This window comes from Gossypium hirsutum, chromosome A03 (assembly GCF_007990345.1).
Source record: "Gossypium hirsutum isolate 1008001.06 chromosome A03, Gossypium_hirsutum_v2.1, whole genome shotgun sequence".
Lineage (NCBI taxonomy): Eukaryota > Viridiplantae > Streptophyta > Magnoliopsida > Malvales > Malvaceae > Gossypium > Gossypium hirsutum.
The window spans coordinates 56097697-56169785 of NC_053426.1; the positions used below are offsets into that span (position 1 = coordinate 56097697).

Genomic DNA, 72089 nt, shown 5'->3' on the forward strand with positions numbered 1-72089 from the left:
AACTTTTGTAATTTAGTCCTAAATATCAAATTGGACCCTCTATCGATAAAATTTCTAAACAAAATTTTCACACAGTCATGAAATCATGCCATAGACCTTAAAATGATAATAAAACTATTATTTCTATCTCAAATTTGTGGTTTCAAAACCACTATTCCATTTTGGCCCTAAATCGAGCTGTTACAACTCTCCCCCCTTTAGGGATATTCGTCCCTGAAAATCTTACCGGTAAAGAGGTTTGGGTACTGTTTTCTCATGGCTTCCTCCGGTTCCCATGTAGCTTCTTCTACTCCATGTCTTTGCCATAACACTTTCACTAAAGCTATGCTTTTCTTTCTCAACTGTTTCACTTCTCGAGCCAAAATCTTAATATGTTCTTCATCATAGGTCAAGTCAGATCGAATCTCAATTTCTGTTGGAGAAATTATATGTGAAGGATCAGAACGATAACGTCGCAACATTGATACATGAAACAGATTATGAATTCTTTCTAACTCTACCGGTAAAGCCAACCGATATGCAACTGGTCCAATCCTTTCAATAATCTCGTACGGCCCAATAAAACCCAGACTCAACTTGCCTTTTCGGCCAAATCTCAGAATCTTTTTCCATGGTGACACCTTCAAGAACACTTTATCACCCACCTAAAATTCAATCTCTTTTCTTTTTAAATCTGCATATGACTTTTGTCGATTTGAAGCAGCTTTCAAGCAATCCCGAATTACTTTTACTTTCTCTTCGGTTTCTTTAACTAGATCAACTCCGTGAATCTATTTCTCACTAAGTTCGGTCCAATATAAAGGAGTCCGACACTTGCGACCATACAAGGCTTCGTATGGTGCCATCTGTACACTCGACTGAAAACTATTATTGTAGGCAAATTCAACCAAAGGTAGATATTTCTCCCAACTGCCTTCAAATTCCAAAACACAACATCTAAGCATATCTTCGAGTACTTGGATTACTCTTTCTGACTGACCATCTGTTTGTGGATGAAACGCGATACTAAAGTTCAATTTTGTGCCCAAAGCTTCTTGTAACTTTTTCCAGAATCTCGAGGTAAACCTCGGATCTCTATCTAATATTATAGACATAGGTACCCCGTGCAACCTTACAATTTCAACAATATATAATTCAGCTAATTTATCAAGTGAGTAATCGGTACGTACCGGTATAAAGTGAGCCGACTTTCTTAACCTATCAACCATTACCTGGACAGCATCTTTCTTTCTAGGAGTTAGAGGCAAACCAGTTACAAAATCCATGGTAATCCTATCCCATTTCCACTCAGGCACCATTACCGGTTGGAGTACTCCTGAAGGCACTTGATGCTCAGCTTTTACTTGTTGACAGATCAAACACTTGGTTACAAATTCAAAAATGTCCCTTTTCATGCCTGGCCACCAATATAATTTCTTTAAATCATTATACATTTTTGTGCTACCTGGGTGAACTGACAAACAGCCACTATGAGCCTCATGTAATATTTTCTGAATCAATTCATCATTTTTCGGTACACATATCCTGTCTCGAAACATCAAACAGTCATCTGGTCCAACTCGAAAATCTGAGTCGTAACCTGATTCGCACTGAGTTCTCTTGGTTTGCAACTCACTATCATTCTTTTGAGCATCACAAATTAGCTGGAGAAATAACGGTTTAGCCCTCATCTCTACTAAGATTGACCCATCATCAGACAATGTTAACCCCATATTCATGGCTCTCAAAGTAAAAAGAGATTTCCTGCTCAAGGCGTCTGCAACTACATTTGCTTTTCTCGGATGATAATCAATCACTAGCTCATAATCCTTCAATAATTCAAGCCATCTCCACTATCACAGATTTAAATCCTTTTGATTCATCAAATACTTCAAACTTTTGTGATCAGTAAAAATTCGGCATTTTTCACCATACAAATAATGTCACCAAATCTTTAAGGCAAAGACAATAGCGGCCAATTCCAAATCATGTGTAGGATAGTTCTTCTCATACGGCTTTAACTGTCTCGAGGAATAAGCTACCACTTTACCCTCTTGCATCAGTACACATCCAAGGCCTGTCAATGATGCATCACTATAAATTACAAACTCCTTCCCTGGCTCGGGCTGTACTAAAATTGGTGCTTCAGTCAATCGTGCTTTCAGCTTTTCAAAACTCTACTGACATTTATCAGTCCATTCAAACTTAACATTCTTTTGTAGCAACTTAGTCATAGGAGAGGCAATCATCGAAAATCCCTCGACAAAACGTCTATAATACCCGGCTAAGCCTAAAAAGCTTCTAACCTCGGATACATTCTTTGGCAGTTTCCAATCAACGATAGCGGAAATTTTGCTCAGATCCACCCGAATACCATCACCTGAGACTATATGCCCTAAGAATCCGACTTCACGAAGCCAGAACTCACTTTTACTAAACTTAGCAAACAGTTTCTTTTCTCTCAAGATCTGCAATATGGTTCTCAAGTGTTCGGCATGCTCAGACTCGTCCCGAGAATAAATTAGAATGTCATCTATGAACACTACTACAAACTTATCCAAATATGGCCGAAAGATTTGATTCATCAAGTCCATAAATATAGCTGGAGCATTTGTTAAGCCAAAAGGCATCACAAGAAACTCATAATGTCCATACCTTGTCCTAAAGGCAGTTTTCGGCACATCCGACTCCTTAACTCTCAACTGGTAGTAGCCGGACCTCAAATCGATCTTTGAAAACACTGTTGCCCCCTTTAACTGATCAAATAAATCATCAATCCTCGGTAATGGGTACTTGTTCTTTATAGTCACCTTATTGAGCTGACGGTAATCAATGCAAAGTCTCATTGAGCCATCCTTCTTCTTTACAAACAATACAGGAGCACCCCAGGGAGAGAAACTCAGTCTCACGAATCCTTTGTCTGTTAACTCTTGCAACTGAGCCTTCAATTCTTTTAACTCAATCGGAGCCATTCTATATGGAGTAATCAAGATCGGTACAATCCCCGGCAACAAATCAATGGCAAACCCTATCTCTCTGTCTGGAGGCAACCCTGGCAATTCCTCTGGGAATACATCTGGAAATTCACAGACTATCGGCACTGATTCAAGCTTCAATTCAGACATTTCAATATTCATTACATAGGCAAGATAAGCTTCACACCCTCTCCTCATGTATTTCTGAGCAGACATGCACGAAATCACCATAGGCAATTTATTTGATTCATCTGTTTCAACCCACAGAATTTCACCATTTTCACATTTCAACTCTAGTGTTTTCTGTTTACAATTTACCTTGGCGTCATGCAATGTCAACCAGTCCATTCCCAAGATAATGTCAAACTCATCAAATGGTAACAGCATCATATTAGCTAGAAAATAGTGACCTTGAATCATTAATGGGCAATTCTTGCAAACCTTATCAACTAGCACATATTGGCCTAAGGGTTTTGACACTTTAATCGTAAACTCAGTATATTCAACAGGCAACTTTTTATTAGATATTAAATTCACATAAATATAGGAATGAGTAGACCCGGGATCAATCAATGCAATAACAATAGTATCATAAAGAAAAAATGTACCAGTAATGACATCAGGAGATGATGCATCCTCTCGGGCACATATGGCATAAGCTCTAGCAAGCGCTCTAGCTTCTGATCTCGCTGCTGAATCTTTCATCACAGTTTTACTGCTAGCCCCATCTCTAGTATTTCTTGGTGGTCTACCTCTGCTAGCGGTAGTACTCTGTCTAGCACTCTAAAATTTTTCTTCTTTAACTTTCTCCGGACAGTCTCTGATAAAATGTTCGCGAGAACCACACCTGAAACAAGCTCGCTCGTTTCCCCAACACTCACCAAAATGTTGCCTGCCACATTGCTGACATTCGGGCTTTCTAAGCCGCACATTACCCATACTTGCCACTGAAGTAGCTTGAGCTTTAGACCCCGAATATGCCTTACCATGATCTCTATGTGAGTCCCCAGCTGAGACTGTCATTCGAGGGTTTGTCTCTTTGGACCTCTTTGATTGAGATTGAAATGACTTGCTTATCGGCCTCTTTTTGGCATCTCGAGCCTCAATAGTAGCTTTTCTTCTTTCTTTGTTCAATTCTTCGGCTTTAAGAGCTCGATCAACCAATACTACAAATTCTTTTAGCTCCAAAATTCCCACAAGCACTTTAATGTCCTCATTTAGCCCATCTTCAAATCTCTTGCACATAATAGCTTCGGTAGACACACATTCCTGGGTATACTTGCTGAGTCTTACAAATTCGCGTTCATACTCTGCCATAGACATCTTGCCCTACTTCAATTCAAGGAACTCCTTCCGTTTTTGGTCAATAAATCGTTGACTTATGTATTTCTTTCTGAATTCTTCCTGGAAGAAATCCCAAGTAACCTTTTCTTTTGGCACCACTGCTACCAAAGTCTTCCACCAATGGTAGGTCGAATCTCTCAAAAGTGATACAGCACACTTTAAGCACTCCTCGGGTGTACATGAAAGCTCATCAAATACACGGATAGAATTTTCAAGTCAGAACTCCGCCTTCTCGGGATTACCATCGATCTTTGCTCTAAACTCTTCGGCCCCTTGTTTTCGAATCTTGTCAACCGGAGGCTTGTTCATTCTTACCAAATCTATGCCTTGAGCAGCTACAGGAACTGTTTGAGGTATGGGAAGGGGTGGAGGAGGTTGAGCATTTGGGTTTGCTCGAATAAACTCAATATACCAATTGTTCATCATTTGGAGAAAGGCATCCCAAGCCTCAACTCCCTGTCTCAATGTCTCAGATCTACTTTCTATAGGCGCGGTCCCTTCTGCGGGAGCCGGAGCATTACTCGCAGCATCATCAGCCGCAGTTCCGTCAGGATCCATTACTATATTAAAACAAAACTCAGTTTAGAATAATCAGGAGTCATCACACTATCACAATATATTTATGGCATGTATAGTTAGACTTTTACACACACTTTATTAGTCTGAGAACCGACTAAACCATGGCTCTGATACCACTAAATGTAACACCCCTTACCCGTATCTGTCACCTGAACAGGGTACGAGGTATTACCGAATCATAGTACATACCATTAAATAAAACCAAGACAAAAATATGGCATACAATTAGATCATGAATCATTATAACATATGCCTTTAATAATATTAGCCAAATTCAAAGGCTTCGTACAAAATAATCGGTCAAATACTATAATTAATATTTTAAAACCTAGACAATTATGACACGTAACAAAATAACTAAGTCTACTATACATGCCATAATTCAAAATGTTTAGTTCAAATACCCAAAAATATTGATAGTGCAGGCAGATCTTCAACGATCCTTGACTCCTGTGCAAGCTGGACGACACTATAAGACAAAAGAGAGAAAAGAAGGTAAGCTTATAGCTTATTACCAAGTATGTAAATAATGAATAAAGAATCTAATATTTTTACACAATAACTCAAGTGTATCTACTTTTAATTTCACCATTTACTCCACTTTGGTCAAGCTGTCTCAATTGCGTCATACTCACTAAATAAATCATAACTCGAGTTACAAAACTCAAAATTTAAATCCGTAAAATTTTCCTAAAACTAGACTCATATTAATTCTTACTAAATTTTTTCTAGGATTTTTTTTTCAGCCAATTAGTACAGTTTCTAAGTTAAAATTTCCCCTGTTATACAGCTCGACTGATCTGACCTCTGTTCACTTCGAATTGGATTTCTCCTAGTACACAATTCAAATAGCCATGAAATTTGTTTCATTTAAAACTATACTCAATAAGTAATCTAGAAATATAAACTATATTTCTTAATTATTTTTTTTCAATTTTTAATGATTTTCCAAAGTTAGAACAGGGGATCACATAGTAATTCTGAGCAAGTCACACACAAATATAAATATCTCAAAATATAGAGTTCCTTTACTTTCTATGTTTCTTTTACATGAAAATAGACTCGTTAAGATTTAAATTCATATCTCATTCAGCCTCTAATTCAATTCCTACTATTTTTGGTGATTTTTCAAATTCACATCACTGCAACTGTCCAAAACAGTATTATTGCTAATTCACTCTTTCACACTTTCTTTGTATTTACCTCATTTAGCCTACATATCATAATTCACTTTCACCACATTTCGTACATCACAAGTGTAGGTTCATGATTACAATGTCACTATAAAATCATCCCGTTGAACAATTCGGATCAATCCTCGATATTTGGTGGTTTCAGCACACAGCTCCACCATCATATTTCATATAATTCGGCTATCTTGTACACATGGTGAACACTTAGTACCACCCATGTGACCTACCCAATTTATCTCGTAGCTCTCTTGTCTACATGGTGTCTTTCACTTGGAATCACACATGCGACCTAGCTACATTTATCCTCTCCCGTAGCTCTCTTGTCTACATGGGATACATCCCGTATCACACATGTGACCTAGCTACTACATAGTATCTCGTAGCTCTCTTGTACACATGATGTGCACTCAGCACCATACATGTGACCTAGCTACATTTCATCTATATTATTCAATCTTTCCGAAAGTTCAACCGGGATTTCTCTCTCTATTACTTATTTTCATTCTTCCAGTAGTCGATTTATGAATCAAAAATCAACTAAAATATATAAAATAGGCTGAAATACAAAAATGTAAATGAAGTTAATGTATTATTTGCATACAAACTTACCTCGGTGCAAAATATAGAAATTTTGCAATTTAGTCCAAAACCTTTTCCTTCCCCTGTTCGAGGTCGATTCCACGCCTTTCTTGATCTATAACAACACATTTAGCTCATTTAACACTCATACTATTTATTTCAATCCAAAAATCACATTATGCAAAAATTACATTTTTGCCCCCTAACTTTTACAAAATTACGATTTTTCCCCTAGGCCCAGAAATTTAATTTCATCCCTTATTCTTATGTTTTATGACATGCTAAACATTTTTCTCTTCTATAACAACATCAAATTCTCACTCTATCATGTACTTATGAGCATTAGGTATTTTTACCGATTATACCATTTTGCTAGTTTTCGCTAAAAATCGCTTAGAAAAGATCGTTCTCCTAACCTCAAACATTCATATTCTACCATCAAAAATCAAAATACATGCATATTATTCATGGGTAAATTTTTAAACATAAACCCTAACTCGAAATAATGGTAGAAATAGGTAAACCGAGCTACGAGGATTTCAAAAATGTAAAGAACATTAAAAACGGGGCTTGAATGCACTTACTGTTGAGCTTGAAAGCTTGGAAAAACCCTAGCTCTGGTGTCTATGAGAGTTTTGGCCAACTTGATGAAGATGGTACCAAATTTTGGCTTTGTTTTCCCATTTTATTTTTTTATTTACCAAATGACTAAATTACCCTTCATTAAAAACTATGATGTTTTATCTTCCTTTAGGTATTTTTGTCCAAACTAGTATAATGGTCTAATTACTATACAAGGACCTCCACTTTAAAAACCCATTACTCACAAGTACTTAGTACCTTTGTGAACTAGAACACACATTTTACAACTTTTGCAATTTAGTCCTAAATATCAAATTGGACCCTCTATCGATAAAATTTCTAAACAAAATTTTCACACAGTCATGAAATCATGCCATAGACCTTAAAATGATAATAAAACTATTATTTCTATCTCATCTTTGTGGTTTCAAAACCACTATTCCGTTTTGGCCCTAAATCGGGTTGTTACACACAGATTTTACGTGAAAACCCTTTCGAAAAAAAACCACGGGCAGAGGAGAAGAAAATTCACTATGTCAAATTTAAATAATTATAGGAGGAATAGAGTATGTCTATTTATAGGCTTGTAAAGCCATATTTTAGTAAGACCGAAACACCTTATTCTCATCAATATCAAATAGATGTAATTTAATAAGGTTTAAAAAACATTATTCTAAAATAAAATAAAAGAAGTGTAATTCTATATGGATTCTTCTTTTATTTTATTTTACCACTGTATTTTATTTAAATAACGAATTCTCAATGAACAAGTTCTTCATCGCGAACTCTCAACGACCAAGTTCTCCACCTCTTCCATAAAACCCTTTAAGGGTTTAACTTTAACAATGAATACTAACCAGTCTAAGTAATGCTCAAACTTGGTTATAGGAAGTGACTCAGTCATCATATCTGCAAGATTTTCATGAGTACTAATTTTGCTCACAACAATATCAGCACGAGCAATAATATCACGTACAAAATGATACCGAACATCAATGTGTTTTGTTCTCTCATGAAACATTTGATCTTTTGTAAGAAAGATGGCAGTTTGACTGTCACAAAATACTGTGTTGATTTGAAGGTCTTCATTAAGTTTACTAAAGAGTCCCTTCAACCAAATAGCTTCTTTACAAGCCTCAGTAATCGCCATGTACTCAGCTTCAGTGGTAGACAGAGCGATTGTAGCAAAATGGCTTTCCAACTGATTGCACAATCTCCGATTATAATAACATAACCTGTGAGAGATCTTCTTCTATCAAGGTCTCCAGCAAAATCAGCATCAACATACCCAATAACTCCATCTCTAATTCTTCCAAACTGTAAGCAAACATCAGTAGTACTTCTTAAGTATCTTAAAATCCACTGAACTACTTTCCAATGTTCTTTATCGGGATTCGCCATATATCTGCTAATTGCACTAACTGCATATGATAAATCTGGACGTGAACAAACCATAGCATACATGAGAGATCCCACTGCACTAGAGTATGGAACATGTGACATGTACTCAATCTCATCATCTGATTGTGGAGACAAAGCCAATGAAAGTCTAAAATGGGTTGCTAAAGAAGTACTAACAGGCTTAGCACTCTGCATATTGAACCTATAAAGAACTTTCTCAATGTACCCCTTCTGACTTAGGTACAATTTACTTGCTTTTCTATCCCTGAGAATCTCCATACCAAGTATCTTCTTTGCTGGTCCCAAATCTTTCATCTTAAATTCTTCGCTTAGTTAGGCTTTGACCTTTCTTAGCTCTTCTTTATCTTTTGCTGCTATCAACATGTCATCAACATAAAGAAGTAGATACACAAAAGAACCATCACTATTTTTCTTAAAGTAAACACAACTACCAAAGCTACTTCTTTTGAAATCATCAAAGTCATAAAGGAATCAAACATCTTATACCACTGCCTTGGTGACTGTTTCAAACTGTAAAGGGACTTTTTCAGCAAGCAAACATAGTCCTCTTTTTCTGAGACTGTAAAACCCTCTGGTTGTTTTATGTAAATATCCTCCTCAAGTTCCCCATCTAAAAATATAGTTTTTACATCTAACTGCTCAAGCTCCAAATCATACATGGCCACAATACCAAGCAAAGTCAAACTATGCTTCACAACTAGAGAGAACACATCTATAAAGTCCACTCCTGGAATTTGACTGTAACTCTTTGCAACAAGCCTTGTTTTATATCTAGGTTCTTCAACTCCTGGAGTTCCTTCTTTCTTTTTAAACACCCATTTACAACGAACAGCCTTTTTACCTTTAGGAAGTTTCAAAAGACCCCATGTTCTATTTCTGTAGAGTGATTCCATCTCCTCTTGCATAGCAAACATCCACTTTTCTGAGTCTTCACAGCTAACCGCCTCTGAATAATTAGATGGCTCTTTATTTGCATCTATATCTTTAGCCACATTTAAAGCATAAGCAACTAGATCAGCCTCGGTATACTTCTTTGGAGGTTTAATTTCTCTTCTAGTTCTGTTTTTGGTGATAGAGTATTGCGGTGAAAAAGCAACTCTATTCTCAATTTTTGTACTGGCTTGAGGAGCCGACTCTGTATTAATCTGATACTCCACCTGCTTTTGATTTTCTTTATTAGAAGAATCTTTAAGAGATAAGTTAGGTAGCATAGCAGTTTCATCAAAAACAACATCTCTGCCATAACTTTTCTATTTTTAGGACACCATAACTTATACCCCTTTACACCAGCTTTATAACCAAGAAAAACATATTTAATGGATCTCGATTCTAATTTTCCACTATCAACATGAGCATACGCTGGACACCCATAGATCTTTAAATCAGAATAATTAGTAGGATTACCAGACCATACCTCTTGTGGAATCTTTTTCTCAATGAAAACGGATAGGGATCGATTGATAAAAAAACATGCAGTAGAGGTTGCTTTGGCCCAAAACAACTTTGGTAAATTGGCATTTGACAACATACATCGAACCTTCTCCATGATCGTTCTGTTCATTCGTTCTGCAATGCCATTTTGCTGTGGAGTATGGCGAACTGTCAAGTGTCTCACGATCCCTTCTGACTTACACAATCTATTAAACTCATCAGAACAGAACTCTAAGCCATTGTCTGCGCAGAGGTATTTTATTTGTTTTCCCGTCTTTTTTTCAATTATAATTTTCCAAGACTTAAATGCGAAAAACACATTGCTTTTCTACTTCAAGAAGAATGCCCAAACTTTTCTGGAAAAATCATCAATAAAGGTTAGCATATAATTAGCTCCACCTCTAGATGGCCCCCACAAATCAAAATGAATATACTCCAATGTTCCCTTCGTGTTATGGATTCCTCTGGTGAATCGAACTCACTTTTGCTTCCCAAAAACACAGTGCTTACAAAAATTCAGTTTGCAAATTCCTTGCCCATCAAGAAGTCCTCTTTGCTCAATCCTACCATGACATTCTCACTCTTCTGCCATCAAGAAGAGGAAGCGACAGCTGCATCACCAGTAACAGTAGAACCCTGCAAAATATATAACTTGGCAGTCTTTCTCTACCCTTTCATCACAACAAGGGAACCTTAGAAAATCTTTAAAACCTCACTTTCAGCTGTGTATCTGTACCCTTTTGAATCAAAAGTACTCAATGAAATTAAATTTCTCTTTAATTCTGGAACATGTCGCACGTCACTAAGTGTTTTGAAAACTCCATCAAACATCTTAACTTTAATTGTTCCAACACCAGCGATTTTACACGAAGCATTATTTCCCATCAAAACAACACCTTCAGACATTGTTTCGTAAGTTGTAAACCAATCCTGATTGGGACTCATGTGGAAGGTGCAGCCTAAATCAAGTATCCACTCCTCGCTCACTTTACAATTGTTGACAGAAGCAACTAGAAGTTCACCATCGCTGTAGTCTTCTACAACATCAGCTTCACCGAAATTTTCTGGTTATTTTCCCTTTTGATTCGTAACCTCCCTTTTAATCTTGTTCTATAGCTTATAGCACTCAGATTTAATATACTCTTTCTTCTTACAGAAGTTACAAGTTTTACCTCTGTTTGAAGACTTCGATCTACCCTTAGATTTACCGCGAGGATTTCGTTCTTGTGTCCTTCCACGATTATCATCAACATTTCGATCTTGTCTTCCACGAACAATGAGACCCTCTCCTTGAGAGTCAGGTTTAACCACAAGATGCTTCATCTTATCATACGAGGTCAAAGAATCATAAACCTCATCAACTGTGAGAGACTCGCGGCTATATAAAATCGTGTCTCTAAAGGTTGAATAAGACGGAGGCAACAAAAAAAGTAGAATCAACCCTAGATCTTCCTTATCATACTGAACCTCCATGGCCTTCAAGTTTGAGATAATTTCTTTAAACACTGTTAAGTGTTCGTGTACAGACGCACCTTCCTCCAAGCAATGAGCATAAAAACGCTGTTTCATATGCAACTTGCTTGTTAGAGTTTTCGACATACATATTTGTTTCAACCTCTTCCATAATCCAGTGGCAGTCTTATCCTTCATCACATCCTGCAAAATTTCGTTAGACAAATGCAGATTTAATTGTGTTAACGCCTTTCGATCCTTACGTTTCTTCTCTTTATCCGTTAATGACGAAGGCATCTTATCTATCCCTAGCAGGGCTTCCTCTAGATCCATCTGCGCAAGAACTGTTTGCATCTTAATCTGCCACACCGCAAATCTGGTGTTGCGATCCAACAACGAAATTTCATACTTCAAAGATGCCATTACCGTGATCGAGATGAACAACCCGGAAGCTTTGATACCAAACTGTGAAAAAATAAAATAAAATAAAATAAAGAACACACAGATTTTATGTGGAAACCCTTTCGGGAAAAAACCACGGGCAAAGGAGAAGAAAATTCACTATGTCAAATTCGAATAATTACAAGAGGAATAGACTATGTCTATTTATGGGCTTGTAAAGTCATATTCTAGTAAGACTGAAACACCTTATTCTAATCAATATCAAATAGATGGAATTTAATAAGGTTTAAAAAACTTTATTCTAAAATAAAATAAAAGAAGTGTAATTCTATATGGATTCTTCTTTTATTTTATTTTACCACTGTATTTTATTTAAATAAGGATTCGGGTCACTTAATTCTAACACTAATCTTTTTAGCTTAAAAATTGACTTAATACATTTCACCCATTCCTTGCACGTATCATTCCTCGTCTCCTTGACAAGATTCATCCTCACATACTGGCCTTGTTCAAATCTTAGTTTGATTTGCTTGACTTTGACCTTGTTGTTGGGCCTTGAGGTGTAAGCTCATCACATCTATGGGCCTGAAATTGAGCCTTGAGACTCATATCATGTTGATTGTTAGTATTTAATGGCAATACTGACATGACCATTAATAGACACCACATCAGTGTCAATTGCTTTATGTGGCAGTGCCATGTCGGAAAAAATTAATTTTTTTTATTTTTCGAAAATAAGTACAATGAATCTGGAAAAATGGTTACCTAAGTTCATTTGAGTCTGGACACCTGTTTATCTAGGGACATTCTTGAATTATAAAAAGTAAAAAATGTAAAAAAAATCATTAAAATTATAAAAGAACTTTAAATTTTATAAAAATTATTAAAAATTCATTAAAAATCAATAATTTTATAAAAATATATAAAAAATAATTTATTATTTATTATTTTTATATGTTAAATAAATAAACAAACATCAATAACTTAAATCATAAAATTAAGATTGACAATTTTTTTATATTTTTTCTCTCATTTTTCAATTTACACAATTATATTAGTCAAATAATTTAATGGAAATGATGAAAATAATTGTTATAAAATTTTACAAAAAATAATTTAATTTTTATGATTTTTAATTAATTTTTAATATTTTTTATAAAGTATTTGTTTTGCTACTTTTTATGGTTTTTGATAAATTACCTTTTTTATAAATTCTATAAAATTTTATGATTTTTAATTAATTTCTAATAATTTTAATAAATTTTGATGATTTTTATAATGGTAAATTACACCAGCAGTCACCCAACTTTGGGGTAGTTGACAAAACAATCACCTTGATTTCATATCAGTCACTCAACTTTTGAAAAGTGACAAAATAGTCACTAACGTTATAGAAAAGTCACAAAATAGTCATTGATTAACAGTTTCCGTTAGTGTGTTAATGAAACTGCTGATGTGGCAAGTTAACTTGCCACGTTGGTGAAGCAGTTGATGGGTCTTGGTTTGGGGCAGGTTTAGGGAAAAAAATTGAAGGATTATGTTGGTTTAGGATAAAAAATTAGAAACAGATTTTGATTAAGGGGATTTGGTGGAAAAAAAAAGAAAATCAATTTGGGAAAAAATTGATTGTGATTCGGGTTGGTTTGGGTTTGAAACTGATTCGGGAATCGATTAAGAAGGTTGGTTTAGGGTTTGAAATCAATTTAACAATTGATTAACAAGGTATAGGGTTAGAAAGCGATTGGTATTTTTCACTTGAGGAGAAAAGAAAACGAAACCAGAAACCATTCAGTGTTTTTTATTCTCAGCAACAATGGTCAATAGAAGATAAGCTGCCAATGTTGTTACATCCACTTTAACGGGTGAGTTTCTGCGTTTAGTTTTTTATTTTTAGGTTTAGGGTTATTTCGATTTAGGGTTATTTTGTGTTATTTCAATTTCAATTTTCATTTTGATTCTAATTTTGATTTTGATTTCAATTTCAATTTTGATTTTGATTTTGATTTTGGTTTTATTTGTTATTAATGTGCATGACAGATTAGGGTTTGGTTATTAAAGTGAATGACATGTGTATGGTATGCCATGTACATGATGTTTATTGTTTGTATCTACCATTGTATGAATGACATTATCAAACTGTTGTTTATTGTTTGTATCCTAGCTGCTATATTGTATGTGGAAATATCAAATTTGTTATTTACCTTCTATATTGTACTGGTTATTGTCTGTCATTGTCTAGGTGTAGGGTTAAAGTGTTTGGTTATTGTCTACCATGTGCATGACAGAAATGGTTGTGTTTGTATTAAATTATTTTTGTATTGGTTACCGTCTACCATGTGCATGACAGAAATGGTTGTGTTTGTATTAAATTATTTTGTATTGGTTATTGTTTGACAAAAATGGTTAAAGTGTTTGCCTATATTGTCTGCCTTTATTGATGAGTAATTTGTTTAGCAGGTTTAATTGATGACAATTTTAATGAGAATGAAGAAGAAATGTCTGGTAGTGATGAAGAAGAAATGTTTGATAGTGATGTGTCTGGTAGTGGTGCATCTAAAAATGTTGTGTTTAATAGGATAAGAGTTTATTTAGATGGTTTAAACATGGATAGTATAGAAGTAGGTGAATTGTGTGATAGTGATGATTATGAAAGGTTAGATAGTGCACATGAATCTGACATAGATGGCCAAGTTGGCTTGAGTTCAACCTAGAGAATGACATGAGTAATCCTAGACTTAAAGTTGGAATGTTATTTAAGTCTAAAGATAGTCTAAAAGAAGCTACCAAGCAGTATGGTAAGTTGAATAGTTATTTTATTAAGTTTCACAAAAATAATTTAAAAAGGTTAAAGGCAGTCTACAGTGAAAAATGTCTTTGGTTCATATGGGCCACTAGACTACCCTAATGACCCTACTGACCAGACTTGGCAAATTAGGAGTTCAAACCCTAACCATACTTATTCTAAAGTCTATAAAAATAAGAATGTAATCTGCTTATATAGGTGAACATTATAAATAAAAATTCATTGTTGATCCTGATTATTCTCTGAAATTATTATAACAAGATGTCAAAAGAGATTTATGTTGCATAGTCTCACTAATCAAATGTAGGAGGGCTAAACTTAGGGTATTGGAATTAATTGAAGCAGCTCATAAGGCTCAATATGAGAAGATTTATGAGTATTTGTTAGAGGTTAGGACCTAAAATAAGGGAACAACAACAATCTGTTATGTGGATAACAAGTTGTTTCAAAAGATGTATGTCTGTCTGCAGGCATGCAAAGATGGCTATAAGGCTGGTTGTAGGAGAATAGTAGTTTTAGATGGATGTTTCTTGACGGGCTACTATGGTGGATACTTGCTTGCAACTGTTAGGATAGATGCAAATAATGGCATCTATCCTCTTGCATATGCTGCTGTCCAAAGTGAAAACTAAGCATCATGGCTTTGTTTCTTGGAGTTGCTCACAATAGACTTGGAAATTGTGAGCTCATACCAGTTATCTTTCATGTCTGACAAATAAAAAGGAAAAGTCCATTTATTTATTTTTTTATGTTGTTTCTATTTAGGGTTTGAGGTTTGTCAATGAATTAAATTGTATTTGTTCCACTGCAGGGACTTTTAGAAGTAATATGTATGTTGTTTCCTAATGCAAAAACAAGACACTGTGTTACACACCTACATGCCAATTTCAAGAAAGCTGGTTTCTAAACAAAGAAATTGAAAGATTTGCTTCGGAAAGCTGCCAGAGCAAGTACTACAAGGGATTTTGAGGATGCCATGGGCGAATTAAAGAAAACCAATCAGCATACTTGTGATTGGTTGAAGGAAAAGAACCCTACTCACTGGTCAGGGTCTCACTTCTCAATTAGGAGTCATTTTGACATGTTGGTGAATAATCTTTTTGAATCCTTTAACAAGGTAAACCCCAATGTTTTATGTTTCTTACTAATCATTAGCAATTCACTAATCATTTATGTTGTTTACTGGTAGATGATACTAGAAGCAAGAGGGAAACCTATTCTGACCATGATGGAAACAGTAAGGACCAAGATTATGTTGCTTATTGTCAAGAAAAAAGAATAAGCTAACAAATGGAAATGAATGTTATGTCCAAAGATCAAGAAAAAGCTGGATGTAAATATCAAATATTCATTGAGGTAAAGTTACTCTTTTTAATCTTTCTAATGCCTTTATTCTGACTTTATGTTGCTGGTCACATGTTTTAGTGAGTGTTTTTTAATATGCATGCAGTGACTTTTTTAGGTGTGTGTGTGTGTATGACTATTTTTTTAATATGCATGCAGTGATTGTTGGTGTGTATGACTATTTTTTTAACATACATGTTGTTGACTATTTCTTAATATGCATGCAGTGAGTATTTTTTAATAATATGCATACAGTGATTGTTGATTTATATGACTGTTTTTTTAATATACATGTTGTTGACTATCTTTTAATATGCATGTAATGAGTATTTTTTTAATAATATGCATGTAGTGACTTTTTTTGGAGGGGTGTGTGTATGTGTATGATTGTTGGTGGGGCTGCTCACAATGTTGTTTTAGTGATTGTTTTTTAACCAAGCATGGTGACTGCTTTTTAGTTGTGTTCCATCACATGCTAGTGGGACAGGTATCTAGTTGAATGTGGTCTAGGCAGCCAGCATGTGGTAGACCTAGTTGAGAATTCCTGCTCCTGTAGGAATTGAGATCTTACTAGCATCCCTTGCATGCATGCACTGGTTGTCATTCATCTAAAAGATGAGTTCACAAAGACCTATGTACAAACTTGGTACACCAAGCAAACCCAACTTCAAATTTACTCCAACTTTATAAGGCTGGTGAGGGGTCCTAAACAATAGGTCTTTTTGTCAAACATGCTGCCAATACTGCCTCCTACACTAAGAAGGCTACCTGGCAGACCTACTAAGGTGAGAAGAAAAGAACCTGATGAACCACAAACAACAGAAAGGTTAAGCAAGAGAAAGGTGGACATGAGGTGTAGTAAATGCAAAAAGAATGGCCATAATAAAAGGAGATGCAAAGTGGAAGTTGGCCAAAACATTCTAGTAAGTCATTTGCCTTAAGTTAAGTTATATTACTTCTGTTTAAAATTTTTTTGACAGATTTCACTTGTTCTTGTAGGTCAAAAGACTTAAAGTTTGTTTTCACAACCAAGTGGTTGCCCCAACTCAGCAACAGGCTACCCAAAATTAGCAAGAGAGCACCCCAACTCAATAGTCTACCCCAACTCAGTTACAAACTGCCCCAACTCATCAACAAGCTGCCCCAACTCACCAAAAAGCTGCTGCCCCAAGAGAAAAGCTCCTATTCAAGAGGAAACCAGCCATTGTTAGATGGATACGTCCTACTCAAGAGTCATCTATGACAGACCAATGATGACTTTGTGAACAAACCTTATTTTATTAACTTTTTGAAATTGTATAAATTTACCTGCTACTGATGTATTAACTTAGGTAGATTAATTTTTGTAAATTTGCTTATGATTACTACTATCGATAAACTTATGCATATAGCCACTGATTTTTTTTGTAAATTTGCCTACAATTTACATCTGTTTAATTGTGTTGAATTGTAGGAAAATTTGGCAATAATTTGCCCATCCTTCTTTTTGTAAACAGTTTGATGTTTTGGCCTTAACATATGAGCATTGATCTATGCAGTTTGTGTTATCTGTTCCAACATATAAGTATTGAGAAAACAAATGTGTGAGAATTGAGAAATACAAATGTTTTATTTTTCATATGTGTTATCTTTTTTGACATATGAGTATTGAGAAATACAAATGAAATGAAGATTAAACATTCTTTCAAGTCTGTAAATTTTGAAATGAAATCAAATATTACAAAACAACTTTCTAACTGTTGTAAGCAACAATAATATTACAAAACAATTTGTAAGCAACAACCACATATTATATTCCATTTCAAGTCTTTCAAGTTTGTAAGCAACAATATAAGCTGGTTAGCCATATATACCAACAGCCATGTATAACAATATAAACAACAACATACCAACAGCCATGTATAACAACGTAAACAACAATATACTAGCAACAATATTACATAAAATAAGTTAGTTTTCAGTGCTAACAATAACAACATAATTTGATTTAGGGTTTAAAAAATAACAACACCGTTACAAATATAAGCACCAAAAACCATGTTTTTCTCTCCCTCCTCTTTACATCCTCCAATGTCCTCACTTTTTTCAAAAGACCCAACAACATTATTTGTGAATGGGACGTCAATGGAGGATCAAACCAGGTGAAAAACCAACATGGTTTTTGAAATCCACTGCCAAATTTCTTACACCCAAAAAACCTCCTACCTGGGTTGTCATTGGACCAAAATGTGTTTATTTTGGCTGGGTTTCCACAACAGCACACCGGAATCACTTTAGGCATCTCTATTTTTCCTCTTCTCATTTTTCTTCTTCTTCTTCTCTAACCTTAAATTGGTGCTAGTAGTGTTGTTAAATTGAGAGTAACTAGCCAGCTGAAGGGTTTTTTGACACCAAGGATGTCGTCATCTGCCATGTCACTAGGCCATGATGTTTGTGATGGAAAACAGTAAAAATGTTTGTTTTGTCACTTTTCGAAAGTTGAGTGACTGAAATGAAACCTAGGTGACTGGTTTGTCAACTACGCCAAAGTTGAGTGACTATTGGTGTAATTTACCATTTTTATAATTTTTATAAGCAAAAATATTTGGTACACTGCCAATGAAGTTTTTAAAGTCCATAAGTAGGGTCAAGGGGTTGACAAATGTCCTACAAAAGTATTATAAAATATTACAGAGTAAATATTTAAAAAAAAAGACACCTGGCAATATTTTAAGATTGGTTATGAAATAAAAAAATACTGCTAATGTATTAAATACTAACTCCTTTTTTATATAATATTTTATAATTCTAGAACAAATAGATACCTAGATTCAAATAGAATTAAACAATCTTTTGTCCAAATTCATTACATACTTATTTTTAAAATATTTTTAATTATTTTATTTTATTTTATTTTATTTTATTTGATATAGCATTGCCAAATCACCCACTTATATGTCGAACCCCATCATCATTACCATTAAATACTAATGGTTAAAATCAGTAAAAATACATATTTAACCGGGGCATAGTTGAAATAGGTGAGTTATTTTAATTTATTGTTTATAAAGAGAAATTCATAACCACCAAACTCTACTTGAAAGAGCTGTATTAAAAAACTTTATATTACACTTCCACTTATCTTAATATAAAGCAATAAATTTTGCTCTTTGGCGATTATTTTTGAGGTGCATGAAAACGCGTCAGTTCTCTTATAACAAAATGTGGCTTTGCGTTCAGTCCTCTTCCTGGAAATTGTAGGCTGAAGTAACCGCGTTTAAAGTCTTCGCTTTTCTTGATTTGGTTTCCCTATTATTGATTATTAATAATTAGGAAATAAAATACAAAAGACTTAGGTCTTAAGAAAGGAAATGGCAGGCCCAGCAAAGATGTAATCAATCATTCCCCACGCTGTACATCCCTCGTCACCACAGCACATAAAAGGCACAATCAAGCCAAGCCAGGCCTTGCACTTTCCTCTTTTGTTTGTTATTGTTCATCTAAGTCCAAGGAGCGGTAGCTGCAAGGTTATGGGGAAGAAGCTAGACGCGTTGCTTGGAAGAGGGTTCAAGCCCTACAAGTTGAAATCACTTATTAGTGTTGCCCTTTCTCGTCTTTCCGTTTTCAAGAATCGGCGTCAGATTCGCAGCAACCAAGCTCGCTCTGATGTTGTGGAGCTCCTTCAGCTCGGCCACCATGATCGTGCTCTTCTTAGAGTAACTATGCTTTATTTATTTACTGTATCCTATATATTGTGTGAATATTTATTTATTTGGAGCTAAACTTTTGGTTTTGTTTGGATAGGCGGAGCAGGTGGTGAAGGAGCAAAACATGTTGGACGTGTTTGTTATCCTGGAAGGGTATTGTAATCTCCTCATTGAAAGACTCCATCTCATTGAGGAAGACAGGTTTGTAATTTCTTCCATCATTTCTTTTTCTTTTTCTTTTTCTTTTTCAGTTTTATTGATAACCCTGAGTTATATTTGATCTGCAGAGAATGCCCTGATGAGCTGAAGGAGGCAATATGTGGCTTGCTCTTTGCATCTTCAAGGTGTGGAGATTTTCCCGAGCTTCAAGAGATTCGTGCAATCTTCACGTCTCGCTATGGCAAAGAATTCGTTGCTCGTGCCATTGAGTTGCGCAACAATTGTGGAGTCAACACTAAGGTAATCTTGATTTCAAACTTGTCTACGTTAAATACAAATAGGAATAGTAATGAAATTTGCTATAAGGTTAATCTTCGGCTCCACAGATTATACAGAAACTCTCAACCAAACAACCAGACTTGCAGAGCAGATGGAATGTGCTCAATGAGATTGCTGCTGAGCATAGCATTGCCCTACAACTCCGTGAAACCTCTGTTTCCGCTACCCAGGTACGCAATTTATGACAGAAACATACAGAGAGATTAACTCATAAATTGCTAGTAATGTTATCAATGCAGGAAAATTTGGACGGAAGCAAGAATCATAGCCAGCCCAAGTTAGGCACAATAGGTAAGGCAAGTAACCATGCAGTCCTAGGAGATGACAACGAGTTCTCTGATTCAACAAAAGCAAGGAAAAAATATAAGGATGTAGCTGATGCCGCTCAAGCAGCCTTTGAGTCTGCTGCAAATGCGGCCACAGCAGCAAGAGCAGCCGTGGAACTCTCTCGTTCTGATTTCCATGATCCTGATGATGATGATCATGATGATGATCAAAACAGTCCCAATAGTCAAAGAAAAAGAGTGCTTGAGAGAGAGGAACCAAATTCTGAAGATAAAGAAACTCAACAAGGCAATCAAGCAGAGGACTTGAAACAGACACCAGAAATCAAGATTTCGAGCCCTTCTTCAAGTAAAGATTCATCACAAGGAAACCTGGACATTAGGACAATGTCGTTGGATGAAGTGGACCCTATCAAGCTATTGGAAAAGGAAGTAGCCATTCATGAGAGCGACGATGAGAATTACGATTCCCATGATTCCAGTTTTCATATGAACACAAGCATGTTTAAAGTCAAGGTCCAAGATGAAGATGAGAATTACGAGTACACAGAGAAAACTGCACTGATGTTTCAGAACTCATCTGATAAGCAAATCCCCTCAAGCCTTCGTGCTGGCTTGAAGGTGGAGGCTGTACCCGAAATCCCCACAGAACATGTGGCTCAAAGTTCTGGGACGAAAGGTAAACGACCCTTTACCATGAATAAGGCGCCGTTTTCTGTAAGGACTAGACAAGTTCGTGGCTGCTGCGGGGCATCAGTATACTGATTTCATTTTGAAGTTTGGCGAGTTGCATTATGGTATCAGTCGGGTCTATAAGTTTGTTTGTTTGTTTCCCCTTGTTTGTTTATTTTCTTGAGACGTAAACTCGATGTTAACATTTTTGGAATTATTTTCGAAGAAAAATATGTTGGAAAACAAGTCGAAGTTCCCAAACATAATTATACTACCTTGCCTTAGCATGCAAGTACGTATCATCCTGCAAGGAAAAAACCAGAATGCAACACAACTTGCATAGGCTTAATGACTACACACAAGAGAAATCGTGGAACCAAAATAAGGGACTCATGGTTATGTGAGTGCATTAAATATAAATCCCCAAAAGGGGAAGAAGATGAAATTAAGTTGCAATATTGAACAAGAAGATGAAATATTGTCCTTTTAGCAGAAACATTATTTCATTTATCTTCAATCAGTACAAGTTAAAGACACCTAGGCAAATGCATGTTTGCATCTACCTCCACAGGCTACCCAAACTAAATAGATTTTCCTCGACAATGCTTTGGCTGGTAAAATTATACAAAGCTAAGGTAATTCTATAAAAACTAGCATCAAATTCGTATACCATCTACATCAATGACATGTAATGATCATGAAAAAAAACTAACTTGGTAAAGATTCATATCTAACAAGGATGAAAAATCTACAAATATGTGGATCACTAGGGAAATACCAACAATTCAGCAGTGTTTGTTATCGTATTAAAACCAACAATTCATATCTTAGTTCAGAGCTAAGAGGTTTCAAACCAAACATTCTCAAATTCAGTTGATTAACCGAGGCCATTTTGCATAGCTAAGACAAAAAAAAATTATATAAAGAAATGCACATCTAGCTCTGGGCAAGGTTGCCACCACTTTGCTGCCATAGATTGATGATATCAGTGGCCTGATTGAGAAGGATAATCATCTTCTTCTGAGAAATCCAAGGCTTACTTTCTAGAGTGGCCTTGAGCTCTTCCCAGGCATCTTTCCTTGGCCAGAAGAAATATGGACTTAGAGGAACAGTGCCGTGGCCCGGTATGACTTGATCAAGGGCAAGCCCGATGTTCTTTTCCATCCATATGAATTTCAAAACCAGTCTTGGCTTTCCAACTTGCTTGACCACCACCTCAGGTTTCTGAGGAATGATGAAGTCGGATGGTGTTTCAGTCTCAGTGACAGCTTCCGTGGCAGCCGAAGCAGTTAGTGTTGGAGTTTTGATTGTTTTCTTCAAAATGGGATTTTTGTTAAGGCAAAAGGGGGTGTTAAAGGATTTCTGATAACGAAAGGAATGACAAGTGAAAGTAGTATGGAGTGTAGATGAAGTAGCCATGGATAACATTTTGTATTGCAGAATGAGAGAGAGATGTGACGATGCGAGTCTTAAAAGCTGCTTTGTGGAGAAAGGATAAGGGATATGGGGCAATGGTAGGAATAGGAGGACATTGGCTTGGATTGGATCCTATGTTTTAATTATACTCGGTTTGCTCCTTTAACCTCTTAGCTCTATACTTTGATATAATTTCTTCTTCAAATTTCTTTTTAATTTGTTATTAACATATATGTATGTCTTAACCAAATGAGCGCTCTATATTATGTTATAATACGATACATCTGTTCATGGGTCGGTTATTCATTTAAGCCCAAAGTTCTGTTTAAAATTTAGGAGGATTTAGACAAAAATAATAAGTCTAAAAAATGAGCTTAAATAAAAAAATTAATTCCGTTTAAAATATGGGTCAGACTTGGGCTTTAAACATTCAAAAGCCTAACCTGACTCGGCTCGATCCGTTTTAAGTTTATAATATTTATATTATGTTATTTTTATATATTATGAAATTTAGAACTCAATAAAAAAAATAAACCTATACTCTAATGTAAATATTAAAATAATGTTAAGGTGACTATATAAAAAATTCAATAAATAAAAAAATGTATAAAATTATTAAATATTAAAATAATATAATATAAGTTTTTTTAAATTAAAAAAATAATATGGACGAGTCTAAAATAAGTTTGGGTTAGTCTTTTACAAATATGGACGGGTTTGAGCAAAATTTTAAATTCAAATTTTTGGTCAAACTGAACTTAAACAAATATAAAATATATTAATATTACGCTTAAACTGGAGATAACCTACCAATAAACTCCTCTAAATACAAGTTATGGTGCTCATAAATTACATTACTTATTATCTTAAATTAACGCCATTTATTTTAATAAAGAAACATATCGGTATGCTTGTTTATGTTTAAACTTTAATTTCAATATAGTGGAACCCAATTTTGATATATGCAGGTGAATTTTATATTATTTAAACTTATACTTATATTTAAATATTTTATTGAGTTAGTGTTATTTTTAATTGTTCACCAATTTAATTATTAAATTATAAAAATATTTAAAAAAAGGATATAATTAATATTGTCGAAACTATTTTTTTAGAAAACGGGGTCGACTTTGATTTTGAAAATGAAAACAAACAATGGGAGTCGCCACCAATCCTTTTTTATGAGGTGTGATCGGGTCACCTTAAATTAATCATTTTAATAAAAGTTAAGATTTACTAAAACGATAATTTTTGGTCTACGAGAATCAAAAAATGAGTTCGGGAGTTGGTTACGTACGAGGAAGGATTAGCACCCTCGTGATGCCCAAAAATTGGTACCTAGTTGATTAATTAGTGTCTTAGTGTCGAAACTTTGAAAACTTGAAAGACTTTAAAATACGATCCCTCTTTTTGTAGAAACACTTGAATGTTAAAGATCTTCTCGTCTCGAAATAATAAAATGTCACATCCAGTAAGTTGGGACACAACATCTTGAATTTTCGAGAACGAGCTTGCCTTTTATTTAAAATTTGTGTATTTTAACCTATTAAAAGGGTATCCGATTATTTAGAGTAAACGAGAAAAATCGAAACCCAGTAAGTTAGGGCACGATATCTTGAATTTCTAAATATCGAATATTACCTTTGTTTGCAAAAATCTTATCTCGGGGTATCAAGATATCATATCCAATAAGTTAGGACACAACACATCGTATCTCCGAGAATAAGTATTTTATTCAAAACTCGTGTTGTGATTTTAAAAGAATATTTCATTATTTTAGATTAAATAAGAAAAATCGAAATCTAGTAAGTTAGGGCACGATTTTTTGGAATTTCTAAATATGGAATATTGCTTTTATGAAAAAATTATTTTAATGTATCGAGAAAAAATATGACGTGATTTATAGTGAAATATAAAAGCAAATTATGGTACTAATACGTATAATAGCATGATAATAGGTGCGACAATATCAATAACAATAATATGAGCAATTATAAAAAGATGAAATAAAAGCAAGGCTAGTAATAAAAATAAAATAAAACAAATGCATAAAGAAAATGAAATAAGCAAATATATAAGTACATAAATAAATATATATATATATAAAACATGACAAAATAAAAATGACAATGATAACAAAAACGATAGTAATAATAATATTGATAATAATACTAATGATAATAATAAGAGTAATAATAAGAATATTAATATTAGTATTAATAATAATGATAATAATAATAGAAAATAAAAATAAAATAATATAGTAATAGTAATAAAAAAATATAATAATAATAATAGTAATTTAATACAATAGTAATAATAATAAAAGGGTGATAATAATATATTAAATAGTAAAATAAATAATAGTAACAGCAATTTAAAAAAGATAATAGTAATAATAAAATAAAAAATAACAATAATACATTATTAATAATAAAATCAGGAATAATAATAACAACAATAGTATAAAAAAAATTAGTAATAACGATCATAGTGATAATAATACAAAGTTACTAACATAATAATAGCAAATAAGTGAGCATGAAAACATAAATATAATTATAGTAACAATAATATTAAACTAGTTAATGAAATAGCAAAAAGAATAAAAAGGGACCAAAATAAAAGAAATGAACTTTAAGGGATAAATTAAGAAAGAAAAGCTGGATTTTGGACTAAAACGAGACACGTGTAAGGGAGGAGGGACTCATCAGGGAAATATCCCTTGTCCCAAAACGCACAGTCCCTTGGGGGACTAAATCGAAACAAAGTCGAAATTAAAGGAAAAAAATTAAAAGTAAAAAAGATTAGATTAAGACATGACAAAAATGTGGAAGGCCTTAAAGCGTAAATAACCCTTTTTAAAAAAAAGAGTGGATCCTTCAGGCGAGTCGAGTTGTGCATGCGGGTGAAGATGAAACGGCGTCGTTTTGATTCTGGGGCATAAAGCCCAAAACGGTACCGTTTTAGTACCAGTATTTAAACCAAAATTTACTCTTTTATTTTTTATTTTTTATTTTTCAACACTTCTCAAAAAAGAAAAAAAACAAAGGGAAAACCTCTCAAACTATCTCCCCCTTTCAGCATCCGGCCAAGGTCCGATCATCGGCCTGACGTCGTTCGCCGGAAATGAAAAGGTAAAATTTTTATTTTATTTTTATTTTAAATATATATGTATCCCTATATATATATATCATTTTTTTAAAGAGAAAAAAAATATGTACGTATGAATAGATTCAAAAAAGAAAAAAAGAAAAAAAAACACCTTGGTAGATCGCTTGATTCCGTTTTTGCTTTTGTTTGTAAGTTTCTTTTGTATTCCAAAAAGTTCCCCTTTACAATCTGATTTCTAGGCTTTTATATAGCCATTTTACAAGAGATTTTTTTTTATATTATTGCTGTCACTTCTATATTTATTTTTGCAGGTGCAAGTGGATGGTGGCCACAGTGGCGGTGGCAGAAGGTGGTTGAAGGTAGAAGGCCCTAGGTGCGGCGCACCTAGGGTTTGAAATTTCTGATTTTTTTCTTTTCTTTCTTTTTTTGTGTTGTTTTTAGGTGTTGTTGGGTTTGACTGATTGGGCTTTTAGTTTGGGATGGGTTTGTTTTACGAGCCCAGACAAAAATGGGCTAGTACAAATATTATAACGATAATACTTTTGTTTATCTATATTTTTATATTATCTTTAAATAAAACAATTAAAAAAATACAAATCTAAGGATCAAACATGTGTTTAATAGTATTAAAATACATGTTTATTTTATATATAAAAAAATACAAGTTTAGTACGATCATTATTAAATAAAATTTAAAAAGAATATTTTTAACATATGATATGATGCATAATAATACAATTCTTATCATATAATAATTTTTTTCACCTATATTGTGAGTATCACACAATTTAATTTAATTTATATTAGTAATAATGCAATTTCTATCATACGATGTGACGCATGCTTAGAATATACTCATGAAGTGTTCTTAACTGCATAAGACAACATCTAGATTTAATATAGGTCGTGAAATTTTCATAGTGTTGGGTGAGATTTAATCCACCTTTATTAAAAATAGAATGCACTTTGTAAATAAATTTTCTTCATATTTCTAATAAAATTCGATGCTTTTGCATTAATAAAAAAGTATTCAAAGATATTGTTATTTTTTAAATAAAATATGATTTACTCTAATATATGTACATAAATTATCATTTCATTAGATCACATTTAAATACTAAATTAAACTTAATATTTTTTAAAAATTAATGCAACACACATTTGATGAGATACCAATTCTGAATATTCCTCTTGCTTAATTTAGTTCTGAACTTAATTTTTTTTCTATATCTCAACATAAATTCAAAATTACATTTTAGTTTATCTCAGACGGCAAAAAATAATAGTAATAACATTTCGTTTTTAAATAAGAGTTTATATTTTTTAAAATAAAAAATAATTTGTATATTTTCAAAAGTCACCAAAATTATTTTTAATTTGTAATTGAAAATAGGTTGAGAGTGGTGGGACTCCGACTTTCAATTTTGAAATTAATTAAATTAGTTCTTCTTAAAAAAATTTAAAAGAATTTAAATTTTATTAATTTTGATACTGGGTAATTAAGGATAATTATAATCACAATGTTAATATTTTTCATTAATTGTACATCATTTTTACTAGTATAAAAATAACTTAAGCTTTCAATGTTTACATATTTTGTTAATTTGATAGAATGTATAAATTATTATAGCTAAATTTCTTATTATACCAATCAAATTTATGTAAAATTGACAAAATATATTAATATTGTGATTTGTTATTGTGAGTTACCTCACTTTCAAAATTCAGAGATATTGCTCTAAATTTGTTGAAAGAGAAAATTTTCTCAATATTAAAATTGAAAATGAAAATGGCTGAAGAGATTTTTTTACCATAGACTTAAAAGAGCAAAATCTTTCTTCCCTACTTAATTTGGGATTCTCTTAATACAAATACTAACGCAGAGATGCGAGCAAATTCAACGGCTTTACGGAAATCATCCTCAAAAGTTTGGCAGGACCTTTGTGATAATGTTCGGAGATGAAAATAGAAGGTGATTTTGGAGAGAAGGCTAGATACAAGAGGTGGGGCCTTCAGAAAATATCTACTTGGATCCTTGTCAATCAATGAGGCCTTTGGCAAATCTCGTTAGAGGGATGGCCGACGACCAGGGCAATTGGAGATGTTACGGCATTTTCTTTTATTGTGATGGTGCAGGTCCAGACCTTCATATATCCGATGAACAGCTAACCCATTATAGTTGGAGTCCTGGAGATGATCGATTGTTAGTTGCTTGGGCGGTTTAAGGGCCCTCAACGAGTGAGGCAGTTTTTATGGCTTTTATTACGTAATGAAGAGAGGTGAAAAAGGGGCTTTACAAAGATTGTATGCGGTAGAAGCCAAGAAACTACATTACGTGTCCTCAAGAGACCAAGTTAGTTTTGGGAAGATTGATTCCAAGCCATTCCATAATCAACTTCTTTTCATTTTCCTTAAAACGTGTAGATTATAAAGAATGTTCACAACTATGATAATCTAAGTTTTGATGAAGTGTATTTGGGGGCTTATTTTCGGTATTGTTTAAAGGAATCTTTGGCGACAACGTAATCTGGTCATCTCTAGTAATGATATTTTAGTTCAACTGAGGTTGTCATGAATAGCCTCTCTTTGGTTACGACTGTTATTGCTAGTTCAAGTAGGGGTACTAGGCTGAATCATGTTACAAGAAGTGTGAGTTAAGTGTAAACCTCCTGTGGGTTGGGTTAAACAATGTAGATGGTGCAGTTTAAGGGCATCAGCTAAGGGAGTGTTGAAAGACGAGGATGGTACTTGGTTAATGGGTTTTAGCCGTAGCTTTGGTGCGTGCTTAGTGGTTCAAGCAGAGCTCTAAGAAATGCTCGATGGACTGCAATTGGTGCGGGAGCACAGATAGTGAATGGTGGCTGTTGAGAGTGATAACCTTCCAATCCTTCACATGTTCAATGAAGAGCTGGAAGATGTTCGGAGTTTTACAATGGCTAGAAGGATCAATGTGCTACTATGCAGACAATCGGAAGTTCATCTGGAATACACTTTTAGAAAAGCTAACCCTGCAGCCGGATTTCACAGCAAGATTGGGTATGAATGATGCTCCAGGCTTTCATATGTACGAGCAACCACCAGCAGGTATCTCATCTATACTGTTAGGAGACTCCTTAGGAGTGAATTATGTGAAATGTTCTTCACTGTTATAAGCTGGTTCTGTTTTAATAAGACCTTTATTTTACCCAATGAGAAAAAAATAGAACATGAGATATCATGGTACATGTAATATACCAGTACATAATGATTCCTCCTAGATGTTACTAGATAACTTCTGCTCACGTTTGGCCACTAAAGGAGACCTGTGGACTGGTATCCTACACAAGCCCTACACAACTATGAAGTTCTATCCAAGCCAGCAAATTCTGAGTGTCACTGATCAACTCATAAAGCCTCCTCCAGGCATGTTAGATGGGGCCTGCGATGAAACTTGCCCTTGAGAAACTAATTGTGATCGGCCTGGACCTTGGACATAAGCTGAATTTATTCCTGATCCGACCATTTGTTGTTGCTGTTGAGGCATCTGAGCAAGCTGTGGCTGCTGCTGCAACTGGGGCATCTGCTGTTGTTGCATCTGGGAGAGTTGCTGCTGCTGCTGCTGCTGTTGTTGCAGCTGAGGGAGTTGTTGCTGTTGCAAATGTGGGAGCGGCTGTTGCTGCTGAGGCTGTTGCTGCTGCTGTTGTTGCAGCTGTGGAAGCTGCTGCTGTTGTTGCAGCTGTGGGAGCTGCTGCTGCTGCTGCTGCTGCTGCTGTGGCATCTGTTGCTGTTGTAGCAGTGGCTGCATCTGTTGCTGCTGCTGTTGATGCTGGCTTGATATTTGTGGTTTAAAGACAACCATATCCTGAATTCCACAAAGTGCTTAGTTCAAATAAAATGAAAAGCTAAATTGAAGCTGTATATTTCATTTGATGCCTGCTTTTCTTATTTGCCTGTGATTTTTGGAGAAAAAAGCAAGTTTATTTTAGGAAAAGTAAAAAGTAAAACTGAAACCTCTTTTTGGGGAAAACTGATGATGACGCTAGGATTGGTAATTTGGTATTAAATTTGTTTACTCTTATATGATCAAATTTCATTTTAGCATTTTAGCGACTTTCCTAGACGCTAAGGTAAAATGCTAATAGCAAAAACAATAAGCAACAGGAGACGAAAGCCACATGTTACTCATCTACTTATAGCTTTTCCTTAAAAGAAAAAATCAAATTAATCATCTTTTTCGGTTTTTCTAGATGGGTGGTGACCTGGTAGAGTGTTGCAACAGTGCAGGTTGTATTCATGGCAGGTTTTTATCAACTCCAAAATTTTCTGGTTAAGGTGGAACTTTGGAAGCTTAGAACTTGCGCCCGGATATGACTACACTAATAACACACACTCAACCAACCAAAATTTGGACTCAAAAGTCAGAAAATTCTCACCCCAGGGAAAAGCATCCCTATCAAGCGGTAAGCTTTATCAGAAACTGAAAGCATCAACGTCTGCGAAGGCAATTGGATTACAGCACACTGGGGGAATTAAAAGCAAGAAATTATGTCAGAATAATCCAGCAGTAACAATTTCATAATTCCACAATTGCAAAGGTTGATAGGATAAAATTTTGAGAAATTTAAAACTCAACATGGATCCTAGAAAAACTCAAAAGGGATGCATTTACAATTTAATAAGTCTAAAGAAGAATCTGAGCAGTAATTTTACTTATCGAAGGGTCTATAAGAGTCCTGGAAGACATTCAAATTTAAATTCTTCATTGCTTAAAAGAAAGAATTATCCCAAAACCACTTACAAGCTTCTTCTCTTGTAGCTGTCCAAGAAATCCATGTTGATTCATTGCCCTGAAAACTAAAAAATCTGCCTTCCCAACATATTGCCTGAAGTTAAATAAAACAAAATAAATGAGAAAAAAGGTGGTGGAAAATGTTTTTACCAGCTAGAACTTACTTGTTATTCATATGATCCTGGGATATAAGACGAACAATTTGCATGGTTTGCGGCCAGTCTGATGCAAGTCTGATAAAACAAAACAAAAGCCCTCAGGTTCTATAGCAAGATTGGCATTAAATGTATACATAAAAATACAAGTATGGTCGCATAAGGACAAAGACCATGCAGCAAAAAGTAAGGCCACCACTAAAAAAAAACAGAATGAAAACATTTCTACCAATTATTATTTCCTTGGAGAACAGAAAAAACGTTCACAAGCTAAACAAATTAACCAGAGACTTACGTCTCAGAAGCAGAGGCACTCCGATAACCCTGAAACAAAATTTTAAAACAAAAGCATCGCGCATCAAATTAGAGATTGCGAATGAAATAGCTCCATGTCAGATGTGTGTTTGAAGCAGAGCATGCAAGCCATTCATAAAAAATTACAAAAAAAAAAATTAAGGTGAAGAAAAAGGAAAATGCGATGTATTTGAGGCAAAATTATCATCAGATGTCCGAGAACATACTTCCAATCTGGTGATGAATACCGGCTGCCCTTGCCTCTGACCAGATAAATTTCCCTGTATGCATTAACCGTTCAAGAGACATGAACAATCCCATGAGAAAACATACAACAATGAAAAGGCAAAACAGTTGAAGAGATCTAATATTAAACAAAAAACCATCAATGTCACTTAAAGGTATTTACAAGGAACAATGGAGAGAAGAATAAAATACAACATAGACAAGGGAGAAAATCAAAGTCAAAAGCATTCCATTTTTTTTTTTTTATTTCTTGGCCACCCCCTCAAATGCTTCTTTGGTGGAACTAACAAACCCACTAATGGTTAAATATTACAAGTAATTTAGGTCAAGGTATTGTCTTAGCCAAGGAGACAACAAAGTTTATGGAACCTCTCAAGCAAATGGGAAAGCATTGAATGTATTCACAGAAGCATCTCAACAACATTTCAGCTTGTTATTAATTAGGAATATGGATGTTTCAACTTTTAGACATCCAAAATTCATCACATGCCTTACAAGAAAAATAGAGACAGAGGATGATGCTTGTTATTAATGATAAAGTCCACTTGATTTCAGGAGGGATGAAGACATAAAGCAAATCACCAAGACCATTCTAAGAAATTGTACACTCCTTAATAGCTCTGATTAAATATATGGTTTATTGGAAGATCGAAAATCACACAAGAAAGTAAGAACCAAAATACCAAGTACTTCTAGCAGAATATGTGTAAAAATAAATAAATAAATAAACTACAAGTAGAGTATAGAAGGAATTCACATGGAAGGTTTCAACATCTACTCATTGCAAGAAGATTTTCCACCAAAACAGCATATCTAATTATATATCATCCTTTAAAAATATATATTTATCACGCAGATTACCTCCCAGACTTTAACATATTTGGATTGGGCTGATTGCAAAGCACTTGATGTCTGTTGTGATAGAGGCATACTAGCAGCTGAATTGTTGTTCACTCCAATTGTCTGCATTCCAGATTGTACCTGTTGAGACAGTCCTGGAGTAGGAATCAATGTACCAGTTCCAGAAGAAACAGTTGATGGACCAAGACCACTCATGCTCTGGCTCATGGCAACTCCAGTTTGCACCAATTGTGCACCTGAATGATTTCCTTGGCTCATGCTGCCAGGAACTGATTGGCCCATACTCACCGCTCCTTGAACATTACACATTGGTTGTGAAATTCCAATGTTTGAATTTCCAGCCACATTAGAAGTTGCAGAAGCAAATGAATTAAGATTTGAGTTTGGTGGGACCTGTGTAGTCCCTGTAACAGCTCCTGAACCAGGTAATGAAGTCATAGCCGATTGCCCAGATGAAAATACAGTTTGAGCCAGAGGCACAGAAGATGTCATTCCGCTAGATATCATATTGGACATATGCATGGCCACTGGAGTTTGACCCATTGATTGAAGTCCTATAGAAGTTCCTCCACTGAGAGCAGCAGAGTTCATCACCCTTGCTTGTGAAAGATTGTTCAGTATGTTGACATTTGCAGCCGCTGGAGGCACAGGACGTAAAGGCTGTGTCATACCACCTACAGAAGGTTTTATTTCTTGCACATTGTCACTACTTCTCATCACCTCTTCAGTAGTTGTCAATGGTGAAGAAGTTTGCAACGTTGGGACTGCTTGAAATGGGGCACGTGGAACAGATGGAATATGAGGAAAAGCAGGTCCATTTGCCATAGATGTTATCGTTGCGGGCTCCTGAAGAATACGATATGCTTATGCATCCAAGTAACAACAGAAGAAACCTTTGATTGACTAAAAGTACATGAGCCTTACAACTTTTACAGTGGCAGTGGGAACATTTCCAACAGAAACAGGTTGCCGGCTCATAATAGATCCATTCACTAGAAACCAACACAAAGACAAATCTTAAGCAAGAATCTATCACAGCAACAAATAACAAACCTAACTTTTCACAGCTGTAAATTCTCTATTCCTAATTTGCATACATCTATATCTGCTGCACTGTCTATGACTTAGCATTATTAAAAGAACTGAGGAACACAACAAGGTTATAGATACTGTACAGGTCTTATATTTTCGTTATTAAGTTCTGCAAGAAAGGGAATATGTTTAGGCTTTTTGGGTTTTTTTTCCTTTTCCTTTTTTTTTTTTTTTTGTTACTTCTTGGATGCTGAAGAGGAAACATGCCAATCAATAAGAGGCCATGAGCTTCTATTACTTGGTAATCCTAAAAGAATCCTCCTTTAATGGTGCAAACTGAAAAGACAATCTTGAGGATCTAGCTGAATGAAATCAGACCGGACAGAAATAGGATTATAAAACTCAAGGCTACAAAAGGAGAGGCTCTGCATCCAGCATAATATATGTTAGTTCCCAGCGTTCCTATTTGCTAACGTGCTTAAGAGAGCTGAGCTATGAATATGACCAAGCACACAAATTAATCAGCCACATGTAATGGTCAGATACCAGTTAAAAACAGCATTCAATCAGAAGTTATCAAATGATTCTACATAAACCACCTGATGGAACAGAAGTCGGAGATGTCCCTGCAACCGAAGTGACAGAAGCCATGTCCATTTTCACAGGACTCTGATTGGGTGCTAAACTTGGAACTCCAGAGCGACTTAAAGCAGCACAGCCCTCCATAAAATTTTCTGAAATCAGAACAAGAAACTGAGGGTTTCTAACATTGTCAACAGGTGGATCTGATGCTCGGGGGTTTCTCTTTCCCTGTATTTGAGAAATGCAGTTAGGGTACCTAGCTCCAGTTAGCAGAGAATGTTAGTGATTAAGTAAAGAAAACAATCTAGGATGAAGTCTAGCAAAAATCCAGCAGAAAATAGTTCATCCAGATGCATATTTATATGAATATGAAAGCCCATCCCTATCTAACAGAGTGCTTCATAAGTAAATGGAAAATTCCAAAAAGTTCAATGGAACTATCATCATAGTCCACCAGCAAGTTACAGAGCATACATCCTTTAAAATATTTTCTTAAAAGTTCAAGAAGAGACTAGTAGATTTTGGAAGACATGGCCAACATATCTATGTTAGAGAGAAAGTCCCCAAGCTTAACAACGAAACAGACTAAGAAATGTTATCATCCTTACAGCACTGTAGATTGCTTTTAGCTTTGAAAGCTGCTTCGGACATATCACAGATAAAGAAACAGAACACTGCAGTAAAAACTAAGGGTCAGTTAACCTCCTAAAAACGAAGGCCATAACTAGGAGACAAGAGAAGCAAAGTACTGTTGAACTACCTGAGGAAATGATTTAGCTACTGTCTCAGCATCAGACAAACGACTCTCTGTCTGTGATTCCATATTTTCACTTTGCTCCAAGTTTTGAGTCTGTGGCCGATAGACTGGTGTAGGCAAGGGATAAGGATTACTGGCAGCAACAAGAATGCAATGTCTTTGCCCATCAGCAATTTGATGGGTTTGATTTCCATTTGCAGCAATAGGAAACATCTGAGCTACATCAAATGACTAAATAGTAAAATGATAGGTGAAATGTACTAAAATATCAGATCAGGCCTACAGGTACAAGATCTGTCAAATTTAATTGACTAAATAGTAGGAAGGGGTGCATTGAGAGCATTTTAATAAAGTTGAGGATTCAATTGGAACAGTTAGATAATTATCAAACTTAAATAGGTCAATGCTATCTGGTGCAAATACCCAAAATAGGAATCAATTGAAACATAAACCAAAGCACAAAGTAACTTAAATCACATAAAAGATTGACACGCCATACCATCAATGCTTCAGAAAGCCCTTCAGCAATTGCAGCATCATTGAAACCACCACCAGAAAAAGGTATGGCCGACAGCCATTGTAAGAAAATATCAACATCTTTTGTCCACCCACTACGTTGTACTAGGCAAGCTGCATAGAGAACCATATTTTCCACCCAAAAAAAATGTAGTTCCAATACTAGTAACCCACTTTAAGTTTCAAGGAAGAAATAGTGCAAACAACATACCACAGTACGATCCATGTGTGTTGAAAGCAACCAATGAAAGCTCAACATTTGATGTAGTATTCTTCTGTATTTAAACAAGATTCCTAAATTAATATAAAACACAACATTGAGAAAACTGGATATCTTAAACTGACCAGACAGCAATTTCAAAATTTAAATGGTGATGCTAATTTCCTTGTGTAATTTTGGAAGTCTACACTAGATTGCCTATAAATATTGTCTTACAATCAGTCATTTGGTAATGCGATATTTAAAAAAAAAAAATTGATAGTCTTTTGCTAAATTATCTACAATAAATATTATTTATTATCCGATATCATGTGCCAAGTGCTAATATAAGCATAGTGGCAGCTGACGCTGCATAAAAAGTAGCTTATCAGAATGGGAAAAGAGGAAAGAGAAAATCCTTTTTACCTGCCCTGCGAATTCGTTACTACAGAAACACCTGAGGAGTTGGTAAAATATGTCAGAAAAAATATATATTTAACTATAAAACAATCAAATTATTAAGGTTATGCCGTAAATCCAAAGCAGGCAATGAGACACTGAGTAGGATGGCATGCAAGATGTAGCCTAGGACGAAGAAAAGCACTAGCAAAACACAATGATCAAATTTTATATTGTAAATTAATAAAATGAAGACATTCCAGTAAATTTGCAACCAAATAATGAACTCCACTTTAGACTCTCTCTTAAGTAAATTCTTAAGGTAAATGAGGATCACATATATCAAAGATTTGCCCCTAGCAGTTGCTTTGGCACTAAATTCCTGGCATAATTTGTGTTCTTATGTTAACAAATCAATGAAATGTTGCCATTAACACAAAGAATATTTAAAATGGGACGGATACAGGTCCAGGCCCAATTGTTAGCCCAAGTCAGGAGTTGTTTAATATTTTCTGTTATTTGTTGTTTTGTTTATTTCCTACTTTTTAGATTAGTGTCATGATTGTTTATAAATACCAAATTGTACTGAGGAATTGCCAGAAAATATACATGACACGTACTCTCTATTCGGAGGAGATGGTTTCTCTTTCTTTTCTCTCCTAACAGTCCCGTTCATCATTCTTCTATTTCACACTTATTATATATTCCAGAATCATCCTCGTCAATTCAGGTGATATCACTGTGATATCAAAGCGACATTCTGGAAAATGGGGGATGGGATTCTACACAGCTATGAAAGGGCATTGGGCATCTTCAAAAAGAGTTTGAACATTTGGAGGCTTTGACAAACGACTCCATAGCTCAGTTCAAAGATGAGATACAAATGGAGCTTAAAAAGGGTATGGAAAATCTGAGGGTTGGACTGGGAAGGATGATTTCCCAGATGTTTCGTCACTCACTAGAAGATTTACACAGGCCTACAACTCATCAAGGTCCAGTAGAATCGAGTGATACTGCTGATAAAGGAAAAACTCCCATGCGTGCTACAGAAGTATCTCTTCTTCTCTCACTCATGCTCAGGTCATTCATGAACTACAAGGTTCAGATACTCTATCAAAGGAAATGAAGAATAATGTAAGGAAAAAGCAAGCTAGAGTGCCCATGCTTTGATGGAACAGATTTTTTGGGATGGCACCTCAAGGTTGAACAGTTTTTTGAAGCACTAGAAGCTTTGGAAAAGGACAAGACCCCCAAACCATTATGATTCATCTTGACAAGAAAGCACTGTAATGGCACTAACAGTCATTAGGTCTAAGGGTAGCTTGAAGGATGTTAACTAGAAACAATACGTGCTGGAGATGCGATCACATTTCAATGACAATGAGTCTATCGACCCCATGGCAGAGTAGGTAAGTCTAAAACAAACTGCTTTAGTGAGATATCTAAATCAGTGAGACATTTTTCCCAAAAATATTGATCCGTGCATTAATCTTGCAAGGCAAATGGAGGCCCTGCTTTATAATCTACCCCATAAGCCTTTTATTCCTTATGAAAATCCCTTAACTACATCTCCTATGCATTAATACCCACACAATGAACCTAAACCAAATATATCATTATCAGCCTTATTACCTGCATCAAAAACCTCATTCCTACCTTATCCTACACAAACTAAACCTCAATCAACAAGATCTCAAAAGTTCACTTATCCAAAAAATGAACCCACCTCTAAGACATCTAGACTGATCAGGGAAGAAAGGGAAGAACGAAGAAAAAGAGGTCTTTGTACATGGTGTGGTAGTAAATACAATTTTGGCCATAAATGTGTTAGGTCACAGCTGTATCAGATACTGGTAGAAGATTTGGATGAACCAAAGAATGAATTGGAGGAATTTTCTGACTGTTTAGAATCAACAGAGGAAACTGGAATTAAGGTGAAAGGACAAACAACCATGATAAACCCATTATTTCTTTCATGCACTATTCGATACTAAAGACTATTAATCAATGAAGTTGATTGGAGGACTAAGAATCAACCGTTGGTGGTTTTGTTTGATACAAGGAGCACGCATAATTTTGTTGACCAACCAACAGTGAGGAAACTTCACCATATATGCTTAAAGGTCTCGGTGTCTCTGCAGCTAATGGTGATGTTTTGATGGCTCTAGAGGGCTGTAAAGAATTAGAGTGGAATTGTCAAGGTTTATCTCAAAATACTGATTTCCTTGTGCTGCTGTTAAGAGGTTGTGAGTTGGTGTTAGGGATACAAAGGTTCCTTAGTTGGGATCTATATTATGAGACTTTCATGCCTTGACTATGGAGCCCACCATTGGTTCAAAGACATTTTTACTCAAGAGAATAGAAACTGGTGAAGTTCATATCACGTTTGAAAAAACATTGTACTTAGTTATCACAAACTTGTGATAAAGGCTCTTGCATATCATAGCTACTAGACTTACAGAAGCTATTATATGCCAGTATCCATTGGTGATAAACCATGTGACAAGCTGTTGCCCCATGACCCTGAAACTCTCTTACCAACTCTTTGCTGTGGTATTTGAGGTACCCAAGGGACTGCCTCAAAAGGAGGAGTTGTGATCATTAAATACCACTTTTTGAAGAATCTCAAGTGGTTAAGATTTAGACGTTATTGATACAACTATACAAAAGACTGAAATTGAAAAAATGGTCGAAATGAAAGATGTTGAGATTATACGAGACAACAACAATCCTTTCGCATGTCTAGAGTGTTGGTCAAGAAAAACGACAGGTCTTGGTCCCTTGGAGGCTATATATTGACTATCGGTAGCCAAACAAACTTACTGTTAAGTATCAATTTCCAATTCCATTGGTTGAGGAGCTTTCGGATGAATTAGTAGATGCTTGCTGGTTTTCAAAACTTGATTTGAGATCCGGCTATCACTAAATACGCATGAGAGAAGAAAATATTTATAAGACCGCTTTTCAAACTCACCAAGATCACTACAAGTTCTTAATGATGCCATTCGGTCTCACAAACATTCCATCCATTTCCCAATCCCTTGTGGACAACATTTTTCAACCATTATTAAGGAAACTTGTCTTAGTGTTCTTTGGCAATATATTAGCTTATTTAGTCTCTTGGTAGTGCCATTCGATGCATCTCTATAAGGTTTTTGAAGTGTTGGCCCAACATCAACTTTATGTCAAACGTCAAAAATGTGAGTTTGGAGCTACCCAAGTAGAATAATCGGGGCATGTTATCAGCAAAAGTGTTGTTTCAATGGTTTGTAAGAAGGCTGCTTTTGTTTTAGAATGGCTTGCACTGCAAACCGTTAAAGGACTTTGTGGATTTATTGGATTAAAGGGTATTAAAGGCGATTATGAGGAGCTATGGAATAAAAGGAAAACCCCTTACAGAATTATTGAAGAAGGGTTGTTTTGATTGGAATGTAAAGGCACAAGCAGCTTTCGAAGAATTGAAATAGGCAATAACCATGGCACCACTCTTAACACTGCTTGATTTCAATGCCACCTTCACAGCTAAAGCTGATTCGTGTAACACAGGAATTGGAGCAGTGCTTAGCCAAGGAGGTAGATTTATTGCCTACTTCAATAAGGCTTTGGAACCAAAGCATCAAGCTCTTCCAAAATATGAGAAAGAAATGCTAGCGATACTGGCAACAGTGATAAAATGGAATTCATTAATGTTGGGAAGGCATTTTTTGATAAAAAATAATCACCAAAGTTTATGATTCTTGCTAGATCAAAAACCCAATACTCCAGCTCAACAATTATGGGTGGTACACATGATAGGTTATGACTATGATTTGGTTCATAGAAAAGGCACTACAAATGCAACTGTCAATGCCTTGTCAAGATGCCCACATCATTTATGCCGGGGGAGAGACCAAAGAGACTGGGTGAAGTGGTTACCCCAGGCCGAATGGTGGTTCAATACCACCTATCATATTGCTACTCATGTAACACCTTATGAGATTGTGTATGGGCAGCCTCTGCCAACTCACTTTCCTTACTTAGCAGGTGATTCTAACGTAGCTGCAGTAGATAAAAGTCTGAAGGCTGGAGAAGCTACTATTAAGATGTTCTAGTTCTATCTTGAATCAGCACAAAATAGAATGAAACAACAAGCAGATAAAAAAGGGAGTATAGGCAGTTTCAGATTGGAGACTGGGTATTGGTGAAGCTACAGCCATAGCTAACAGGGCATGTCTGAAGTTATCAGCTTGTTATTTTGGGCCTTATCAAAACATAGGGAAAGTGGGTCCAGTAGCATATAAACTGCAATCACCAGTAGGGGTGACAGTGCATCCTGTTTTCTATGTGTCTTAGCTCAAGCAATTTGTAGGAAAGGAACCAATTAGTATTATCAATAGACAAATGGTCAAGCGAGGCAACCAAGCTGTTACAGAACCGTAAGTTACTTGGAGGAACTCTTTCCCAGAAGATGCTACTTGGGAGACTCTATCAACATTGCAGACTCAAATTCCAGATTTCCTCCTTGAGGACAAGGATGCACTGAAGGAGAAGGCAGTTAATACTTGATACAGGTCCAATTGTTAGCCTAAGTTAGATGAGTGGTTTACTATTTTCTGTTTTTGTTATGCTTATTTCCTGCTTTTCAGATTAGTGTCATGGTTGTTTACAAATACCAAATTGTATTGAGGAATTACCAGACAATACACATGGCACGTACTCTCACTATTCAGAGAAGATTCTTACAACAATCTTTTCTCCCTAATGCCTCTTTATTTTCTCCTAACGGTCCCCTGTTCATCATTTTTCTATTTCACACTTATCATATATTCCAGAATCAATCGTCAAATTCAGGTAATATCAAGGACCATTCAGTGGGCATATAAAGCGAAATCCAGAGAGCATAATTCCGTAAGCAAAAAGTTATCTGAAATTTTGACTAGAAAATTTCACAGACATCTCAAGAATGGAAATCTTCGAAAATAATATTAATATCAACTTTAACAAAGACTGTAACTTTACTAACGAGTATTAAGGGAATTAAACAATAAAAGCAATTGGAGGAGAAGAAAGAGAAAGAAGGAGCGATGGAGACCTGATGATCTTTTCGAGGTAATCAGAAAGGATGATTTGCCAGTAGGGACCCATGGCGGCGGTGCCTTCAACGGCCACGATAAGCTGCTTCTCCGCCATCTGCTACTTCGCGCTTCAATTAATTAATAATACAAAGAGTATACGACTCAAAAGGCACTTTAATCTGTACCCCCAAAGAGAAATCAAATTTGTTCAAGAACCTTTCTATGTCAGCCTCAAATTATTTCATTTGAGTCACTTCAGTAAAACCCGACCCGAAAGTCTCAAGCCAATCAATGGGTAAGCTGGACATCTAATATATATTAGTTCTAATTACAAAATTGCCTCCTAAATTATGTTGCATTTCACACTTAGATACCTAAATTTATTATTAAAAGTGGCCTTTAAACCACAAATTTTTCTATTTTATCCAAAAATAAAAATGTGTATGAATTCAAGGGTACTTAAACTATAAATTTTCTCATTTTATCCAAAAAGAAAAAAGTGTATGAATTCCAATAAAAATGTGTCACATTTCACACTTTTATTAGTTGGTATTGCGTATCGAGATAAGATTAAATTTACTAGTACTTAAATTATAAATTTTATCCAGAAAAAGGTGTATGAATTCCAATAAGAATGTGTCGTCGCACTTTTATTAGTCAGTATTATGTAACAGGGTAAGATGAGACAAAATGAATAACTTAGGTATCACTTTTGATTTATTTCAAAAAAAAAGTGTAACACCCCGAACCTGTCTCAGTCATTGGACTAGGGTTACGACGCATTACTAAACAAAACAGAACTTTAAACTTCAAAACAAAATAAGTATTTCAAATTAAGTAACACTTTAATACATTAATACAATCATAGAAAATATACACATTTGGGCCTTAAATTGGGCTTTTGGGACCCTAAAAATAGTTTGGCAACATTCAAGGATTATTTTGAAACAAAACAGAAAAATTTGAAATAAAATGCAAAATTTGGAAAATAGGGGTAACACGGTTGTGCGGCCAGGCCATATGACATAGTCCAAACCGTGTGAACATTCAAAGTAGGGCCACACAGTCGTGTCCCAACTCTTGTGTTCGCCAGTGTGAGTATTCGAAAAAGGGCCACACAGTCGTGTCATAGGCCATGTGCCCGACCGTGTGGGTATTCGATGTTGGGTCACACGGCCATATCGTAGGCTATGTTCTAGACCATGCTCGAAATTGTTTTGGGAGACATGGCTGTGTCGCAAACCGTGTGAAACCTACACCTAAAATATAAATGACACAACCGTGTGAAAAGACCGCTTGTGGCATACGGCCGTGTGACAGCCCGTGTCCCAAGCCGTGTGCACCAAAATTAACCCCTAAAACAAGTCATTTCCATGCCTAGTCTTGCCTAACAAGAAACAACATACACATACACATTCACATGGCCAAAACACTTACTAAACGTACTCTAAACATGCTAAATCAACCAACCTATGAATCCTAACCAATATGTCATTCAAAGGCACCTCAATTCAAGACAATTTAACATCACATTATAACCTAAATTCTCATTTCCACAACTACCAACCATTCAATATTTCATATACTTAAAGACATATCATAAGTTATGCATTTACATACCATCCAAAAGTGACTAAAGCACATTCTTAATAAGCATTACAAATTCATCATCTTAAACTCAAAAGACATAATCAAATCAAGTGAACCATATAACATACTTACAACATCTATCACATATAATCCTATACATTAAGCCTTATACATGCCATTTATAACCAAAGCCAAAATATTCAAAAACTACAAAAGTGACTTCTGAATAGTGTGATAAGACTCCAACAAGGTTCCAGCAAGTCGAGCTTCCGATAGACTACAAAATAGAAGAAACACAACTACGTAAGCATTATTTGCTTAGAAAGCTCGCATAAGATTAACTTCAACTTACCGAACATCAATTGATAAACCATTCAACCAAGTTCATTTCAACATTAAAAACATTATACTTTCCTATCCATAATAATCCACATGGTTAATAACCAACATGTAAACATAATATCTATGTGACATAGCATATACTAATAAATGAATTTCCATAATTAATCTTTTCCATCACATGATAAATTCTTATAATTAATATTTCCAGAATGCGTTAAAGTTACCTGATTCACTACACCAGCATGAAGCCTGCTAGGCTCAAGGCCTGATTACATACATCGACATGAAGCCTGTTAGGTTCAAAACTAGATACAATGTATCCAATACAACTCAATTTCCATCAATCAACAAAATGTAATCACAAACACCTTAACTAATAAGGTAGAACCAATAGTAAGGAATTTAATATAACAATATGTATAATACGAGCTTACATCGATAACTATGGTTGCAAAAACAGAGTCGAATGCTAGTCCAAAGCTTTAGTTTTTCCCCGATTTAAGTTTGATTGTTGTGTATCTTGATCTAAATAATATTTTCATTCAATTAAGTATTTCAAATAACTTCAAATATTCAAATCAAACCTATAATCCAAATTAATCAAAAATTACAAAATTACCCTTAATATTTTAACCTTTATACAATTTAGTCCATAAGATTATAACTTGCAATTTTACCATTTTAAAGAAACACCCTATTAGCTGAATTTCCTAGTGTTTCTTAACAACCCATAATTTCCACCATTTCACATTAATACCAAAAGATTTTGCTCTTTTAACACATTAATCCCTAAGCCTTAAAATCACTAAAATTCACTTAATAAATCATGTATATTTAACAATCAAACACAATAATCTATCAATTAAATTTAAAATACATTCAAACTCAATCATGGCAAGTCCCTAGACTTTTAATAACTTTAGAAATTGACCCCCGACTTAGGTAAATTAAGCTAAAACGAGTTCAAAAAAAATAAAAATCATCAAAAACAGGGCTAAAAAACATACCATGCATGGAAATATAGGTTGGTTTCCTCTTATTTTTCAATGATGTTTCGGTTTTGAAATGGAAAAATGAGGAAGATGATAAAATTTTTACCTTTTGTTTTGCTTAATATTTGATTTTATTATTAATTTACCAAATTAACCTTTAAAATCTATTGAAATTTCACTAAAACCTATCCATAAACATCCACTAACATGTAATATGGTATAATTACCACCTAAGTCCATTAGCTTTCCTTTTCATAGTCATCTAACCACTTTAACTAATAGAAATCAAGTTTTACGTCTTTTACAATTTAGTCATTTTTACTTAATCAACTATTTAAACACTCAAATTTCTTATCGTAAATTTAATACGACCTTAAAATAACCCTATAAACATTAAAAATATTTACTACCTCTTCGAAATTGTGATCACGGGACCATTGTTTCATACACCACTAAAATGGGTTGTTACAAAAATTATCGCTTTCGATTAAAAAATTAATTTAATACTTAACTAAAGCTTTAATTTGATATTTTTATACAATTTAATTTTATTATGCACACTAGAGGTGAGTGTTCAATTGAATTAAATCGAATCGAATTGAATTGAATCGAATGAAAAAAATTCGAGTTGACTAATCCTATTTTATTATCCTAACTCGATTTAAAATTTTCTTGAATGAGATGGAATTTGAATTGAATATATCTATTCGAATTAAATTAAAAAAATCAATTTGGGTCCTTATAGCCATTGCCACCCACTGTAATCAAGTTTGTTATTAACTTTCATCTCCTTATAATTTATTTTTTAACCTTTAATATACGTGTTAGCTTTTTTACTTGCTTAGTTTCTTCAATTATCTTTTGATTCCTGTCACCATGTATTTTGAAATTAAAAAATATATTAAATGTAAAAGATGTGATTTTTTAATAAAATTTATTTTAAAGATAAAATATGAAATTGATACCAATAAAAAATTTTAACACGATTTTTTTATGGTATCATCAATTATTCAATTTGAATAGAAATTGATAAAGATTCAACATGATTAAACAATTTAATAATATAAATAGTACAAAATATGAAATTTAATTCAATAACATAAATGATCGACATAAATTTGAAAAAATGTTTTTAGGTTTGGAAGGAAGTAAAAGTTTTGGGGAAAAGCAAAAGGAAAAAAATTTAAAGGTTCTGGGGGAAGTAAAAATTTTGGGAGGAAAATAAAAAGAAAAACTTTTGGGGGTTTGGGAGAAGTAATTTTTTTAGGGGGAAAGGGTTTGGGGGGTTGGGGGGAAAGGAAGTAAAAAGGTTTGATATTTGGTTTATTCGAATTATTCGAATTCGAAAATTCACTATATTCGAACTTAAAATAAAAAAAATCAAGTTGATTCAGTTAACTCAATTAATTCAATTCGAATAATTTGAAATTCAAATTTTTTTTTCGAGTTTCCGAGTCGAACCGAATTTTTCTCACCCTTAATGCATACTTTGTTACGTACATCCGTTGTATATATTTATACTATCTATTAAGCCTTTTTAATTGAGTTTGTGTCACCCTTAATTAGGTCACTAACTTGGTCAGGAAATTACAGAATTGTTCTTTCATAATTAAAAAAGTTATATTAGTCAAGGGTATTTTAGTATTTGTTATTTTTGTTTATTTCTTACTTTTTAGATTAGTGTTATGATTGTTTTAAATATGTTGACGATTGAAAATCGACACCCCTTACCTCACATCAATGATTTATTTGACCAAGTGAAAGAAGATTCCATCTTTTCTAAGATTGATTTGAGATTGGGGTATTATCAATTGAAGGTAAAAGATAATGACGTACCAAAAACAACATTTTGTACACGATATGGTCACTACGAATTTCTGGTGATCCCCTTCAAACTAACAAATGCTCATGCACATTCATGGATCTCATGAACCTCATATTTCAACTTTATTTGGATTAGTTCATAGTAGTATTCATCAATGATATCCTGATATATTTGAGATTGGGAGCTGAGCACGATAATCATCTCAAGATTATGTTGCAAGTTTTACGAGAGAAGCAATTATACGGGAAACTCAGTAAGTGTGAGTTATGGTTATCCAAGATGGTGGTTTTAGGACATGTTATTTCGATAGAAGGAAATCATGTGGACCTAAAAAAAATTGAAGTTATCCTTCAGTGGAAAGCACCAAAAAATGCGACAAAAATCCGAAGTTTCCTTGATTTAGTTGGTTACTATAGAGGATTCATGAATGAGTTTTCTAAGATAGCTACTCCAAGGATGAAGTTGCTTCAAAAGAACTCGTCATTTATTTAGAGTTATCAATGTCAGGAAAGTTTCGAAAAGTTGAAAGTGATGTTGAAGGAAGCACTAATCTTTGACTTTGCCTGAATTGGGGAAATACTTTATTGTTTATAATGACATTTAATTAAATGGTTTGGGATGTGTTTTTATTCAAGATGGAAAGGTACAGCTGAAAACAGATGAATGCAACTATCTAACACACGATTTAGAGCTTGTTGATGTGGTTTTTGCTCTAAAGATCTAGAGGCACTATTTGTATGCTGAAAAGTGTCATATCTATACCAATCATAAGATTCTTAAATACCTCCTATCCCGAAAGGAGCTAAATTTGAGACAACGTTGTTGGATTGAGTTGTTGAAATACTACGACTGTGTCATTGATTATCATTCGAGAAAGGCTAATGTTGTACTTGATGCGTTGAGCAAGAAGGCAGTGGTTGAATTGTGAGAAATGTTTGCCCAAATTTGTATTAACAGTGATAGAAGTTTGTTGGCTGAATTAAAAAATCAAACAACTATTGATTGATCAAATTAAGGAGCCATATCTTGTCGATACCAAGTTGTCGGAGAAAAAGAAAATGGTTGAGTAAGGCATTGTTGAGAATTTCTATATTGATGACAGTGATTGCTTAAGATTTCGTAATTGAATCTGTGTTCCAAATGTAGGTGATTTGAAAGAGCTGATACTTCATGAAGCTTAAGATAGTCTATTTGCTATGCATTTTAGTTGTAACAGCCCATTTTCAGTGAAATTCGAACAATGGTTTCGAGACTACAAATTCGAGCCAAAAATAAAATTTATTTTAATATTATTGCATGGTCTGCATTATGATAGAAACGTCATATGAAAATTCTAATAAGAAAATTTTACCGATTATGTGTTTAATTAACGAAAGGACCAAATTGCATAGAATACAAAAGTTGCATTCTAGTAGCTAAAAGGATTAAATAGCTATAGAATTCAAAATTTGAGGTCCTTATATGGCAACTAGACCATTAAATGAAAATTAGTAGATATTTTTGGTGATTCATCAATGAAAAAATTAGAAAAGGCTAAGGACTAAATTGGAAATCAAAATAATTAAAGATGATAAATAATTAAATAGAAATATCATCTTATTTTATTATCATCTTCATCCCCAAATTTCATGGAATCCCTAGGAGAGAGAGAAGAAACTAATCAAGCTTAATTGGGTAAGTATTCTTGTCCCGTTTTTAGTAATTTTTATATTTTTGAGATCGGGATAGTTTAATTTATCTATTTAGGGGATTAATTTAAAAAGTTATCAAAGTAACAATTTTTTTCCATGGATGAATATGTTGAAAATTTGAAATATATGGTAGAAAATGAAAGATTGTTGATAGATAAACAACTTTTACAAAGAGAATTTTTATGAAATCATGATTTAGGGACTAAATTAAAAAATGGTAAAACCCATGGAAAAATTTTGAATTTTGTGAAATATAAATGCTATAAATGTTATATGAAAATTCAGTTAGGCTTGGAATAAGGATTAAATTGCATGAATTTCATTTTCCGAACCTAGGGACGAAATTGGAATATATGGAAAGTTTGGGGGCAAAATGGTAATTTTTCCTAGGGTATAAATTGAATTCAATTGAATATGAAATGGATTAAATTGATGACTAAATTCAGTTATATAGATCCGGACAACTCAAATTCAAAGCTAGATCGAGGAAAAGAAAAAGTTTCGGATTAGTAGAATTTCTTGTACGGACGATTATTAAGGTAAGTTCGTGTAGCCGAATTGAGTATATTTATATGCTTGTATTGAATGTGTTATGTGATTGTATGAATTATAAATTTTTAAAGTATGAAATAAATTATTGCTAGAATAAATGTTAAGTTCCATTTGAATAATGAAATTCGATGAATATATGTAATTTCCCAATTTGAATGTGATCCTGCATATGTTGCAGACAGGATTTAGCTCGGACAAGTAATCTTGCTAAAGCCCTCTCGAGCATCTTGATAAATAGTTCTGGCGAGCATCTTGATCGGTAGTGATTTTACATGTGTTGCACACTATCGCAGCTATGTGTGAGCGTCCTGTTACATGACTTGATCGATTGTGATCGAGCATATAATGCGGACACAACATAGCTCTACATGAGAGTCCTGATATAAACTCTTATAGGTTTTCTGACATGGTTTGCTTGAACTATCTGTTACCTTATCCGGTGCTTCCTGATATTAACTCTTCGGAGTTACCTGTAAAACTCTATAAGCTCTCTAATTAAAACTTTTATGAATTTCCTGTTTAGCCCGGATAAGTGTCCTGTTACATGGCTTATTTGAGTATCCTGATATGTGGCTCAAGAGTGTGCTTCCTGATTATGTGCCCTAATGGGTACCTCTGAACATGAGTTGGCGAATTATCAAATTGTACACCTTGTGTGTGCTACCTGAGTATTCATCAAAATTTCAATGATTCAACGAACAAATTCTCAAAATAAGAAATTATGAGATTAAACAAATTATATCTCGAATGTGCTTGAAATACTTGAAAGTTTGTAACATGATGAGCCCATCTATGCTTATTGGTGTATATGTGAATTGTGTGACTAACATACTTGTTTGAGTGCTTGTCAATTTCTTGGGAATATGTTATTGTATGCTTATTATAATGAATATGAATGGTAAGTTTAATTCTTGTTATACGAACTTACTAAGCACTAAATGCTTATTAGGTTTTATTTTCTCTGTTTTATAGTGCTTGGAAGCTCATAAAGGTTGGAGATCGATCAGAGCAACATCACACTATCTTCTAGCTCGCTTTGGTATAAATAGTAGACTCATTTTGGTATAATGGCATGTATAACCTAACTTGGCCATTGATGGCATGTAAATGGTTATATGTAATCTAGCCATTGGAATGGCTAGAGTGATATATTTTGGCATGTTTATGTAAAGGTTATAATATAATCAACATGTTTGGGAATGGTTAAATAGTAGATGGTATATATCTAATAAAGGTAAAAATTTTAAACATGAATGCATGAAAAGATATATCATTTAGATGTTAGAATTGGCTTGATTATAATGCTTGTATTGGTTGCTATATGTTTGCAATTGTTGGTGTGGGTTCTTGGCAAATTTGGGTGAGAAATAAAGCTAGGAAATGACTTTATTTTGTCCACAAGGGTAGACACACGGGGGTGTGTCTTGACCGTGTGTGACATATGGTTGGCACATGGGCATGTGGTTTGGCCATGTGTCCCCTGCATCTTAAATTTGAGAAATAGATTGCTTAGAATTGGGCATAGGGGCAAAGACAGGGGTGTGTGTCTCAGCCGTGTGTGTTATACGGCATAGAACACGGGTATATATCTTGGGTGTGTGAATCTTGCACCTGATTTTAGAAAATTAAATTGATCACATGGCCTAGCACACGGGCGTGTGGCTGGCCGTGTGGTACAAGTCAGAGAGTTACACGGGGTTGGACACGGCCTATAGCATGGGCGTGTCGTATGGTCACACGAGCGTGTCCATTGACCACACGGACGTGTGTGCCTTGCATCTAAATTTTTTTTGAAATTTTGCAAAAAATTCTCTGAGTTCCCGATTTAGCCCCACTCAATTCTAATGTTTATATTGGGCCTTGAAGGTCCATTCAAGGGACAATATGACTAATTTCGAAAATGAATAGTAATTAACATGAAATATCTCTAATTTTCTGTAAATTTTGGTAATACTCTGTAACCCTATTTTGGTGACAGATATGGGTTATGGTGTTACATTGGTGGTGTGAAAATGTATTATGACTTATGAGAAACATATTGGTGGTCTGGTATGAAAAAAGATATTATTGAATATGTCGTCAAATACCTGACTTGTCAATGGGTAAAAGTAGAGCATCAGGTTCCCACTAAACTACTTTAGCATAGCCTTCCATCTTAAATTTGATTGTCAATCGAAACGAGTAATCTAGATATTAGAAGAAATGCTTCGAGCTTGTGTTATTGATTTTGAAATAAGCTGGGAACATTATTTACCACTAGCCGAATTCATGTATAATAACAGTGTGACAGTCTTAATTCGACCCTAGTCGGAATATGGTTTCGAGGCCACAAGACCGAGTCCCAAAATTTATTTAAAAATTTGGTTGCATATCCTCTATGTGTATTAGTGCATGTGTGAAAATTTGATGTTTTAATTTAGACTTATGAATGTGAATTTCATGTGATTGACTTAGTTGAGAACTTAAGAAAATATGATAGGGGGATATGTAAGGACCAAATGATAACAAAGTGAGGAAACTTGGGTTTGCATGTCAAATTGCCCAAAAACCCAAGTAGTGGCCGGCCAAGCCATGATGCCCATCCACTAGGTTGAATTTCAATGCAATTCTTTTATTAGTTAGCAATTAAAATAAATTAAAGAAAAGAATTAAAAAGAAAAGATGAATAAAATAAGGAAGGAAGAGGGAGTATTCATCTTCTTTCTTTTCTTGCAATTGCCGTGAGTTAGGAGAAGGAAAGAAGAAATGCTCTAGACATTCGGCCAACTCAAAAGGGGTTGATTAAGGTAGGACTTATGTTACTTTTACTAAATTCTTGTGAAAATCTAGTTAGTAGCCAATGTCTTATTACAACCCATATGTTAATTTTCTACCTAAAAGGGTACTTAGATGGCATATGGTTAGGAAGAGGTAAATGCTAAGAGTATGGTGCTTTTGATGTTGTGAATGGAAGTAGTGGAATAGTAAAAGAAAATTTATGTAGAAATGTGGTATATGTGGATTTATAGGATGTTACAAATAGATGTGAAGCCATGCTAGATTACGAAAAATTCGGTCAAGTGTTCATGAGATGAAATTTTGTGTTTAGGTGAATTAAAGATGATAGTATAGTTGATATCATATATATATGTATGCATATTCGGCCATCAAATTAAGAGCATAGGTGATGTTGAGTCTAAGTTTTGCACATTCGGCCATATATATATATGCATGTGTGATTGGATTATTGATAGTAGGGTGATAGCATATGGTTATTAGCCGAATAGCTCAAAAACATATGGTAGGAAGATAAGAATTAGTCATGTATCTCCTATGATATGAAATCATTAATATTTTGATATAAATATTTAGCAAGACAGTTAAACTAGTTAATTTATTGATTAAGCTCAAGAAGTTAAAGAAGGAGAATCAAGCAAAGGCAAAGGAAAGAACATCGAGTAGCCGAGTTGGAACCATTTTACCCAACACAAGGTAAGTTATTAAGCATATATTTTGTATTGATTTAAATAATCATAATACTTATGTACTTATGCCGAATGGGATGATATATAAATGCATGTAGTGACAAAATTATCGATTGTAAAAAGAAGTGAGATGTATTGAGTTGTTGATTTCGGCACTAAGTGTGCGGGTATAAACATTTACGATAATGAGATTGGCACTAAGTGTGCAAGTTTAATTGTATAGCACTAAGTGTGCGAGTTTGACTATTAAGCACTAAGTGTGCGGACTTACTATATATTTTCGAATAATTATTAACGCTAAGTGTGCGACTTTATCGAGTAAATCATGGACAGCGGAATGAGTAGATATTTTGAGTTCATAAGGAATAGACGTTATGTTTATATTTGGAACTGAGCTTGGTAAGTCTTGAACCTATGTGGTGATTATATTTGAAGTTAGGAACATAAGATTATTGTGGAATAGATGAAATGCTATTATTAGTATAATCTAAACGAAAATAAAATGATGTGTGGAAATGCATCAAATATCATATCGAATATCATACAAGATGTCAATGGAGGCTTGGCTAATTGAGAGCATGTAATGATAAATGTGCGTGAAATTATAGCATAGTCGGTATGGATGGAGTACCTAATCTTGCATTATTTGTTTTCTTTTATGATATTTTATAAATGGACAGCATTGTAATGCTTATGACTTACTGAGTTATATACTCATTCGGTGTGTTTATTTGTCACTTATTTAGGTTCCTTTGATCCATTTTTGTGTGCTCGGGACCATCGTCGAAGTCATCACACCAGCTTGCAACTTTTTGGTATCTTCTTCTTAGTTGGTCTAAGAGAACATTTCGGCATGTATAGGCTATTATGTTTTGTTTGAACTTTTAGCCATGCGAAAATGGCATAAATGTTAAGTTGGATTTGGTCTTATGATACTTAGTTATAAGCAATAGTTAAAGTCTATTTGATTATTATGCCGTTTGTCATGGCTAATCATTTCCGGTGTTACACTCATGATATGGTTATTGAGTAGTAAGGAAATGCTTGGTAATGATTAGCCTTTGGTATGGCTAGTCATGATCATACTTGGTGATATGTTTGTTAAATTACTCTAATAGGTAAAATTTTACTCTAATAAAATATGCAGACAGCAGTAGTGATGTGAAATTGAAAAATCACTAAAAATAGTAGAAATGGAATTAAATAATGAATAAATTATGGAATCGAAGCTTGATGAGTATATTTTCACATGGAAGAAGTAAAACAAGAATATGAGCTATATTGTATGAGATATTTAAAATCCTGTGAAACAGGGTCAGAACGATTTCTGGATCCCCTGTTCCGAATTTGGAAATTCACCATAATTTCTACAAAGATAATTAGAAGTCATACCTTATATGTACATATTCCTTATTGAGTCTAGTTTTATTAGGGACAAACGTCATCATCATTGAATCTCTGTACAGAGAGATATCTGGTTCGTAATACACAGAGGTCAGAGTAGTCGAACCCTAAAATAGGGGAGACTTTAACTAATAAAATGTACTAATTGGACGGACCAAAAATTGTGGAAAAATTTTAGTAGATAGATATATGAGTCTAGTTTCAGGAAAAATTTTCGGAATTAAATTTCGAGTTTCAGAACTCAAGATACGAATTTTTAAGTGACTTTAACGCAGATTGACAGTTTGTCTGGGAGTTTTAAAATAAATTGTTTGAGCTGTATAAGTGATGAATTAAGCCAGATTACACCTCGTGCTCGATCCCGGTGACGGCAACGGTTTCGGGGTGTTACAAAAAGTTTCCAATAGAGTATTCAAATGGCTCCATATAATGCATTATATGGTCGACGGTGAAGAGTGCCCATTTGTTGGTCAGAATTAAGTAAAAGAAAGATTGTTTGATTGGAATTGATTCAGGAAACTGAAGATACAGTTAAACTGATAAAGGATAGACTGAAAACAACTTTCAATAGGCAAAAATCTTATGCTAATATGAAATTGAGAGATATCAAATATTCTGTGGGAGACAAGGTATTCCTGAAAGTTTCTCAGTTGAAGAAAGTTCTACGATTCGGTCGTAAAGGGAAGTTGAGCCTTAGATTCATCAGGACATATGAAATCATAGAAAGGATTGGACCTATGGCATATCAACTAGCACTACTGGCGGAATTACGAAAGATACATGACGTGTTTTATATGTTGATGCTAAGGAGATATCGTTTAGATCTGTCTCATATTATTCTAGTGGAAGAAATCGAAATTCAACCTGATTTATCTTTTAAGGAGGAACCGCTTGAAATTTTGGCTCGGGAAGTTAAAAAGTTGAGGAATAAGCGTGTTCCACTTAGAAAGTTTTATGGCATAGTCACAGTGTGGAAGAGGTGAGCTGGGAACTGGAAGAGGCAATGAGATCCCAGTATTCCCACCTCTTTCCAGGTAAATTTTAGGAACAAAATTTCTTAAGGGAAGGAGAAATATAACGACCCAAAAGTTAGTGGTGTCAAAAAATGCGATTTTATGACCCTATTTTTAGAAACCGAGCTCGTAAATATTTAATACAAATAATTGAGGAGTTATGTTATAGGTGAATTGTGTATTAGATAGGTAATTTTTGTCGAATTAGTAATCAATTAGGGTACAACGACTAAATTGTAAAAGTGGTAAAAATTCAATTAATATAGAATTTTAATTAGGAAATGGACTAGGGACTAAAGTGGTAATTATACCACTTAGGAATTGAAGTGGATGGTAGATGTAGAAGAAAATATGTTATAAAATTTATAATTAAACTTATAAAATAAAACATGTAATGAAAATAAATAAATATATGTTGTGAAAGGAAAGAGTAGGCAATTCTTTCTTCTTCCTTATACAACTGAAATAGGATAAAAGAAAAGAAGAAGTCTCGGCCAAAGGGGTTTAAACTTTAAAGCTTTAATTGGTTAGTGCAATTTAGTTTTTTTCTTATAATTTTTATGTTTTTGAGATCATAGCAGCTTAATCTAACTAGCCCATTTATCAATTTGTAAAACTATTAAAATTTTAGAAAGTTACCATTGATGATTTCTTGAAGTTTTAGGTGTTACATTGATGGATCAAAGCTTGGAGGCGAAAAGGACTAAATTGTGAAGTTAATTGATAACTTCATACAATAGGGGCTAAACTAATTAATTTGTAAAATAGGCTATAGTAATAATAAATTGGAAGTCCCTGATGGATTAGAATGAAATTAGATTTCTAATTTAAACTCTAAATTGAAAATTATGTTAGTCTTGGTCTTAGGGGCTAAATTGAATAAGATGCAAAATTTATATAAATTGACAATTGACTGTGAATTTAGTTGATAGTTGATGATACTATATATTTATGTTAAACTGTAGTTAACATCGTCGAAAAATAACTCATACTCCTCGAGAAGGAAAGGAAAAGCTAAAGTCGTCGACAAATAACTCAGAGTTCTCGGTTTATATTTCTATAATTCGAACCACTTCAATTGTTGCATATATCTTCTATTTTTAATGGTAAGATTATAAGGTGAGTTGAAGTTGATAAATCGAGTTGAACTGATACGATTTGATTATTTATTTAAGATAGAGGACTAAATTGAATAGATTTGGAAATACCGTATCTTGATGCAAATGTAAAATTTACTTCAAATTGGGATGAAATAAGTTTTACATATATATATATTGATGATTGGTTGATGAAATGAAAATGTTAAATTGTGAAATTGAGTTAAATTCAGAATTGATGAATTGTTACCCTATTAACTATTTTGGTAGAATTGGATATAGTTGGCATGCCATAGTATAGATCAAGTATAGGTTATTTTGACTATGAGTTAGTGCTAGGAACATTTTTACTTTAGTTATATCGAAGAGTGCAAGGCACAAATTATTTACTTTGGATTTGTCCGACTAGGCATTGGTTGAAAAATTAGTGTGATTGGTTGGATCTGTGTATCGGTTCGAGTCCGAGTCAAATTAATAGGGAATTAACATGTGAAATGGATAATGATATACGAAATGATCATTGTTGTGATAAATTACGTACACCAGATTTATAAATCTGAAAGATTTGGATAAAAATGAAATAAAATGACTAAATTGATTCGGGATATGTGGTATTAATGTGTTTTACTTATACACTAGTTATATGAACATGTATGAAACAGTTATAAATGGTATATTGATATGTTTTGACATGAGGATTTAATACTTGTATTGAATGATTTGAAATTTGAACGAATCTTTCCATTCAATTCGGAATGTGGCATGTCAATATAATGTTTCTTAAGTTAGTTACTAGAACATATTAAGATTGTATTATATGGTATAAATGATGAATTTATCATGATATTTGGCATTGATATAAATGACATATATTGATTTATGCTACATTATGATATTTGAATTATAAAAATACCATAGAGTTAATTACTCAGCATACGGTTTTATTTTCCATGCGTAGGTCAGGTTAAATACGAGTTCGAAAGCATAGGCTCCAGCATCTAAATAGAAACCTAGACTCAACTAAGTTGGTGAAATCCTTTCTTTAACTAAATGGCATGTACCTAGTGAAGTCCTTTGTATTAGCTATGTTTGGAAGTTGATTAATGTTTATACTTAAGTGTTTGCAAGATTAGTATTGAAATATGATATAATATGTGATGCATAGTTAAAGATGGCATGTTTGATTTTGATTAGAATGCATATGAGGCACATGAATTGGTACAGAACTATCTATAGTTGAATAAGGTTTAATATGCATTTTGATAAAGAATGACTTAGTTAAATGAATGATTGAATGCTGAAGTTGGTGTTATGGATGAATGTGGTTATTTGTTTATGTTTTAGTATGTTTAATGTAGGTAAAGAAAGACTATTTAGGTACAAATGATAGAAGGATGTGAGTGGGTTAGCAAAAAGTACCAATCGGTACATTTTGGTTAAAACGTCGCGATGTCGTTGATGAATGACCTATAGAGTCATGGTATAACGAGATCTGTCATCTCGACGAGGTCATTATAGGAAGTGATGTTGCAATGTTGAGTGGCTTCACGTCGTGACATGACAAACTATTTGTCGTCTTTACAACGTGGAAAGGAAGACATCACTACGTCGATCCTACATTTTGAATTCTTTACAATTAGGTCCTATTTCTATCTCAGGTTAGCTTTAGAGCTTATGTACGCTTGTGTAAGACCCGAAATTGACCTTATTTGTAACACCCCATACCCATCCTGGACGCCAAGCCAAATATCGAGATGCCACACCACTGTCTCACTGCTTGTTCATCTAGAACAACATGTTATTTCTCATGCTTCTTTTTTTATTATTAATAATAACAGAGCAGTATCATGAATTATAAACCATACATTCATTTTTTGTTGATAAACCATGCCAAGAACTCATAAAATAGCATAAAATAGGTATTAATCCTGCATTAGGACCACTTATCAAATTTTCCCAAAAATGTTACATAGGTATCAAAATCGCCTCTATGGTATCTATATTTCCTTTAAGTGGTATCAGTACCACTTGGAAAATCGATACCAAACTAGCATTCTATTTATCGCCAAATTTCAAAACATTAGAAAATATCAGTACCTTTCACAAGGTATCAATAATTAGACCCTGAGTATTGATACTCGGGCAAGGTATCGATACCAAATTGGTATTTTGACTCCCTGCACTATCAAAAATACAGAGGTATCGTTTTAAGAGCCCTAATATCGATACCTCTACTTCTGGTTACAAAAATTCATCATATAAGAGCATTAAATCATTCAAACTTAATCCCTAAACATCACGCTTGATTCCCCTAGTCATATAAGCATCAAAATGTCTAAAACAATAGTCCAAATACCATATCCAAGTCCATATGCTTCCAAACATACATAATATGCAAATAATCCCAAATATATCTTAACAATATGATACAAAAGTCTACCATATTGCCTTTTTATTCCCTAGAACTAGAATAAGCAAAACACCTACTATAATGAATAAATAATAACTTGGATCAATCCCTCGACGACCACACCGCTCACACTGGGAACACAACTACTCTACAAAGGATAAAATGGAGTGGATGAGCTTAACAAGCTAAGTGAGTGCCTAGAACAACCGCTATGAAAACAAGTCATCATGCATCAACCAAAAAACATACAGCATATTTCCAAAACGCCATTACCTAAGTGACATAATTCACATATTTAGTCATATTCTATGCATTCTTTTACATATTATTCATATGAATCTTTAGACATATATATAGTCCGACACATATCAATCACATATAAGCACATATAATTACATACAATCACATTTAGTCATAGTTTATGATAATATGGCTCTTGAGAATATGACATGTAAAGTGGACTCTATCACCACTCATTGGATACACGGATCTCCAACACACTACACATAGACTCGTAAAATCAACATATCCCATAAGCGAAGCATATAGCTGACACTCTCCAACACACCACACATACATATCCTAGTGAATGGAGCTTGACTCACATTCCTTTATCTCTCCAAAACTATCCCTGGGCCTCAGCGCCACATATACCACAACACATATAAGTGAGCTCACAATCTTATGGCATGCCAACTATATCCAACAGTCTCATTAAGTCACAAGGCCAAAATATCCATAATGTCATCAAATGTTGCTTACCGATTATCCGTACATTTTCACCGCATAATCATATCATTGGCACATTATACATATTGTCACATGGCATGAATAACATACCCTCATATTTATCGTCACAACAATCATTACAGCATGTTCATATTTGATCACATCATAATTCTCTTTATCACAATTTACAAATATATTACCACATATTTGCATAGGTAAAAGAACATTTACACTTAGAATTTAGAGTAGGGGTTTAGGCTACCTCTAAATTCCCAAACACAACTAATAATCTACAAGCATTGATTCTAAAATACTCACCGAAATATTCGCTTTCGCTGAAAAACCAAAAGCTTAGACAAGCTTCTCTTTGCCTTCATCTTTACTTGTTGAAGGTCCTATCGACTCCGACACTTCAACAAGACAAGCCACGCATATATTCAGTCAACAATCAGTCAATAACTCACCTCAAACAACCATTAACACAAGCCTAAGTTACGTTCTTTTCTAACCAAAACCTTTAGCACGAAAAACTTAAAATCTGAATAACTCAGTCTATGCTTAATCTTTTCACATGAAACGAATTCTATTCATCTACATATTTATCAATGAATAATTCCCAACGTTTAAACTACACAAAACTACAGGTTTTAAGGTATCAAAATTTTTTTGACAAGTTTTGGCCATTATAATGAAACTTAATTAAAACATGAGAAATCCTTGACGAAACTTTAAAGTTACTTTAGAAAGATTCTAATTAGGTTAAAACTAATTGAAAAACATTTTAAAACCAAGTTTTTATCCACAAAATTGAAATTCACCATTAAAAACCCGTTTTTCGGCTTTTATTTAAAACATGCATTTTAATGGCTAAAAATTTAGTTTAAAGAACTAAATAACATTTAAAACTAATAGGAAGACGATTGATTACCTTTTTACGGAAGAAAAACAGAGTTTTCGATACAAATATGAGAAACCTACACTTAAGGAAGATGATGAAATTGGTGAGATTTTTGGGTGTTTTCTTGGAATATTTTAAAGATAAATGGCTTTAGAATTGAAAGAGATTGAAAAAGAGAAGATTTAGCAACAAAAATCAATGAAGAGGACTTGAGAGAGCAAAAATGGCACAAGAAAAAAGAGAGCAAGGCTTTTTCGTGAAACAAGCTGGGAAGAGGGTTTTTAGGTTGGTTTTAAAATTCTGAGCAATTTGCTTCATAAAAACTCTTAGTTTTAACCTTGTTAAAATTCAGTCCTTTTTCCAAAATTAAAGATATCAAACTCATTTTCAGAAATTGACTTAACTTTATGAAAACCATTGTTGAAAACATTATCGAGTACCAGCCTTATGAAATTCTGAGTTCATATAGGTTAAAATTCCTAAAATACCCTCAAAACTCCTAGGTCCTATTTTGGGGTGTGACAACTCTTTTCGACTAAAAATAATTTCGTCCTCAAAATTTACCTGAGCTAAAAAAATAGGGATACTGACATCTTATCGCTTTCTCGATTTCCCAAGCAGCCTCTTCCAATTTGTGGTTGCGCCATAAAATCTTAACCAATGGAACTCTCTTGTTTGACAACACTTTCACTTCATGGTCTAAAATCTCTATTGGTTCCTCCTCATAAGTAAGCTCAGGTTGAACCTTGATCTCTTCAACTGACATAACATGCAATGGATCTGAATGATATTTTTGAAGCATAGACATATGGAAAACATCATGAATATGGAAAACATCATGAATTTGATGAGGTTCTCATGGCTACTTGAGTCGATAAGCTACCGGTCCAATACTCTCAACAACTTCATAAGGTCCAACATACCTTGGACTTAATTTTGTAACACCCCTATCCCGTAACCGTCGCCGGAATAGGTAAGGGGCACTACCGGACTTGTGACTCATGTCAGAACAGTAAAATTTTAAACTTTTTCTTGAAATAAAGATCATTCATTTAAATAAGTACTAAGTACAGCCAGAGATAAAATTTAAACTTCACTAAGTAAACATTCAAATGATGCCATTTTCGCATGGCTTATATACATTAACCAAAAATATTCTTCCGCCACTAGTCTATTCCATACATGCCATAAGATAATCCAAAACGTAGCAGTACCAAACAATGGATAGTGATAGTGTGACTAGTTGCTGATGATCCCCGAGCCTGTAGCTTCCAAATGAGATCTATAAAACAGAGGAAACAGAGTAAACGGAGTAAGCATTACAATGCTTAGTAAGTTTTAAGCAGTGTCAACAGATAACGATCAAATTATAACATAGTTGTTCGTATTTTTATTTCACTCTTCCTTCGGGCATACCATCCCTTTACCTAATATGCACATCTCATCATATACAATAGGCAGATAAACTTTCACATAAAAGTGAGCTCATGTGACATAGATATATCGTATGATTTCACATAACCTCTCACACTGATCCGATGTCACATAGTCATAGGAATAGTCTCATAGATTGCTCTCGTATGCATCACATAACTACCTTATGATTTAGTGCAAATCAAGCTCACATATAAACTTGGAGTACATACCTGTTTAACCTTTCGCATTGAATATATTTATAAGCAATTCTTATTACGAAGTCTTATAGCTTTAACCTCTACTCGGATTATCGGTGAGACCTTTAGCTCAGACGAAATCTCCACACGAAGTTATCGGGTCTTACCCGGACAAAATCTCCACACGTAGTCATCGGGTCTTTAGAGCTCAGATATGGTACGAGCACGAAGCTTACGGATATTATTCAGTGATAATATTCTCGCATAAAGCCTGCGGGGTTTTAACCCGGATATAGTACTGACACAAATGCCCTTCGGGACTTATCACATTTATACACTTTCACATCCATCACGTTGGCCACTCGGCCCTGTCACATATATACACTTTCACATTCATCACATCGGCCATTAGGCCTTATCGCATATATACACTTTCACATTCATCACATCGGCCATTAGGCCTTATCACACATATATACACTTTCACATTCATCACATCGGCCATTAGGCCTTATCACATATATATACACTTTCACATTCATCACATCGGCCATTAGGCCTTATCACATATATACACTTTCACATTCATCACATCGGCCATTAGACCTTATCACATATATATACACTTTCACATTCATCACATCGGCCATTAGGCCTTATCACATATATACACTTTCACATTACCAACCCTTTTATTCATACACAAAGATCAACTTAGCCAAAGGCCGGTAGCTCATTTATCAACTGAGCGAATACTTATTTGTAAGGGCTCAACTAATTCAAAGCACATACGAAACATACCTCAATGTTGGGATGTTTCAAGCGTATGAACTGAAATTTTTACAGCAAGATCATTCATTCCCAAATCACATACCTTCGGAATTTAACCGGATATAGCTACTCGTTCAAATGCCTTCGGGACATAGCCCGGTTATAGTAACTCGCACAAATGCCTTCGGGACTTAACCCGGATTTAGTAACTCGCACAAATGCCTTCGGATCTTAGTCCGGATATGGTCACTTAGCACAAAGCCTTCGGGACTTAGCCCAGACATCATTCAAATAACCATGCACATTTAACAATAAATCATGGCACATTTGTATTTCATTTTCGTTAGCAAAACTCAAACACAAGACACTTATCATTCTTGCAATTTCGGCTCAATAGCCACACACAAAGAGCATGATTTTGATTTGCTTAAAACATGATCTAATCAAATCATAATTTAAGCTCTATTACTCAAGAACTTACAATATCACGGTTTAGAATTCAAGTATGGGTTTAATCAATAGCTTGTGAGCAACTAAAACAAGTTTATCAAGGTTTACAACACAATCTCAAATTCAGCACAAGCTGTTTTTTTCCTGAGCAATAGTCACTAAATTATTTATAACTGGAGCTACAAAACTCCAAATCACTTTCCGTTAATTTTTCCTGAATATAGACTCGTATATCTTCCACCCATAAAATTTCCAGAATTTTAGGTTTGGCCAATCAATACCAGATTTTTCTTAAAGTTTCCCCTGTTTCACTGTTTGACTAATCTGACCACTCTTCACTACGAATCAAATTTCTCATTTTACAGAATTCAAAATGTGTTGTATTTGATTTCATTTGAAACTAGACTCATTAAGGAGTCTAAGCATATAAATTTTATCTTATAACCATTTTTGTACAATTTATAATGATTTTCTAAAAACAGAACAGGGGATTTCGGAGTCATTCTGACACCGTCTCACACAACTTTAAATATCTCATTATCGGAAATTCCTTTGCTTACACGGTTTCTTTTATAAGAAACTAGACTCATTAAGCTTTAATTCATGTCTCATTCAGCCTCTAATTCTAGTCCATAAATTTATGGTGATTTTCTAAAGTCACCTTACTGCTGCTGTCCGAAGCAGACTATTTCAAATTACCCTTAAATTCCCAAGCTCAAACACTTAAGAACTTACCATTTGAGCTTAGAACATATCATGGCCACATCATATCTTATTAAATCAACTCATCATGTCCTATTATAATTGAATTTACTCAACGTTTAAACACTTAAAACTTACCTCGGATGTGGTCGAACAATTTCGGCGGCTATTCGATCACTTCTTCCCTTCCCTTATCCAACTTTGGTCCTCTAAGCTCTTGAGCTTAATTTAACAAATAAATTGATTTAATCATTTGAGCATCAAAAGAGGAACTCAAGGTATTTAGCCCATATATACATACATTAGACATTAAAGTCACATTCATAACTTTACAAAAACATTTGCCATGAGCTAGCTTCTATACTTGGTGGCCACTCCAAATATACAAATATTTTCAATGATAGAGCATTAACATACCTTAATACATCAAAATAATTAAATTCTTCCTATGGCACACTAAAACCGAATATGTCTTATTCAAATATAAATTCTCATATTTCATTTATTTAACCATTTAACCCTCCTATCAAATAATTTTCACAAACTAATCTTAAACTCAAAATCACATAAAATCGTAACACAAAAGGCATTCATCTAACACTTGATTTCCAAATTCTAACATCAAACTCAAATTTCTTAGCTCATCAACTCATGGCCGAACATCAATTATTCACCAAAACAAAAATTAACTCATGGGTTTTAGAGAAAATTAAGTAAGGAATTCAATGATACTAAAAATTAACAAAAACAACCTGAATTTCACCTTGAATTTTTGCTTCCAAATGGCCGAAACTTCAAAGCCACAAATTTTATTTTCTTTCTCCTTTGTTCGGCCTCCAAGATGTACTACATGCATGTTCTCTTTTTTTTTATGCCCCATACCGTCCATATCAATTGTCTAAGGTTAAATATCATCACAAATACTCCAACTTACAAAACAACTTCAATTCGGCCTTGAAGATACAAACATGCATGGCTTTCCATTTTATGTTTTATAGTACTTATAAAAATAATTATCTCACAAATAACTTTAAAATAAACATATAAAGACATAATGCATTAAGCCATTACCATCCATATATTTATTAATGATATAATCGCCATTCAAAACCTCAACATTCTAAAGACATAACACGTTAACATTTTCATGATAGCATGCTTATTAATCAATTGATGCATTTTAATCCTTTTAATGACATAAAGAAAGAAAGAAAAATATTTACCAAGAGTTTCAAACTACTTGGCCGAATATCAACCCTCCAAACAACCAAAAAATTTAACTCATGGAATGGATAGAATTTGAACAAATCACCAAAATTATACATAAATTTTCAAGAATTTCAAAGTAGTTACCTCTTTCTAAATATTCTCCAAGCCGAAATCAAACAAAGAAATTTTTTTCTTCTTTCTATTCTCAAGTTACGGCAATGGGGGGAAACATGGATGAGACAACTTTGTTCTCATCACCCCTCCCTTTTCATTTCTTTATTACTAACCCTTTATTATATTCTTTCTCCTATAACACACTAACACAACATGTTTCCAACATGTTTCACCCCATAACATTTTGTCCACTCTCATGCTCATGGCCGGCCACTACATATTAGGGGGGGAAACTGACATGCAAGTCCACCCTTTTTATTTCATGCACTAATAGATCCTTATGTTTTGATCTATCACATTTCAAAAGTGTCACACATAAGTCCTATTGACTAAATTCACATGCAATTTACTAAATCAAAGCTTAAAACTTTCACACATTCGTACTCACATATAATAGTCATAAAATATGACGGCTAATTATTTTTATGACTCGATTTTTGTGGTCCCGAAACCACTTTCCGACTAGGGTCACTTTAGGGGTGTCACAAATTTACTCTTTCTTCAAAATGTTAATACAATTTTTCATGGGGAAACCAACAAGAACACCTTATCGCCAACTTGAAACTCGAGATCTTGACACTTTAAATCTGCATAAGATTTCTACCTATTTGTTGCTACTTTCAACCTTTCACATATCATTTTTTTCTTTCTCTTCGGTCTCACAAACTAATTCTGGTCCAACAACATGCTTTTTATCCAACTCCGTCCAACACAAAGGAGTTCTACGCCTCCTGCCATATAATGCTTCAAACAGTGCCATGCGAATACTTGCTTGAAAACTGTTATTGTAAGCAAACTCTGTTAAGGGCAGATATCACTCCCAACTACCACTGAACTCAATTACATAGCTTCGTAACATTTCCTCTAACTCTTGAATTACCCTCTCCAATTGACCATCAGTTTGGGGATGATAAGGCGTACTGAAAGTAAGCTTTGATCCCAAAGCCTCTTGCAAACTCTTCCAAAACCTTGAAGTAAACCTCGGATTCCTATAAGAAATAATCGAAAATAGAACCCCATGAAGACAAACAATCTAAGTAATATACAATTCAGCCAACTTCTGCAACAAATAATTGGTACGTACTACTTAGAAATACGCACTCTGCAAAAATCAATCTACTATAACCCAAACCGAATCCTTCTTTGATGGCGTCTACGGAAAATTGGAAACAAAATCCATAGTAATCCTTTCCCAGTTCCATTCAGGAATCAAAATTGGTTGTATCAAATCTGAAGGAAACTGATGTTTAGCTTTCACCTTTTGATAAAATAAGCATCAAACCACAAAATCTGTAATTTCATGCTTCAACCGAGGCCACCAATAAATTACACGAAGATCATGATACATCTTCCACCTACTGGGATGCATAAACAAAGGCTACTATGTGCCCTAGTAAGGATCGCTTGCCTGAAATCCACATCGTGTGGCACACACAATCTACCTCGGAAATTCAAGATGCCATCATCATCTACATAGAAATCCCCCTTAATTCCTTGCTTAACTTGTCGAATCCTCTTTAGCAAATCCCTATCTAACGGTTGTTTTTCCTTAATCAATTGCGAAAAAGTCGGCCTCACTTGAAGTTCAGCACACATACCACTATTATTAGCTAAACTCGAGGGCGTAAACATAGCTCTCAACTTTGTCATTGATTTCCTACTCAAAGCATCAGCAATAACATTTGCCTTGCCAGGTTGATACTTAATCATAGAATCATAGTCCTTTAAAAGCTCAATCTAATTCCTTTGCCTCAAATTCAACTCCTTTTGGGAGAGGAGGTACTGAAGGCTCTTATGATCAATGTAAATCACACAGTTCTCTCCATAAAGATAATGGTGCCAAATCTTAAGCGCAAACACCACACCAGCTAACTCCAAATCATGAGTAGGATAGATCTGTTCATGTGTCTTTAACTGCTTTGAAGAATAAGCTACAACTTTAACCTATTGCATCAACATACAATCGAGCCCTGTATACGAAGCATCAGTATAAACCACAAAATCTCTTCCAGGTTCCGGTTGAATCAACACAGGTTCCTTCACCAACACTGCTTTAAGTTGATCAAAACTCTTCTGCCTTTCATCCATCCATTCAATACCACACTCTTTTGAAGTAGTTTTGTTAAGGGTGCAACAATTAGAGAAAACCCTTCAACGAATCTATGATAGTAACCAACTGAACCTAAGAAACTCCAAACTTTAGTAACACTCCTAGGCGACTTCCATTCTAAAATCGCCTCAATCTTCTTTGGATCCATACGGATCCCTTTCGCTGAAGCCATAGAACCTAAGAATGCCACTTCCTTAAGCCAAAATTCACATTTACTCAACTTCACAGAGAACTGCTTATCCCGAAGAATTTGCAGAACAACCCTTAAGTGCTCGTCGTGATCCTCCTCAAAACGAGAATGCACCAAGATTTCATCTATGAAGAGAACCACAAACTGATCCAAGTATGAGTGGAATACTCGGTTCATAAAATCCATGAATGCAGCAAGGGCATTAGTTAATCCAAACGGCATCACCAAAAACTCATAATGCCCATACCGAGTCCTAAATTAGTTTTCAACACATCCGACTCATTCACCTTGAGTTGGAAATACCCAAATCTTAAATCAATTTTCAAGAACACTGTTACACCTCGAAATTGATCAAACAAGTTATCAATCTGAGGCAAAGGATACTTATTCTTAATAGTCAACTTGTTCAACTGCCTATAATCAATACACATCCTCATCATACCATCCTTCTTCTTCAAAAATAAAATCGGTGCACCCAACAGAGATACACTTAGTCGAATAAACCCTCTATCCAATAACTCTTGCAACTGAATCTTTAACTCCTTGAGCTCTTTTGGTGCCATGCGATAGGGTGCAATGGACACTGGTGTAGTACCAGGATAAAACTTAATACCAAACTCAACTTCATGATTCAATGGCAAACCAGGAAACTATTCAGAAAATTCATCAGGAAAATCCCTAACAGTACGACTATCCTAAACTCTTAACTCCTTACTAATTGAATTCATCATGTAGGCTAAGTAAACCTTACAACCTTTTCCCATCATCTTTTTAGCCTTTATTATCGAAACCATATTGGACATAAAACCCAATCTTTCACCCACAACAACTATTTCCAAACCAGCACTATTCTTTAAAGTAACTTGTTTTGTCTCAAATTCTACCTTAACCTTATGCTCAATCAACTAATCCATTCCCAAAATAACATTAAACCCATAAAACGGTAATTCCATAAGAGCAACAGGGAAAACATGCCCTTGTATCACAAGGGGACATCTACAGTAAAATCTATTCACGATGACACTATCTCCAAATGAACTAATTACAGTCATGCCTAAATCAATTATCTTTATAGGAATCCCTTGCTGACTAGCTAATTCACTCAAAATGCATGAATGTGTAGAACCAGAATCAACTAAAGAAAACAATGGGATAGATTGAAAAGTGAAAGTACTTGTAATAACATTGGTTGGATCTTAATCCTCAGGTTCCCCATAGCATAAACTCAGGTTGGACCTCTAGACTCAACTTGTAAAGCTACTGTATGAGTAATAATCGGCTTCCCAACCGGTCTCCTATTACCTTTCCCGTGACCATGACCCCTAGCAGGTGCAGTAGCAGGTGTCGAACTCTGAGTCTGTGATACCTCTATTCTATTCGGACAATCCCTAAAAAAATGTTCTTTTGAACCATGCTTATAACATCCACTTGTTAACTTACGACACTCTTCAGGATTCCTACCATCACAATGAGCACAAAATAGCCATTCAAAACCACCGGTGCTAGTTACAACATTACTCTATTGTTTAGACTGACTTGGTTGGGACCCATGTCTTGCACCCCTACCAGAGTTGTAATTATCACGCCCCCTATTTGGCAGATATTCAGAATCACCATAATAAGCCCTCTTACCAGTCTCAGCCACAACAAAATGACCTAGCTCAGCCAAAGTCTCCTCCACTACCTTGGCTTTTTCCACGAGCTCATCAAACAACTTTGTACTCTGGGCCACTAGATAAACCCGAATCTCAGATTGAGCCCAAAATAGAACCTCTTACAATGATCATTCTCAGTTAAAACGATCTTAAGAGCGTACTGACTAAGGCGCACAAACTTTACCTCATAGTCAGCACAGAAAAGCTACCTTCTACAAGATCCAAAAATTCTCGCTTACGAGCTTCCATATACTGCTCGCCCATAAAATTCCTTCTAAACACATCTAAGAAATAATCCCAAGTTAAACGATTAGTAGTTGTACCTCTCTTAACAGTATTCCACAAAAGATGCATCTCCCCATCAAGTAAGGACATAGTACAACCTAACTTCTCCTTGTCAAAATAAGACATCCTATTCGAGGATCCTTTCCACTAATTCCAACTAGTACTCAGCTATGGTTGGATCAATCCCTTTAAATCTGAAAAACTCTTTACCACCCAATATCCGAAGATGTTCAAGTGGCAAGCCCCGACTCACATGTACAAGTTTGACAGGTGTAGGAGCAGAGTTAGCACCAACAATTCGCTGAAACGCTCCAATTATCGTTTCCATCAAAAGGCCTACGTTCTCATCAGGTATGTTCACTATACGTAGAGGCCTAAGAGGTGCGAAGGATGTACCATTCTTTGAGCACTAGCTCTCACATTGACACATCTAGGAGGCCTATCTAGTAATTTACCATACATAATACATAAACAAATAACAAATGGTGTGAGTGGCAGGGAAATGATCCAAGTCTTGTTCCTACAAGAAAACTACAGAATTAAAGGTAACATGTTCCCTTTCCTACCCTGCCATACATTACAATCGAGAGATATCACATCCATTTCAAGTAGCTAAAATAATTTAATCTTTTGGGTCTCACAACCTCACTACACACAACATTTTCATAGGTCTAAGTGTTATTGAACTTAAGCTCTAATACCACAAAATGTAACACCTCATACCTAGCCTAGATGCCAAGTCGAATATCGAGATGCCACACCATCGTCTCACTACTTGTTCATCTAGAATGACATGTTATTTCTTATGCATTTTTTTATTAATAGTAACAGAGCATTATAATGAATTATAAACCATACATTTTATTAATAGTAACAGAGCATTATAATGAATTATAAACCATACATTCACTTTGTGGGGATAAACCATGTGAAGAATTCATAAAATAACATAACATAAGTATTAATCATGCATTAGGACCACTTATCAAATTTTCCCAAAAATGTTCATAGGTATCAATACCGCCTCTATGGTATCGATATTTCCTTTAAGTGGTATTGATACCATCTGGAAAATCGATATCAAACTAGCATTCTGTTTCTTGCCAAATTTTAAAACATCAGAAAATATCAGTATCTTTCGCAAGGTATCGATAATTAGACCCCGAGTATCGATACTCGAGCCAAGGTATCGATACCAAATTGGTATTCTGACTCCCTGTACTTTCAAAAAGATAGAGGTATCATTTAAAAAGCCCTAATATCAATACCTCTGCTTTAGGTTGAACTAAGTCATCATATAAGAGCATTAAATCATTCAAACTTAATCCCTAAACATCACGCTTCATTCACCTAGTCATGTAAGCATCAAAATGTCTAAAACAATAGTCCAAATGCCATATCCAAGTCTATATGCTTCCAAGCATACATAATATGCAAACAATCCTAAATACATCTTAACAATCTGATATAAATGTCTACCACATTGCTTTTTTATTCCCTAGAACAAGAATAAGCAAAACACCTACTATAATGGATAAAGAATGGCTTGGATCAATCCTTCGATGGCCACACCACTCATATCGGGAATGTTGTAACACCCCTTACCTGTATTCAACGCTGAAACAAGGTACGAGGCATTGCCGGACTTAAACTCAAACAAACATTCAAAATCGGGACATGAATTTCCACCCAAATTTAAAACTTTTTGAAAATATTCATATCGTCCCTTACACGAGCCTACGAGTCCAAAAACAAGCATTAGGAGTGGTTCAAGACTAAACCGAGAACTTTAAAAAACTTCCCAACACTTAGAAAATATTTCATCAAAACAGGGGTCACACGCCCGTGTGGGTAGGCCGTCTGGTCACACACGCCCGTGTCTTTAACCCGTGTAACTCTCTGTTTATGATGTTATCAACAAATTGAAGTCACACAGCCAAGTCACACGCCCATGTTCTTAGGCCATGTGGGCAATTTAATTTTCATTGTTTTTCATAAAATAGGTGCAGACTTCACACGCCCTGGACACATGCCCATGTCCCTGGGTTGTGTCCTAACACGGCTGAGACACAAGGCCGTGTCTCTACCTGTGTGGCCAATTCGAAGCTAAAATTCAAAATACAAAAGACACAAGGCCAGATTACACACCCGTGGGACAAGCTGTGTTTCACACAAGGCCTAGACACACGCCCGTGTGTCTATCCGTACAGACAAAAATAAGGCTATTTACCAAGCCATTTTGCCACACTTACTAGCACCAACCTACACAACAACAAGCATCACCAACCCAAGTATATTCATACAACCAATTCAGCCACAAACAGGATACCAGTGTATCATTTACATGCAACCGTCTATCACATACAAACATCACCTACTTATCAACTCAATCCATGAAAATTCTCACATCCATGAAAACATCATCATATGCATATATATACTTAAGCCAATATTATCTAATTTCAATGGCCATTTTCAAAATGAATTATCAAATAACATAAGCCAACACTTTTGGCCAAATCAACTATGACACATAACAAAAAGATCAAGTCCCTATACATGCCATAACTCAAAATAATGTAATCATTAGTACCCAAAATAATAATTTGATAGTGTGGATGGAACTCCGACCATCTTCGATCCTCGAGCTGGCTTGGTGACACTATAAGACAAGGGAAAAAGAAAGGGGGTAAGCTTTAAAGCTTAATAAGTTCCTATGCAAATAATAGGCATCATAACATACTTTAACATATAATTGCATGAAGTAAATTAACATAAATATAATTGAAAACTTTTATAATCAAACGTAGCATAGATGTTATTAAAACCTTAACATCATAACTTACTCAATCATACCACACCGAGGGTTCATCACATATCGAGCTCATTAAGCACGAGTTCTGTGTACATACCTATATCAACTTGTAACGTATCATTGTCTTCCACAACATATCATAATCTTTCATAACTTTAACATGGCCGTTAAGTTACCTGTTGAACCACTTAGAATACTAAATGATACTTGGGAAATCTCACACACATAGTACCATACCAATGCCATATCCTAGATATGGTTTTACATGGGATTTCAATTTGATGCCAATAGCCCAGATATGGTCTTACACAAAATCTCATATCGATGCCATATTCCAGATATGGTCTTACACGTAGACTCAAATAACCCTAATGTCATGACATTCGTATCCTATCTATTCCTAAGGTTCAACTGGGATATTTCTCACTTGTCGAAACTTTGTCAAATTTATTCAAAGAGCAATTCAAAGTTCATACAATAATAACACAATTTAAGCTTAAATAATAATGCATTATTTACATACGAACTTACCTCGGTACAAAAAAAGTAGAAAAGGATCTAATCGTCAAACACCTTATTCTTTCTCCGATCAAGGTCTGAACTTCGTTTTCCTTGATCTATAATAACAAATTTAACTTATTTAGTATTCACATTACTCAAATCAATCCAAGAATCACATTATGGCAAAATTACCTTTTTGCCCCTAAAGTTTCATATTTTTACAAATTAGTCCTTAGGCTCGTAAAATGAAATGCACTCAATTTCTTTGTTACCCAAGCCTAGCCGAACCATATGCATGCTCATATCAGGTCACATTTTTCATCAAATCAGATTTTTACTACCCATTTTCATCTTTTTACAAATAGGTCCTTTTTAAGTATTTTCATGAAAAATCACTTAGTAAAAGTTATTTATTACACATAAAACTTCCATTTTCTACCATTAAACATCAAAACACATGCATAACACACATAGGCAAATTTTTAAATATGAACCCTAATTCAAAATAATGGTAGAAATAGGTAAATCGGGTTACGAGGACTTTAAAAATGTAAAGAACATTAAAAACGGGGCTAGAATGCACTTACTATCAAGCTTGAAAGTTGACAAAACCCTAGATATGGTGAGCTTGAGATTTTCGGCCAAGGTAGGAATTTTGACTTGATTTTCCCTTTTTATTCTTTTATTTACCAAATGACCAAAATGCCTTTTTTTCCAAACTTCAAAATTTTATCTCACCATGTCTATTTTTGTCCACTAACTTAACAAATGGACTAATTACCAACTAAGGACCTCTAATGTAAAATCTCATAGTAATTGGACACCTTTAACATGTAGAACTCAACTTTTGCACTTTTTACGATTTAATCCTTTTGATTAAATTGAGTGCTCAAATGTCAAAATTTTCAAACGAAATTTTCATAGAATGGTTCCATAAAATTGTAGACCATCAAAATATAATAAAAATAGATTTTTCTACGTCGGATTCG

The 72089-nt window shown here is 34.5% G+C and overlaps 4 protein-coding genes across 6 annotated transcripts; 2 read left to right on the plus strand and 2 right to left on the minus strand.

Annotated features, from left to right (window-relative positions):
* The first annotated feature begins 19244 nt into the window (after window positions 1-19244).
* LOC107887168 (uncharacterized) lies at window positions 19245-21471 on the plus strand. Of its 2 annotated transcripts, none has more exons than XM_016811331.2 (5): window positions 19245-19780; window positions 19869-19972; window positions 20059-20230; window positions 20317-20439; window positions 20509-21471. In XM_016811331.2, exons 1-5 carry the CDS (start codon window positions 19595-19597, stop codon window positions 21316-21318), a joined length of 1395 nt encoding a protein of 464 aa, XP_016666820.1. In that variant the 5' UTR covers window positions 19245-19594; the 3' UTR covers window positions 21319-21471. The 2 variants fall into 2 exon arrangements, with proteins under 2 accessions (XP_016666820.1, XP_040955073.1); XM_041099139.1 differs by having other exon boundaries at window positions 19249-19780; window positions 20530-21471.
* A 529-nt stretch (window positions 21472-22000) lies between these two features.
* Window positions 22001-22798, minus strand: LOC121203073 (30S ribosomal protein 3, chloroplastic). Its single transcript, XM_041099147.1, has one exon. The coding sequence runs from the start codon at window positions 22651-22653 to the stop codon at window positions 22162-22164; it is 492 nt and encodes a 163-aa protein (XP_040955081.1). The 5' UTR covers window positions 22654-22798; the 3' UTR covers window positions 22001-22161.
* Window positions 22799-28915: 6117 nt separating this feature from the next.
* LOC121203454 (mediator of RNA polymerase II transcription subunit 25) lies at window positions 28916-40904 on the minus strand. 2 transcript variants are annotated; one of them, XM_041099125.1, is made up of 15 exons: window positions 40636-40904; window positions 35592-35622; window positions 35178-35241; window positions 34950-35080; window positions 34454-34663; window positions 34302-34367; window positions 33711-33921; window positions 33004-33071; window positions 32080-32925; window positions 31200-31253; window positions 30974-31002; window positions 30688-30756; window positions 30533-30617; window positions 30168-30254; window positions 28916-29596 (listed from the first exon to the last, which is right to left on the minus strand). In XM_041099125.1, the coding sequence occupies exons 1-15, from the start codon at window positions 40731-40733 to the stop codon at window positions 29135-29137; spliced, it is 2511 nt and encodes an 836-aa protein (XP_040955059.1). In that variant the 5' UTR covers window positions 40734-40904; the 3' UTR covers window positions 28916-29134. The 2 variants fall into 2 exon arrangements, with proteins under 2 accessions (XP_040955059.1, XP_040955056.1); XM_041099122.1 differs by having other exon boundaries at window positions 34454-34681.
* Window positions 40905-53068: 12164 nt separating this feature from the next.
* On the plus strand, window positions 53069-53461 carry LOC107887859 (uncharacterized). Its single transcript, XM_016812081.1, has one exon. It carries the CDS (start codon window positions 53069-53071, stop codon window positions 53459-53461), a length of 393 nt encoding a protein of 130 aa, XP_016667570.1.
* Window positions 53462-72089: the final 18628 nt, after the last annotated feature.

Bases quoted from the DNA above. Each gene is read 5' to 3' on its own strand.
- LOC121203454 (XM_041099122.1), bottom strand. From the start codon at position 40,733: ATGGCGGAGAAGCAGCTTATCGTGGCCGTTGAAGGCACCGCCGCCATG. The intron at 31,003-31,199 runs GTATGTTCTCGG...ATTTTGTTTCAG, and splicing joins TATTCATCACCAGATTGGAA to GGTTATCGGAGTGCCTCTGC. The intron at 30,618-30,687 runs GTAAGTTCTAGC...ATTTAACTTCAG, and splicing joins CAGGATCATATGAATAACAA to GCAATATGTTGGGAAGGCAG.
- LOC107887168 (XM_016811331.2), top strand. From the start codon at position 19,595: ATGGGGAAGAAGCTAGACGCGTTGCTTGGAAGAGGGTTCAAGCCCTAC. The intron at 19,973-20,058 runs GTTTGTAATTTC...TTTGATCTGCAG, and splicing joins CATCTCATTGAGGAAGACAG to AGAATGCCCTGATGAGCTGA. The intron at 20,231-20,316 runs GTAATCTTGATT...TCGGCTCCACAG, and splicing joins ATTGTGGAGTCAACACTAAG to ATTATACAGAAACTCTCAAC.
- LOC121203073 (XM_041099147.1), bottom strand. From the start codon at position 22,653: ATGTTATCCATGGCTACTTCATCTACACTCCATACTACTTTCACTTGT.
- LOC107887859 (XM_016812081.1), top strand. From the start codon at position 53,069: ATGAAATTGAGAGATATCAAATATTCTGTGGGAGACAAGGTATTCCTG.